The sequence below is a fragment of the Temnothorax nylanderi genome, unplaced genomic scaffold (genome assembly GCF_030848795.1).
Source record: "Temnothorax nylanderi isolate EJ_2023f unplaced genomic scaffold, tnyl_v1.0 TNYL_tig0183_pilon, whole genome shotgun sequence".
NCBI lineage: Eukaryota > Metazoa > Arthropoda > Insecta > Hymenoptera > Formicidae > Temnothorax > Temnothorax nylanderi.
Window position 1 is genome coordinate 48,189 of NW_027249245.1, and position 60,948 is coordinate 109,136.

The following is a 60,948-nucleotide window of genomic DNA, read 5'->3' on the forward strand; positions in this document are numbered from 1 at the left end:
TCTTCAAAATAGAAAATATAATTATACTCTCTTCTTAACAAAAGCGTATCTTTTCTAACAATATATTATTTATCAATTCAAGTATTACATACCAATATACTTATTTTCGCTCGTCGTCTGCTTCAATGTATGTAATGCAACAATGCCAAATATATGTCTTTTCAAGAAATTTCTGTTTTGCCATGGAGATATTGAAATCTTGATACCATCAATATTTTTTCTCTGTATTAAAAGGTTAAAATGTAGAAAATATTGTAGATCATAAAATAGATAGCGATTAATTTGAACAGAACAATAACAGATAATACCAGGAAATATACATACTTCGACATATTTTCCACCACAAAAACATGATGGATTAAACAATTCTCCATAGTTTTGAAATTTCGATGGCCCAATTATGTCAGAGGCAGTAAAGAAAACGCTAAGATTCCGGTGGTGCGTAACATATCTTTTCTTCACAAATTGATAGATGAAATTAACACTATCTTCTTCTCCTACGGATACTCTGCCGACATAGGGATATCGACTACAACTCTCGCAATATATAGATTGATGGTTGTGGGTTGTCATATTTTCTCTCTGAAAGAAGACAAAAAATATGGAGGATAATAATCCTTTCTTTTTTAGAATATGCTAAAATGCATTATAATAACATATATTTATAATTATAGCGTAAACATTACATAATCTAAGTTTGTCGTGCTTCTATTTACATTGCTATATAGTATTGACATTATTACATAATCTGCATGTATATCGTTACTAAATAATTAATTATTTTAAGAAAAATAATTAAGGAAAATTTAAGGAAAATAACAGTTTTATTTATTTTGTTATTACAGAAAAATGTTCTTTTTATAAATCTAAAATATTACGAGCTCTGTGTTCTTCTACCACCACGTGCACGGGCACAAAGGAAAAAACAAAAAAATAAAAAAGGTAGATTGTTCACATTCACCACACATACGCTCAATTCTAAATAACTAAGGTTCATTCTACGGTAGCCGTAGATGTAAGAGTAGATGTAACAAGACGTAAGCAGTAAGTTATTGACTAATAAAATTCTTACAATTTAATAATAATCGAATGCAGTTAGTCAATTTTTGAGCTCTTACGGCTATTATAGAATAGGTTTAAGATTTTTTGAAATGTATTTTTTATCTTACTTAACCTTCCGTGTGGCTGGTAAATTTTTTAGCGCGGTGCGCCGGTGGGTCTGACAGACCCGAAAGTTTGAAGTTAAGTATATCCTGGTATAATTATAATATCAAATTTTTATTGAAAGTATTATTTAGTTTATGTTTTTATAAACTTATAAAATGGTGCGAGCACGATATGTAAACAGTAGCTACTAAAATATTCAGGCCGCCAGCGTTCCCGATTACGAAGTTATTTCTTCAAAAGCACGCTAGTGGGTCTATCAGACCTAACCCGGCGCACGGAGGGTTAAAAAAAGGTATCTTTTATCACATTTTCCGATGGGGTAACTCGGGGGAATATGCCATACTTAAACAAAAATTTGATTTTTTTCTTTCTTTTTGAAGTATCTTTGCATACTGGTCTTCTTTTTCCTTCTTTTATCTGCCATTTGTACATGATTTTAACAAATTATTTTGATTGCTTACTATTAAAAAAAAGAAATACAAAAGTGTTGCAAAATACCATATTACCCAACCATATGGGTAATTATAGAAAAATGTTTTTTTATAAATCTAAAATATTGCGAGCTCTGTGTTCTTCTACCACCACGTGCACGTGCACAAAGGAAAAAACAAAAAAATTACAAAATTTAGATTGTAGATGTAAGAGTAGATGTAACAAGACGTAAGCAGTAAGTTATTGACTAATAAGATTGTTACAATTTAATAATAATCGGATGCAGTTAGTCAATTTTTGAGCTCTTATGGCTATTCCCATACAGCACAAAATGTTTTCAAAAAATATTTCTAAATATTTCTATAAAAATATTGCGAGAAACATTTTAAAATGGTTTTAGGAATATTTTAAAATAGTTTAAAAACCTTTTGTGGTAACATTTTTAAGAATATTTTGAGAATCTTTTAAAAATATTTTTAAAAACGTTCTTTTTTATCACCCAGATAAAATTTTCTTAAATATTTGAAATGTATTTTTAAAATATTAATTAGAATTTACATATTTATTGTATCATAATCTTGTTTCAAAATATTTAAAAAATATTTTTATTTCTTATTGGTTTTATAATCTTTTTTCAAATATTTTCAAAAATATTTTTGAAATATGAAATATTCTTAATTAAATATGTATGTCGCTTATGTCAAAATAAAGAGATAAAGCTGAAATTTACAGAGATTGTGCACTTATATATCCCAAAAACCTGTGTTAAATTTGCGATCGATTGTCCGACCCGTTTCTGAAATATTTACTTTAAAAGTTACAGAAATTGTGTATATATATATATATATATTAAATATATATATATATATATATATATATATATATATATACTTCCCATGTAAATATCCCAGGTAGCACACATGGTCTTATTGACGTCAATTTAAGGTCATATTTCGTCCACGACGTCATATGTCCTTTATATGACGTGTATTTGGCGTCCTATTGTGGATATGAAAGTATGACGTCATGAAAAGGACATGAATTAGACGTCATTTTAAGACCAAATTTGGTACACGACAATTTTATTTTCATTTTTTGAGTTTTTCTTAATTAAAACAGACCCATACAGCATAGAAGCTTGCAAGACATTGCAGGAACGTTACAAGTTGCAATGTAATGTTGTAAAGACAATTGCAACATTTCGTTGAAATATTAGAACAACATTGCAGAAATATTATAAGAATAATTGAAAATATAGTACTATAACTTACTCCGTGAACATATATGCACACACATACATAAATAATATATTTTTTTTAGATTTATGTTTCTTTTTTAATTCCTAATTATTTTTCAACTTTGATTCAATTCATTAAATAAATTCTTTATTTTGTCAGGTAGCGTCTTTAGGCGTTATCATGCATGTTGTTAACGTTATTATATTAATATTATATTATGTTAAATATACGAATGTCATATTAATAATTATTGTACATTAATTGTAATTGCGTTATTATTTTTAATATTTACCGGTTATTATCATTACACGATTTTTGAACACTATAAAGAAATGTTATATAGAAGTATAAGCAACAAGGAAGCGTCAGAATCAAAGGATCACCACTAGTCCGTTCGATCATCGATGTCAAGCGACGTTAGGTGCGGTACTGACTCGGATGGGTGACCGCGCGGCTGTATGCACACACGACATATATATAATAAATGTATTTTTTTTTCTAAAATTCTTAATTCACAACAGCATAACGGCATATACATACCTTTAAATGACTCATATTTATGTCATTTTTAAAGCATTTTTAAAATTATTATGAACATATTTTATTTTTTAAAACAATATTTCTAAAAGACTTTACAAATATTATTGAATATATTTATTTGCAATCTTTTAAAAATATTTTTGAAAATATTTTTCTGACTTGATCTGACGGACATAGAAACATTCTAAAAATATTTTTGTAAATTATTTTAAATTATTTTAATCTTCCTAAAAAATATTTTAAAAATATTTAAAAAACATTTTGTGCTGTATGGGTTATAGAATGGATTTAAGATTTTTCGAAATGTATTTTTTATCTTACTTAACCTTCCGTGTGCCTGGTGAATTTTTTAACGCGGTGCGCTGGTGGGTCTGACAGACCCGAAAGTTTGAAAATAAGTATATCCTGGTATAATCATAATATCAAATTTTTATCGAAAGTATTATTTAGTTTATGTTTTCATAAACTTATAAAAATGGTCCGAGCGACATGTAAACAGCAGCATTCAGGCCGCCAGCGTTTCCGATTACGAAGTTATTCCTTTAAAAGCACATTTAGTGGGTCTCTCAGACCAAACCAGGCGCACGAAGGGTTAAAAAAAGATATCTTTTATCTCATTTTCCAATACACGTTACAGTGTATTCCACCACGTGGTAGTGTTCCATCATGTGATAGTAGAACATATGTATGTACAGCATACACGCGTGCACCGCGTGCACGAGCACCAATAAATTGCAAAATTTTAATTGTTTACGTTCGCTACATTCACGCTTGCGCTTCTAATAAGTGACTAAAATTTTTTAAAATGTATTTTTTCATTTATTTAATGTATCTTATATCTCATTGTTTGATACAGCTAGGTTATATTGCGATCTAACAATAAGTCGCACTAAGGATCACACAGTGAATAAAGAGAATTACCGGAAATTTAACTCGAGACTAAACCGAAAAATTAATCAGAAAAACTTATTTCTGTCGATTTTTATACTACTTACTGTTTATATCAGCAAGGCAGATTTGATTTTTTCTGTAAAAAATGAAAAAATCATGAAAGAGAAGAAATGTTGGAACACGTGGTTGGTGAGCGCACACTACTTTTGTATGGGTCCACATCTATATTATATACTAGACTGCCAACTTCCACGAAATACATGGACCTGAAAAGTGTTACATCCAAACCCCAGGATTCAGGTAAATTACTGGAAAGCGAAAAAAAGACTAGCTAGAGGGTGGGGATATTGAAGGACGCAAAAGCAGGTATGTACATATAGAGTTTTCTACTGGAAAAATTACCCGGACAACACATAAGGCGATTTTTGGCGATCGTTTGGTATTCATATACTAAAGTTTCTATCGGTGGTTGCTATTGGGGGTGGTGCAGTTTGGTACACTTTGGTTGCTTATACCAGGAGTCACGCCAAAAATCGCCTATAAACACTAAAAGATGTATTTCTTAAATTTTTTTTTTGACAAAGCGAAAAGATGTGTGAAAGTCTTATTGAGAAAGTCATCATAAAAAAGATACCGTTTCGTCGTCTCTTTTATGATGTCTTTCAATAAAGACAAAAAAAAACGTTAAAAATATCTTTTCGGCCAATCAAAAATAGTTATTACTAGAGTTCCTCTAGTAAGAGTTAGGACACCCCGGTCTGACTCCTGATTGGTTCCGCCATTAATGGGGGAGACGTTAGTGGGAGTGAGACAAAGCTATAAGTGGGAGTGAGACAAAGACCCATGAAAAGTACGAGTGGGGAGGCTGTCTCTCTCGATCGTTCGCATAATTCCCCATTAATGGCGGACGGTGTCCTAACTCTTACTAGAGGAACTCTAGTTATTACTAGCTGGTTACCCGGGCTTCGCCCGGGAGTCGTTTTTCTTAAAACAACTTCATTTATGTTTCAATATCCTTATTGTGGACAAACATAAGGAGTGTTCATGGATTAAACATGTTGTAACCAATCTTTTTCTACTCGGTCAATTATTTCCAGAAAAATTGGAAAATTTCTGATACCGGTTTTCAAAAAGATTGATAACGAAAAATTATACACTTTATGGCACTCCCCGGGAAATTCTATATATACTTCTGTTTTATATACAATTCTTTAAGATTCGGTCAATTATTTCCCGAAAAATTGAAAAAATTTCGGATACCGGTTCCAAAAAAGATCGGTAACGAAAAACTATACAATGTATAGCACTTCCCGGGAAATTCTATATATACACCTGTTTTATATACAATTCTTTAAGATTCGGTAAATTATTTCCCGAAAAATTAGAAAATTTTCGGATACCGGTTTTCAAAAAGATCGGTAACGAAAAATTATACACTTTATAGCACTCCCCGGAAAATTCTACCCCTGTTTTATATACAATTCTTTAAGATTCGGTCAATTATTTCCCGAAAAATTGGAAAAATTTCGGATACCGGTTCCCAAAAAGATCGATAACGAAAAACTATACACTCTATAACACTCCCCGGAAAATTCTACCCCTATTTCATATACTTTTGGCAAAAATTCGGTCGAATAGTTTAAGAGTGTATAAAGAACATACATACATATTGTACATACATACATACATACATACATACATACATACATACATACATACAGACATTCTATTTTATATATATAGATTTTACATTATCATTTTAGGGGAGACGGCTGGTCTAGTGGGTAGAGCGCCAGATTCGTAATCCGGAGAACCGGGTTCGAATCCCGCTAGGCCGATGAGAATTTTTCTCAGCAAAACGCTGCCCCCCCCCCCCCCCCCATCTAGCGGATAGATCTCAAAAGGATACAGTATCCCCAGATGTAGAGTTCCTATATTATACAGGGACTCTACCCAGATATAAAACTGGGCTCCGTCTTCCGGAAGAGACGTTAAACCGTTGGTCCAAAAAAAAAATGGTAATGGAAGTGGATGAAATGATAGGGTTGGGTACGTCCCTTCAAAACGCCCTTTAAGGCGCCCTCGGGGTAAATAAAGTATATATCTTTATCCTTTATCCTTTACATTATCATTTTATATTTGTATAAAACATCAAAATTCAATATATCCAAAAAAGTAAAAACTGTTTTATTTAGTTTTATTGTGCTTGCAAGATAATCCGCTTGTAGCCCGTTAGTAGTCAGTTTTGGAACGCATTCTATTTGAAGTGGATTTGCACCAATGCACATGGCTTACGCAGTGATACATTATAAAAGCAGACAAACGAGATGTCAAATATATTAAAGTGTTAGAAGAATTGGTAATTGCTGACATAGTAGCTAGATATATTAAATATAAATGGGATCTCTGAAACTCAGCCGGAAACTACAACCTTTTAGTTTTCGACTGTACATGGGCAATTCTACGTCAAATCGTAAAAAAGACCTCGTATTTTTTAAATCGGTTAAAACTTCTTTTACATGTATACATAATAAATAAGGAGATACGTATTTTTTTGTTTGTTCAAAATATAGATATATTTTCTTTTGCAGAATATTAAATTACGTTGTGATGTCATATATATTGATACATTAATTAATCTTTGAAGAACACAAAGCTCGCACTAATTCATGACATTATATAATTTCTTGTTGCAAGATATTTTATATTTTCAGCAAGGGGAGCTGAATTTTTCGATTGTGTTGATTGATTTTCATTCCATCGTCTCTTCATATCTTCGTTGAGATATCTAAATTTTTTTCTTTTCTGCTTTATATTCATGCAGTGTGTTATTTTGCTGTTGCAGCGTGCTATTTTGCTGTACTGAATTATTCGTCGAGATCTCGGTGGCGTTTCCGTTGTCCCTGTTATCTTTCTGAAACAATCGCACGATCTCTCGGTGTTGCTTTTTCATTTCTGACGACAATCTAGTCCGGCGAAATATATCGTTGTAGATATTTGTAGCTATTTGAAACTCTCTGCAATCCTGCGGGCGACGGGCGATCGACCAAACACCCACTATCGTGTCGATACCCTGGCACACTCTGCACGCACCTATATCATCGTAGATCTTTTTTTTTAATTTTTGACTGGTTCCTCGCGTGTAACATCCCTCAGAAAGACTTAATTTACTCGGTCGAGTATCGTACCTGCAAACACCGCCAGGGACTTCGTGCGATTGTCAATGGCGAGCAAGGAAAACGGTCCACCCACTGCGAACGGCGCGTATCCGGTCAGGTTCCAAGTGGGATCCAGCAAACTTTGATGAACGGGCGGAGGCGATAATTTCGCGAGGGTCACGTTTATGGTGCGATTAGTAACTTTCATGTCGATCCGCACTCCACCCTGGGTAGTTACCCATGAACCCGATATCTTGCAAGGTAAACCTGATCAGGGATGAAGATTTGTTCAATTTAACTTTCTCAATAGAGTCAGTTAAGAAGCGATTTAATTTTTTCTCAGAGAAAGTTACAAACTATCCGTTATAATATCTGTCAATAGGAGGTATATTGACTATAGTTAAAATTTTCAAAGGAATTTTTTTGATATTTGATGCCAAGTATAGCTTACTAATTAAATGTCAAATTATAACTTAATATATTAGAGCAAATTAAGATTATGCAATGACCTTCTATTTCTTCATTTTCAGTGGCTCGATTTGATTTAATTTCCTCCAATTCGTCGACAATCTTCTCTAATATCTGGTTGGCGACTTCCTTAGTTTCATTTAATGTCGCAGAGACATTCGCACTTTGAATCTCTTCTGTTGCCTTCGCCGCAATCACGGGCGCGGGATTATCGCTCGTCGATTTTTCATTTGCGCTATCATTGTCTTGGAATTGTTTGTGGATAATTCGGGCCACTTTCTGTTTCGCTTTACGATCTTCCTGAACCAATGCTTGCCTCTGGCCGTCATTGTACCAACTCTGCTTGATATATGGAATATTTTCTCGATCGGGAATTAAGACATGTTCTATCGGTCGATTGACAGGTGATTGAGAAAAAACCGGAGCGTGATCGATAACTTTGTGCATGGTTTGTCTCGTGGGGATGGCAGGATAAACATAATCATTAGATAAAGGCGCTACTGCAGCTCCAACAGCCTTCTCGGCGACGTATACATTCGAAGTGCCTGGAATTTTGCGAAGAATGTGCGGCACATCTATCGAAGCACCAGAATAAAGCACTTGCACTTCCTCAGGTTTGCTTATCTCTGGTGCAATACTTAAATTCGAATACAGACGAGGAACGCTCAGCTTATTCTGATATTGCAACACGTTGCTAGGAATCTGTTCGACCTCGATTTGCGGACTGAAAATGGTATTCGCACTGGTTGTAAGAATCTCCGCCAGATCAATATCCGGGTTGATAAAATTCTCAGTAGAGGATTCTATCTCACTGATATGTATGCTTTCTTTAGGCCGATTGATGTTCGATATTTGAAACTGATTAAACGCCGAATCCTTCTGAGTTACCCCGGGAATATAGTACAGGCCTTCTGGATTGATTTTCTGATCGGACAGTATCGGCAAGTACGTAGATGTATAATCGACAGCGTTATCTTCATTTGCCTGAGCGATCACGGAACGACCGGTTTCCCAAGGTTTCAACGATTCATAGTCGTAAGTTAAATCCTTGTCGTAAGAATCTCCATCTGTGAATTGCTGTTTAAATCGCAAACGATTTTTGAATAAATTGCTGACAGAACCGTTTGAGGTTTGTCTGACGATTCTGTCACTTTCAATCTCTGTTTCATTTCCTTTTGATTGCGTTTTAATTGGTTTGTCACTGTCGTTGTTATAATACTCGGAATATTCGTCTCCTTGATCATCGGAATTCTTTTTAGAATACTTCGTTAAGCGTTTGATCATCTTGTCTAACTGCATTCCATTAATTTTTCGATATCTTCGTCCCGATTGCGTGATTAAGTGACCGTCATTTTCACTTCTAAAGTTTTGTTTAGCAACATTACTTTTAGTCATTGAACTTAATGTATTTTTATTTACAGCACTTTGCTTTACTCCATAATTAATAGGTAGATTTATTTTCCGTCGTTTCTTCTAAACAATAAATGTTAAAAATTAAATTGAGATTTACGTGGAAGAATATCTTGGCATTTTAGAATTCTTGAGTAATAAAATCTTTTCTCTACTCACCTTAATATGACTTTGCTTGCGTGACCAAGGATGTTCTTCGTGCTGTCCGTGTTTGCGTTTATCTCTTTTTCGCTTCCCTTTTCCTTTACGATTCAACAATTTCTTCAGCTTTCTCTTGCTTGTTGGTTTAAGCACGCTTTTCATTCGATCTACCGGTAAACCTTTTATCCCCTTCGAATGATTACGTACAGTTTTGTTTAGATTTCCCAACTTTTTTATATTACGTTGTAATTGCGGCGATCCGAGAGCCTCGTTCGCCAATTTCTGCGCTAAAAACTTAATTTCTTCTCGTTCAGGATCGTAAGGCGTAGCTTTCAAATCTATACTTTCGTCGAATCTTTTATCAGGAGCTTGCTCGTCCAAATTCGATCTTTTCACTATCGCTGCCTTCCTGCATGCATCATTGTCCTGCGCGCGGAAAGAATCCTTTGCAGGCGGGACAATCGATTGCACGACAGACACGTCATCACAAATTATTCTGAGTAATAATGGTATTATCATGACGAATCTGCGTAATCATAAAGAAAAGCCTTCGTGTATATGTATTGTATTGTAATAAAATTGGCAAACACCTGCCAAAGACGTGTACCAAAAATACCTGTAGCGTTTGCTTGTGTTCCTTGGTATCATTTACGGAGCATTTACTATTCTAACGAGAAAATCTCTTTTCCTTCTCCTGTTTTTTTTAATTCGAGATTTATGTGTTAATTGTAGTTTGAGCCTTACGCCTTTGCGCTTCATCGGCGTAACCGAGAAATTGCACAATTCTTTTCGTTTCTCATCATAACCGCATCGATATATGTGTAGATAAAAATTTGTGATCGATAATCGCGACACGTGAATGATGCTTTCTTCTCGCCGATCTCGTTTTGTTGGGACCTCTTCATTGCGTTGAAGGCGTTCTCACATTGAATTTAGCTTCTTGTTTTGTTCACAGTTTCGGAACAATTCAAATCTTCAAAAATTGCGACTAAAGAAATATAAACCATTAGAAAGCGAGAGAGAGAGAGAGAAAGAGAGAGCGAAAGTTTAATTATTTTAATTATTTTCAATATTTCCAAACTGCAATGTTTTTCCATCAAAATATTATACATATTACGTTTGATTCTTGTTAGTTACAACACTTTGTCCACAATAATTAATATTTAAACGACATTAAAATAAATAAGTAACATTAATTTAACCATTAAATAATTGACCTAATTAGCAGTTAAGACTTTTTAATCGGCCTAACTGGCTACCATAATCATCATGACAATATAATACGATTATTGGTTTTGGTCAAATTAATCGTCAAGACGTTTTGATTATGGGTAGGGGTTTCTTTCTAAATTGAAATGTAATTTTGATGGTTATATATATATAAGCATACTCTCTATTTAAATAATTTAATTTATTGTGAAAAATATTAATATATATTTCGTATGTTTGACCTTCTCTTCTTATTTTCTCCTATCTTTTTTTTAAATGAAAATATCTGTTTTCTTTTAATGTCGTGTTTCGTTGTAACATTTAACCTCATAATTTTCGCATTTCTTATACTTGAAAAATAAAGTATAAGAATAAACTGTGTAAAGACATTTTCAGAAAAGAGCATCGGAAGAAATTTGCGGATTATTAAACATCTTTAATGTTAATTTGTACATAGATATATTGATGTGCATACTGCTTAACTCACACTCTACAATTAGCGCAGAAGAGGCCTTAATCGGGCAATGACTTTATCTCAAATGTAGCTCCATTCAAAAATAGGAGGAATTTCATCATGTCATAGGACTCGATGTGCGAAGGATATCATCGAGGAATCGCATTTAAAGGAGAAAGAGAAGATGGGAGCGATTCGGAGCAGCACATCGAGGACGCTATCGATGGCGACGGGGAGGTAGAGAAGAGAAGAAGAAGAAGAAATTGCGCTCGGGCATCGAAACGCGTTGTCGCTGGCATTGGTAGCAGTCTCGAGATAGCCGTCGGCTGGCTTCCTCACTGGCTCGGGCGATTTATTCGGGGATTCCTAGGTAGCCGAAGTGGTGAGCGAACGAGCGACTCGGCGACGTCGATCGGGGATCGACGGAGGAAGACCACCGTATCTCGCATACGTAATCCGATTGCTTTCCCTTTTACGTGTTAAAGCCGATAATCCGAGGGTTGGTGAGTGAGAGCCGAGGCAGTCTCGAAGGTCCTGGAGGTCAGTGCACAGCTCTCTCCCCTCTTTCTCTTCCCCCTGGGACAGCTCACTTCTTCTTTCTCCCCTGATTGCGTTTCCCTTTCTGACCGTTGCCTCTTCTTCTTTCTCCCGTCCGTCCCGTGTCAGCTCAGCTCGTTGGTGCTATTTTCGCGCGAGTGTGTTGTGCAAGTGTCGAACGTTAGCGGTAAGGTGCCGATTCCGATGTAGAGCTCGTTCGATAGGTCAAGCCATCATCTTTCGTTCCGTTTCTTCGGGGGGTATCGTCACCCTGCCCCTGTCCAACTCACCCTGTGCTCCAGGTTGGACATATATATTCTGCTGTGAGCGGTTTATGTATATGTTTGTGTGCAAGTACGAGAGAAATAGATCATTAGATTATTGTGAGTATGGCCGTCGTAATCTTTAATGATCAGTGTCACTATCGAGAAATCGATGTAACTTTATTCAAGGTTTGATCCTTGCTGTAGATATTATAAACATTACGGAAACAATCTACATATGTCTTCACGTCGAGCAAGTGCAACAATAACAATTGGAATGAAGTATGTGATTGATAATTGACGTCATGAAGAAAAACTTCTTCGTTGATACTGAATATCATATTAATATTATACTCTTCTGTAATATCGAGATTTGAATTTGCCAGAATTATAATTCTGGATTGATATGCTTATCTTTGTGAGAAGAACAGTAACGGTCGCGTAACAATCATGAAAATTGCAGCAAATGACGTACGGAATTGACGTTTTGATGGTGACAATAGCAATGTTATGATCATGCATGCATCTATTCATCGGACTGCTCGATTTGTTTTAAATGACAGGTATAAAATACTGACCACAATTCTGTCACGCGGAAGCATGTAACGAATTTCGCGACGATCGGTAGTCTTTCTGGTCGAGCTCTGTCGTGAAGACGTACAAGCAGATATTTCGCTTCAACGAGACAGATACGGATTAATAAACGTGGCTAATTAATTCAGGTCTGGAACCCGGTGTCGCCGTCAAGCAAACGCCTGTTCGTGTCGGTTCGAGTTTTCAAAATATCACACTTAAATAACCAAACAGCTCGTTTTATTAGAACGACTTATGTTCCATATTTTCTTAAAAGCAAAAAGATACGTAATATAGATTCTGTTAATTAAAAAATAAAGTATACAAGATTTTTTGGAATTTTAATTTTAATTTTAATATTATCTCGTATATATATAGTGGCGTTTATATAATCAGTTCACCCTCTCGTTATCAGCTGGATAAAGTTATATGATTATGAGTTGATTATTTATTATGCAAATATATTTTGCGATTCTTTTATAATTATATGACACGTTACGTGTAAATATTTGCAAAATATCTCCGGCTAAACCCCGAAAAGATTTATCGAGAGTACGAATTCTTGTCGCGAGCGAAACAATAAGACGGCCAACCGCCGCGATAGTGAATAATACAGCATGAAATTTCTGGCCGAATAAATTTCTGCATAGCTGTAGTCGTTCTCAAGGTACTTCATAAAATAGCTGCACTATTTTCCTGGCACGGTTTCCCAGAGTCAAGCATCCAGTGAATGTAACCGTAGGAAGGCCAAGTTTTTAGTTTCGTGTAAACAGAGCTATACATACGCGCCGACACTCTCGGAATTTGCGCATAGATTTCACTTAGCAAAATCGGGGCGAACCAAACTCGGTTTACTTTGCAGAGGACAATGGAAGCTGATGATGTAATTAATTACTTTTACTGTAAGTACAGCTCCAAGCAAGCCAATGCATTAATATTCGAATGCATTAGATAATAAGTGAAATTTAGAACCTTCTTGGCTTGTTAAATTTTTTTGTAGCAATTAACACTAAGGGAATTATAATTTGATTTTATCTAGTCTTTAAATATTGTTTCCATTAATCGACAAATCGTTGGAGAAACAAACTTATTTATTGTTACTCGGAGATGTAACATTTATCTTTCGGTTTTAATCAAAACACTGTACAGGAGTAACCGCGTAAACTGCTAATTTTTGATCGCAACCTGCATTCGAGAATTGAAGGAAATCTCTTTTCCTACGATAGCTCGGGCCATGTGTTGAGGCCACGTGAAGTAGCGGGTGTATCGTCCACTAACACAAGGCCAGTATATTTTCATTACAGTGAAAACGTCCGGGAAGATCGGGAATTAGAGCACGCCTTCGTTGCGTCAACGATCGCAATTGAGATAATGGAAATTGACGTATAATTACGACACTATAAATAATTTTTGTAGATATTAATTTAAAATGTTGTAAATTGATATAAAAATTGACGACAATGAGGAATACGTATTTCGAAAATCAAAAATTGAGATTAAATCAAAGTAACGATCCGACGCGCGTCTTTCCCCAAGAGGATGAATCATCCTCGCGCATCGATCCCGCGATTCAGTGGCTCACTCCCGTAATGCGAAAATCGAATAGCGGAAGTGACCCGATTAACGGCTGAAACAGATGAAAATGCGGCCAACACCGCGACGAGCCGATGGAGTCAGCCAATCGCGACGAACGGCTACGACTGTTCGCGTGTCGGAAATAGATCTCGGATCTCTCAAACCAAAGGTTGATCCACTGAGACGCTTACTTTAATCATTCGCGCTTACGCACGACTTATCGTGACTGGCTCCGGCTATTAATGCTAATGAATTACCGCACTCAATGACTGAATCAAGGACTGTTGCAAACGCCGAGATTCTCCACGCCGCGAGAAAGAGAGAAATCATCATCCCCTTGTCTGTGTGTGTGATCTTTCCTTCTTTTAAATATTTATATCTATCTTTAATCCCCACCTATCATTTTAAGGAGAAATTCTTTGAGACCGTCTATATATTTAAATTTTAAAACATCGTATAGCACTATTAGTCCCTGAGAAACGAGCAATTAAAAGTAGAAAAAATTCGTTATGTGTGCTTTGTTTAAAACTATTATGTTGTTTATTTCTTCACGTATGTATTGTGCAATTTATAGTTGAAATAAATTGAGATACTAACAGAGCTATGCTTTCTCAATGTGTTAGACAGATTTTATCTTGCCTGTAAATTATAGTCAATCTATAGCTTGACTTTTAGTTGGCAACTATCGCAGGTTTTACTATACTCTTCATTTTGAATGTGGAACTGTTGAATGTGTGGAAATGTTTAAACAGATACTAGACAGTGCGATTGATGATAATTTAGAAAATTTCCGTGGATAAATTTGCTATGTTTCCTCGGCTCTTTAATGTGGATAAGTTACCTACTGCTCGAAAGAGAGAACTTCAAGAACTTGCGAGCTTTTTTGAAATTTATCTGGAGTACATTTCGCAAAACAATGCGTTTATGGTTCTAAGATGTCTCAGTATCACTATGATATACATCAGCATTTATAGATATATAAATAAAATAATATTTTTTTAATATGTAAAGGACTTATTGTTATATATGTATATAAATTATTATTTTTAAAATAATTATTGCAATGTACACATATTTGTTATGTTCTATCTATTAATACATTACAATTAATATGCAACAGAATTAATTTAAGTAAAGCTAAAATTGTATCAGCCTTTATTTATATCTGTTTCAGAATAATAATGTAACATTGAACACACAACAATGGCATTTAATTCGCGAATGAGTACTACATCCAAAAGAAAAAAAGGTGTGTATTATTTATTGTGCTTCTGTATGTTACGAAAAGATGCTTTCTTTTTTTCTTTAATTATTATTACGTGCTGAATAAGCAAACTTAAACAAATCAATTTTGTCTGCACTCAGTAATAATTAATTAAATGTAAATATATATTACGCTTTAAAAATATAAGTAAAACTTACTATACTTGAATATTCGACATTGTGAAATATTTCAAATTTGATTTTTCATATCGAAAACTTCGAATTACAACGTTAAAATTTTATGATTTGTTATAAAGATATTTAAATACTGGTACTTTTTTATATATATTGTATTATATATATCGTTTGTTGTATCGTTTCTGGAGAATTTTCGGAGCTATCCCGTACCACTGCCAGCAGAACGACAATTCAACGAGAAGTAACCGAAGGAGTCGTACGTTTAACGGGCAGAGTGAGTATTTTATAATCACGAAGAGAAACGGTTTCCATTTTTCTCAGTTGTACTTTTATACTTTATTATATTTTCTGCATTTAAGATAAAACAGCCATATTCTATTTACAAAAAGGAAAAGAGAAAAATGATCATGGATAAGTGAAGATGAGTGAAGTACAACTGAAAGAAATGAAGAATGCTTAGATTAATTAACGTTAATTAATATAAAACAGCGTAGTTAAAAGAACATCGACTTTTAGTTAGATGACAGAAAATGCTTTACGCGATATGTACCATGCGTTCGACGTTAAATATTTGAAACCGAAACGAATAACATTTATCACAGTGAGTAATGCTACATTTGATGGACTATCTCGTAAAACACGCAAATACTAGAGATCTTTGAATAACTGCCCAAAAGGCAATTAATAATACATGCAACTCAATGTTAGCGCGCTGATACTATCGCTAGTGAAGCTATATCTTCATGCTATAGCTACATACACGGGAATGAAGATATATGTAAAAATTCATGTAATTTTTATTATAATTATTAAACATATTTTATATAGACAGATTTTGGAACGTACTTCGTTAAGTAACAAAGAAATAATATATGAAGGTGTACACTGCTTGGAGCTTTTCGACTACGTGAGTTTCATTCAGCTCGCGTGGTTGACATGTCCTTGACAACGGCAGCATCTTTTTTGACACGTCGCGTCGTCGCGTCGATCCGTCGGAAAAATCTGGAAACCACCGTGAGCGAGAGGAGACCGAAGACGGGGTGCATGACAGAGGTAGATGGAATACCTGATTCGCTGCCAAGAGCCGTAGCCTACACACCGCCATTTCGAGCACTCGCGCGATATGCGCGCGTGTCTTTCGTCTTTTCGCGCGTTGTCCTCTCCTTTTTGCCTATCGCCTTTCTCTCGGCGATCTTTTTAAGAACGTTCTCCTTCGCGCGATGCATACACAAGGGATGCGTTATGTCGGCGCGTTTCACGTTTCTCGGAGTAATGTTTCGTTCTCGCAACGCCGCACCGAAATACCTGCTCAACCCTAATAGGCTTTGGCTTCTATAGTTAATCGTGCAATTTCTTGCTGTTATAATATGCACAATTATTATCATTACGTCATATATGTTTTTACTGCTTGCACGAGGCATTTGTAGAAATCAGGAGCAAAAAATATAGCTTGTTTTAACTTGTTATCCCTTTTTTACATCCTTTTTTCTATATTAACTCTTACAGAAATTTAATACTGTAAGTGATTATTTGGCTGGTGATTAATTACTTATTTTGAGTATTAAAAACATTAAAAACAGTGCTTTTAATACTCAAAATAAGTAATTAATTATTAGCCAAAAAAATAATTACTTACAATATTAAATTTCAGCTGTAAGAGAAACTTTTTATAATACGTACTGTTATTTTTACTACATATTTCACCCTATCGTTTAGATGAGATATTTCTGGAAATGGAGAGTGAGGGATGAACTATTTTTAATGCAAACTGAGGACAAAGTCCGGAAGGGTTTATACAATTTACATTTACACGCGAGGCAATTGCCCGACACTGGGAGGTGGTCGGTTTTTATTTCCCGATCTATTTTTGGCCGCCTTTCGCGTCGTGCAGCTTCAACAACAGCCAGATGCGTTTATCGGTCGTCAGTGAGTTATACGAGCAATCGCGAATTCCGCCCACGAGATGCACGCGTCTGGCGCCTCGTCGTCATTATACAAGGGGATCTTCCGAAATCTTTTGATTTCGAGAGAAAGAACAGATAAGAATACAAAATAACTCACCATCAGTTACGTGGTTAATATGATTTTTAAAATCAATTGTCTGCTTCATCAATTTCTGCAATCAACGTTTAGTTCCCGTAGACAATTTTTAGATATCTTTGAACTCTTATTTTAATATTGTCAACAGAAGTTAATCACAATTGTTATATTTATTTAAAGTTCACGCTGATAAATGACTTTGTTTCTTTTCTCCGGGATTAAATTCAACGTTTCACTGAAGATTGATCCGCTCGTGCATCATGATAGAATAGCGCTCTTTCATAAATCAGTAGATTTTGACCTTGCACCTTGTTAAACGCGGTTCGCTCGGCTTCCTGCCTGAGAAAGCTAACAGTTGTCGTAAATCACCGCGAACGACCGCGGAACAAAACGTTGAAGTAGCTTCGGTCCATTAAGGTCGCGCACGGAAAATTGCTCGCTCGGCCCATAAAAATATGCAAGCGCATTCTGCATGGATCCTCGCGCGATTTTTCCTTCGTCTGCCAGCAAACTGGCACCGAATGAACGTTTAAGTTTAAGCGCCGTCGCTCATTCTCATCGTTTTTCATTGTAAAGCTTTATCGCACCCATCCCGCTCGGCATTGCCAACAAAGCGTCCGCGCACTTGTTTACGAGGGGCTTAACCATCCAGAGCAAACCGTCTCTTGCTTTTTTAAAATGAAAACGTTAAAGATGTGTATAAAATAAAATTCCACTTCGGTGCGCCATTATTATTCAGAAAAAATCATACAATTAAATTCAATTACTAAATTTACAACGAAGACAGAGGAAGTTCTAAATTATATTATAAAAGTATAAAAAAGAAATATTCTTCGAGCAATCAGTGGCACAGTATAATTATAATTATAACCATGCAGATTATTAATTTTAATCGTAATTCTGATGACATCTGTTCCGTTAAAAATGCCAATGCAGATTCGGAACGATTATTACCGAATCTGCGGGAAAGCTCGTGGCTCTCGCGACGCGAAAAACTTTCACGTGTGAACTGTCCCGAGCGTCGAAAACCCGGGTATGGGCCATGCGCGACTTTACGGAGATCCGGGTCCGTGTACTCCGTTCTAAAGATGTATTGGAGAAGTGTAAGAAGGGTAGGCTATTTCTGGTCGTGGGAGCCGAGAGTGAGACTCGCCGTGCAAACGGCTCTTAGCCACTTCGTACTCAGAGAGTAGTCTCGCTTTCGCCGCGTATCGCCGATATACCTTTCGGGAGGACGGCATCTCGCGAAAAGCCGAACGATGTGACCGGTGTAGTGTGTGTGATAATATTTTGCTCGGTGATTAGCGCGAACGGGATTAGCTACGGAACCGATAAAGATTATATGGGAATAATGGAGAACGCGATACACTGGATTGCACTGGAACGAGAATCGAATGACATCGAATAGCGTATAATAGACGGGAATAAATGAATAAAACTGATTTTCGCGTAGGAAGAAACGATATATGAGAAGAAAAATAATTTTTTATTTTTAACGACGAAACAAGATAGATCAAAGTTACTTGGAAAATCAGTGTTTATAGAAAGAAATTTATGTGTATGTGTGGAAAGAACTTTTGCTTCGCGAGAGGGGTTGAAAAAATTTCTGTGCAAATACTGAAAACAAGTGATTATTAATTTTTTTTACAAAAATTTACACATTTTCTATTACTTTTAAAGAACTATTATTAAATCGCGCCTGCATAAATATGCATATGCGGAACTAATGAGTGGACTAATTGAGAAATCAAGACTGCAGTTCGTAATATGTAAAGACAAAACATATTTCTTTCAAAGCTATAAATATGAAAAGCAAACCGTGAGAAATCCTCTATAATATAATGTCAGTTCACAGGTGACGCGTGTGCTAGGTATTAAGCAATCGAAAGTTAAAATGTCAAATGGTTAAAAGCCCGTTCTGAGAAGAGAGAGCATAAATAATATAGAGCAGATGTAAGCTCAGGTAGCGAGACAAATTTCTTTTCAAATATGTAAATGATTAATTAATTAAAGACTCTCGATACTAAAATTAACGAGTAATAAAAAAAAACCCCTCTCTAGGCTTTGAGAGTCAAACGCGATTAATTGTGAATGAGTTAACTGCGTAACATTTAATTAATAATTTAATACAAATTATAAGTCGTACGTTTCAACTCTACTTTGAGCCGATTTATCTGTCTTCAGCGACATGGTGATAGATAATAAATAATCTCAAGTTAATTTTTTTTTATAAAACGATAAAACTGTAATCAACTTTCCATATTAATTACAAAAATTTATAACGAGAAGTATCGACGATACGCCGTGGTCAAAATTAAATATCTTATTCAACAAAAGAGGAGATAATCGTGTGCAAGAAGTTATACAATCACGAAATCGAGACACATATTGATGAATCGACAAAAGAGGTCGAAACGGAATTCAACGGACGATATCGCGGCGGGGGCGAGACGGCGCGGCGATGCGTACGAATGATTGAAGGCATGATTTTTATCATGTGAATAGCTGATGTCCATTTGTCCGTGTCGCCGGCAAACGGTTTCGTTGACGGCATAAATAACGCGATTGGACATTAATTTCTGAAAAAGGAAACGGTATAAATGGACCTTTGTTCTGAGCTTTGTTAAGACACGAGCTTTCATAGCGCGCTCCTAAGACCAATGATTTGCACGATTTGTGAGCTTGTCGCGAGTCTAAATAAATCTGAACCACCCGAAATCTTAGAAGCTTGACATATTGATTACATACGATCAACCGTCGCTCTAATCGCTGTTAAAATCGCAGAGAACATCACTAACAATCTCAAGTCATCGTGGAAGAGCACGATTGAAAAGAATAATCTCACAGAATCATGATGCATTCAATACAATCAAGACTAAACCATCGTCTATCTCCAGAATTTATTTAGAAATCCATGTGATAACATTTGCAATCGTAAGAAATCACCAAAGTGTCACTAATGACCTCACCAAGCGTCGAATAAATTATCTCGGTAGAAGACAATGTCCTTCTGCAGGATCACGGGTAAAAGTCGGGGTCTTCCCAGGCCGAACTACTTTCCGCTTCTACCGCCCATAAGTCCAGCGGATGCGAAGCGATTCTGCCGTATCACCGGCAAGTCCTACGGCCTACCGACCCATCATTACATTCCGGTGCTGCTGGGCGCGCACGCCCAGGACAAATCGAAATGCAAGATCACGACGAACGCGTCGGGCCTCGGCCCGCACCACTACACCGCCGGTCTGATCGTCGGCGAGAAGAAGCGGCACGTGGTGCTCAAGGATTATCGTTACGTCTTCCCGATCCTGGAGGGCGAGGGCGAACAGCAACGTGCTCTGCGAGAGCTTCTGAACGCGAAGCAAACGCCGATCGAGGAAGCGGAGAAGTTCGTGTACACGGTGGAGGAGCGAAGATGCAGCCTCGTGTTCCCGGCGAAATTGGAAGCCGCTGTCAGGGACGGAGACGTCAAGGACGTGATGCTGTCGAGGGATTGCGACACCGTTTTGCTAAGGCTGAAGCAGGGCAAGAACGTATCCGTGGATTTTAAGAATCTGGTGGATTTCGAGAATCTTTACGACGGCATGGGACCGCGAGAGGAGGTGCTGAAGGAACGGGAAAAGCTGGAGGCCGAGGCTAGGAAACGAAAGAGGAAGAAGCAGACCGCGCTGAATTACGCGAAGAAGTTCTTTGAGGAGAAGGAGAGGGCAGCCGACGAGGAAGAGCTGCAACGTACCAAACAGCTTAAGCTAAGAAGCATCAAAGAAGAGGTCAAGGAGGAAACGGCGGAAGACTGGAGGCACGTGAATGCGGAACAAGCAAGACTCAAATCATTCGACATCGCGAACATGTCGAACATTCTCAAGGACGCAGCGAAGCCAATTTCCAACGTATTAGACTGGAATTCGTTGCAGGACAACGCGAAGAAGCCAGCCGGCGTACCGGTGATCGAAAAAATACCGATACCCGTAATGGCCGAGCCACAAATCATAGGCCAAGAACCGATTTTATACGCCAGTCCCATATCCGAATCCGTGGGTGGTTTCGAAGCGATCGCGATCTCCAAGCCGCTGACACCTTTAATCACGAAGCCGGACATTACGCTGCAGAGCGCCATTCGAAGTATCCCGCGGAACGAGCTCGAAGGGAGCGCGAACGTGACGGAGAAACTCCTACAGGCTGGAGAACAGGCGTTAGAATGTCTGCCTAAGATGGAGGAAATACCCGAGTTAGTGCGAAACTTGCCCGCCGGGAAAAAAACCACGATGCACAACGTTAAGGGTCTCAAGCTGGATATCAAATCAGCGGAGAGATTTGTCGCTGGCCAAATGGTGGACACACCTTCCGGCGCTGTTTTCGTGCCCGGCCAAACCTTGCAGACGCCTCAAGGTCCCACCTTCGTTCCCGGATTAACTTTTAATACGCCTGACGGTCCTCTCTTGGTTCCCGGACAGATCGTCACTGTGAACGAGCCAGACGGGGCGAGGAGGCCGGTGTTTGTCGCCGGGCAGACCCTAACGACGGAGCGAGGCGAGCGTTTCGTGCAAGGCCAGACGCTCCATACGAGCGAGGGGAGCAAGTTTGTCGAGGGTCAGACCGTTTTGACGGAAGAGGGCCCAAAATTCGTAGCTGGTCAAGTTGTAGCGAACGGTACTTTCGTCCCAGGTCAGACTGTAATCACCCCGGACGGGGTACGTTTCATGGCAGGCCAGACAGTCACGGATTATCGCGGTGAGCCGATTTTCGTGCCGGGTCAGAATACGCAGATCAACGGCAAGCACGAATTTGTGCCAGGCCAGTGCGTCGAATCGCCGAGCGGCGAGTCCAAATTCGTTCCTGGACAGACACTGCTAACGGCCGAAGGCCCGCAGTTCGTTCCGGGCCAATACGTGACCACGAAGTCGGGCGAGATGCATTTTGTCCCTGGCGTTGCCAAGGAAACGGAAGATACCTCGACATTCGTGCCGGGAATGACCCTGGACACTCCGAAGGGTCAAAAGTTCGTGGAGGGCCAGGTGCTGAAGACTCCGGAAGGTATAGTATTCCGTCCGGGACGAACCGTCATCACCGAAAAGGGCTTTGATTTCATCGCAGCGAGCAAGTTCAACGAGGTGATCTTCCAAGATGCCGGTCCCGTCGGTATACCTGTGGATCCAAAGACCGCGAGTGCGATATCAACTCTTCAGCAACGTGAGGTCTTCGGTCACATGGTGCAGACGGAGAAGGGTATCGAGTTCTTCCCGGAGAACGCGAAAAAACTGCCGGAGGGTCGAAAAATCGTGCCCGGTCAGCTGGTCACCGGCGACAAGGACGGGCCGCGTTTCGTACCGGGTGTCATGACCGAGGACGGCTTCCTGCCGGGGCAAATAGTCACGACGGAGAAAGGGGAGGAATTCGTGCCGGGCCAGGTGATCGACACCAGCAGCGGGCCGAAATTCGTGCCTGGCCAAATAGTGGAGACCCGGACCGGGCCCAAGTTCGTGCCCGGTCAAACGGTAGACACGCCGGACGGACCGCGTTTCGTGCCGGGTCAGATCGTCGACACCAAGGTAGGACCGACGTTCATCCCCGGTCAGGTGATCTACACCGAGGAAGAAGGATCCAGATTCGTGCCGGGACAAGTGGTGGACACGCCGGACGGACCTAGATTTGTACCGGGTCGCGTGGTGGAAGCTGGCGAAATGGGCGTGACCTTCGTACCGGGCCAAATCGTGCAGACGGAAGAGGGGCCTTGTTTCGTCGCCTCCGATCTCATTGATACACCCGAGGGCGAGCTGGAATTCTCCGTACAGGGCTTCGAGGTTACCCCCGAGGAGCTGCGACTGCTACGGCCGCAGCATATGCACTACAATCCGCGCTTTCGCCATCGTGGCGAGACGAGCATAGATGCTAAGATGCTGCGCGAGCTGTCCGAGGCGGGATTGTCCGTGGGGCGAAAGGTCGCGACGAATCTGCCGACGGTGGACGTGGACGTGGATCCGAAGGCAGTGGCCTTAGAGCAGGCCCTCGCCATGGCGACGACAAAGTTGGGCCTGCAAGGTGGTACAGCGATAAAGTTGGCGCAAGTTATGTCGACAATTGCGCAATTAGCGAGAAACATTGTTCTGCAGCAGCAGCAACAACAGCAACAGAATTCAAATACTGCAAATGCGATAACGTTGACGAACGGCAATCGATCACCCGTTAATGAAACTGAAGACAGAATAAACAATGACAATAACGTCGTGTCACTTCGAGGTATAATAAGGACGGCAATCGCAGCAGCTGCCCTGACGATATCGGACGATCAACGAGTAATATTGGACAACAACAATTCTCAAGACTTCATCTATTCCTCCATCAGTGAATCATTCAACATGCTGTTACGTCAGACTGATCGAGATGTCGATCAGTCGGTGGACGAAATCCTAAAAATTCTCTTAATCCCGCAGAATCGTAGTTCCTTTTGCCAAAGCGTATTGTCGGAATTGTTAGATACCAAAAACAGCAAAGTGAACATACTCAAGTCGACTGTGAGTCCGGACCAGCCGTTGCGGAGGGACGCCGTGCTCGACAAGCTATCGATGGTTCTCGAGGAAGAGCACGGCGCGGACTTGATCGGACCGGCCTTTCGAGCCGTCTCGAAGAACGATCCCGAGCTAGTGTCACTCGTCCTGGAGAACGTGTCGCGGCACGTGGCGGACGTCGCGACCGAGAAGGAGGCTGCGGAGACGGTCTACAAGGCGATCGTCCAAGCGGTCCGAGAATCGAGCGAGATTCGCGTGAAGGAGCTGCTGAACGCCAAGGGGCCGGACGTTCGCGAGATGCTGCTTCAGGCAGTGGGTCTAGCACGAGCCTTGGGGATGTCCGACACGGCGAACAGCTTGTTGTCGGTGATAAGCGACGAGAAGTCCACACGGGCGCTGGCGAACGATCGGGTGACCATGGACGTGCTGAGGAGGCTCGCGATCATGAGAAAACTCGCGGAAGAGCGGCCACCCTTCATGAATGCCCTCGGACAGCTGTGCAGCGATCCCGAACTGGCTAGGGTCGATCCGCGATTACGAACCCTCGTGAGAGAGAGCGCCGCGCTGATGATAGTACCCGAAGAGACCCCGTTGCTGTCCTCAGCCGACGTTCCAACCGCGTTGCTGTGCGCCGACAACAGCCTGGCGATGGAAGAGTTCCTCCTGAGAAGGAGCCACAAGCGGTCGGCCATCTTCATGATTTTGAAGCAGGGTTTGCAGGCGGTCGTGCCTAGAGAGGCCTCCAGATCGGTGTTGACCGGTGAAGTTGCCTATACCGTCCTCGACGAGGACGGTATACATCACTTCGAACCGTTGCACGTGTTCTCGGCGCTCAGGCTGAATCGTCCGGCCGCCCATCGATTCTCCATGTACTGTTGCCCGGTAGCAAAGGAGGTGGACATCGACGGCGAGGTAATGTCCACCACCTTCACCGGCACGACGTCGGTCGCGAGCAGTCTGGATGGCTCTGCCAACGGCAGTTCCAACAAGCAAGAAAGCAATGGTACAGCAACTCTATCGAGATCCGAACAATCAGCCGCGTTTTATTCAGTTAGCAGGGAGAACACGCCTAGTCTGAAGAGGTTGAACGGCGCTCGGCAATGGGGCAGCTTTGAGCGGGTAAAGTATTAGGAGGATAAAGACTGAGAATGAACATTTGTTAATATTTATGGGTTTTCCATTGAAGCTGATAGTATTTCATTTTACATAAACTTGATTAATTATACTTAGCCACACGAAAAAAAGAATGTTAAATCAAAACTTATATACCCGTATATACGCAACAAACTTCTTACTATATATATAATGTTCTTATAAGAATTTCAATTTTTTATTTCAACTTTTTTTTCGGTTGAACTATACATAAAACTTCGTTTAACTAAATAATTTCATTCTAGCAAGTTTTCTTCATTTAACACAATATATAATCTTATTTCAAGATTATAGATTGCGTACATACGAGTATATAAGTCTTGATTTAATCATTTTTTTTTTCTGTACAAGGAAGCGATTCGGTTAGATCCAATTTCGAGATTCCCATCTCTTGCTAACTAATTCTCTCTGCGCTGGTTCCAAAATCTGGTCTCTATATTCCTCTATTAAAACAATAATTTTAACACAATTCAACTACGTTTTACAATTCACGAAATAAACGCATCATCTCTATCTTTATTTCAAGGTGCACTTGAAAAAGAAAGTCAGATACAGTTTTTCGCTTCTATTTGTGCCGTCGTATTTTCGTTTCCAGGGATCCTCGGAGAATTATGTCGTCGTGAAGGACTACGTAGCGGACAACGACGGATTCACCGTGAACGTCGGCGACATCGTCGAGGCTGTCGAGCACGACGGTGCGGCAAAGTAAGCAATTTTTAGTTCAAGGATATACAATTCAAAAAAGAGGGGAAAAAGGAAGGTATAGCTCCTCTTGATTGTCATCGCGCCGCTTTATACGTATCCGCGAGAGCGTACACGTGGGTGGCAACCGTTTCGTGGTGGATAAAATCCACCGCGCGATCTAAAGATAGCCCGCGCGACTCATCGCGTTCACACGCGTCGTCTTCACGCGCAGCGAGCGTCGACATGTCCCCGCGATAACGATTGTCCAAGGCTGTTTATCATCGATTTATACCCCGAGATCTCGGCGCGTACACGCGGAAGCGATAGGATGAGAGATCGGATCGGAGTCGAGGCGCATTTATGGCCAGCAGGTGCATCTCGCACTATTAACGCTGACGCTGGTCTCTCCTCGCGAGAGAGCGGGCGCGGATAAATGTCGGATCTTAAAGGCGGCTGCTGTTTGTACGCGCAACTGTGCGGCCGCAATTATATACTTTCGCGTCCACTGTCGAATGTCCCGCGGCTTTTCTGCACGGTCGTCGTGAAGGAAACCCGTGGGGCACCTCGGTCAAGCTAATCCGGATGTCGAACCGGGTATGGGTGGACGAGGATCATTGCCCCGCGAGTGTGAGATACGCTTTTGAGCTTCTGTTTGCACACCCGCCTGCGGCGTTCTATTTTTACGCCGCACGGTGGTTTTATTGGCGTTCGGCATGTCCCGTTCGAGCCGACTTATTGCGCGAAATTTGTGAATACTTTTGACAGATGGAAAATTCGCGCGGAATTTACGGTCGCATAAAGATGCTTGCGGCGGCGATCTCGGGTTATGCAAGAAAACTGGCTCGCTTGTACAACGCATGAGTAATCCTCGAATGGCCGAGGATTACTAAAAGTCTCATGGAACTGCTCCTAAATATAGGACTTTTGGAATAAAGTAATATAACGGCGGAAGAACACCGTGCCGCGTGAACGCCTTGCTGTTACACGCTGTAAAATTAGCACAGCACATGGCTTTCAGCTACATCCGCAAAATTAACAAGGTGGAACGGCATGTTGCCGAAATATAATCCGCAAATGGCACCCCTCATTCCACCGCAATGCTTGCGAAACATCCGCTTTAATCGCTTTGCACGCTTAAAGACTCACGCGGTTGACTTCGATAACAAATAGACAGTTGGTTCTATAACAAAGACATAAAGATATGTACAACAAACATATAACATCGAGAGAGACAAGTCTCTTTTTTTATGAAGTCTTCGTCGCATAAACGAACGAGAACCATGCAGCAGGTGTTTCGCGTTGTTTTAGGAAAGCGAGGATGGACCCCGACTTGGAGGTCGAAGTCGGCGATATCCTGGACAACTCAGCTGCCAAGCACAAGCTTTCAATTCGGCCGCGTCGAAATCACGCAGATCCACGTGCTCGAAGCAGCCCGAGCGTCGACTCGGACCCGAGCCTTCAAAGGTAAGAGGCCAAGGTACCGAAACAACCGAGACCGAGACGTTTCATTTGTGTTTCTGCCTTGGGAATCGCGTCTGATAACGAGACGGCTAGAATTTCAACGTTCCGCATCCGCTAATTTTGTCGCCGAAAGCGTGTAGCTTCTACGATGCACGATATTTCATCCTGTTCTCGTAACAAAGCCCGACCGACTGAAAATAGAATAATGAAGGCTGCGACATTAAATTTGGACTCATCAAGAACACGTCACCGTCGACTTCCTGTCGTAAGATAACGATTGTCGTCATCCGTTAAAACGCCCCGTCAACCTAATCTCTTCGATCTTGCATGACGCTATGATTTTTAAACAATGATCTTAATTCGAGAAATATCCCAGACAGCACCATGTCCAAAATCGTGACATAAGACGTCTTTTAGCTATCTTTTCGTAAGACGTCTGAAAAAATGTCTAAAAGATGTCTTATGTGCCGCTTTTGGACATGTGTGCTGTCTGGGATGTATTCATTTTCAAAAAATAAACACAGATTAGTTTCAACAAGTTAATGATGACGAACAATTTGATAAAGTATCGTAAAAAAATTAAGCCCAGAATCTCAATCATAAATAAATATATTGAATTATGCTATACCGATTGTAGCAAATATTATTTTGCAATCCACAAGAAAAGATGATGGGAAGATCTATTTGTACAAGCAAATGTCGCAATAAAAACTGTTTTAGCCAAAAATATATAATAATACATTACTATAAAATTTAATATCCAAACACTATAAAACCGAATGTTTATGGCAAGTGATTCGATGAATCTCTTTGCCGTCGCGCCGTTAACGCGTTTAACGGAACAGTCAGTCAAATACCTGTGCGACACGTGTGCGTTTAAATACGACAGGCGAGACAGAAGCGGCCCGTTGTCATGCGGGCCGCATTGAGAGCAAACTTGGACTTGCACAGTTCCGAAATAAATTCAACACCGCTGAATTATGGACGACGCTAGACGCTAATGAAGATTAAGCATTTATAAACGTCTTGGGCAATAATATCTCGCGCGATCGTATCTCTGCGTGATTGGCGGCAGGCCAGTGTCAGTAAAACCGATAGCGCACGACTTATCGCCAAAGGGAAACCTTCGAATGTCAAAGGAAGGCACCGACATTAAAGAAATATTGCGGATGTTATGCAGAAACTCAATATATTTATAACTTCAGAAAACTATATTTTTAGACTAATTCAATATGCAATATTTCAATATGCAATATGTTTTATTACTTAAAAAGTTAAAGCGATATTGGAATTTGTGAGGCTGACACATATATAATGCCACACCTCTCTGTAGTCATGAGAATGAAAACGTATGATAAAGCACCTATGTAGCAATTCGAGCATGTTCGCCAGCAGATTTTGCGTTCTGTGAATGGACGATGACTTCGATGACAAGATGGACCGATGCCTTAGTCATTCTGTGTAAATATAACTGCGCGACTCCTACGCTTTCGAATGTCTATCTATATCATCTCTTTCGATAACATCCGATTCGATCTAGTCTAGTTATTAGATAAATTTTAAAATTATCGACGAAAAGTATCGACAACAAAGTTTATATAAAAAATATTTCCAAAATGACCATTTAATTAGCTTTTTAAATGCTAAAAATGTACAATTGGATTATCAGAAATGATTAAAATGACTTTCATGACTTCAATAAAGTGTTATTATCAAAGACATAATATTATAAAATTGTCGAATGTCTGCAATCTTAGACAAATGCAAGTATTAGGCGAAAGATATTTTTCTTTACAATATGCAAATGTCTAATAGGATTTGTTGCTTTATAGGGTATACGTTCGTACATCTGACGGAAGGCAAGGATGGCTACCTTCAACCATTTTAATGCAAACGGCACTTAGCGAAGAGACTTCATCAATGAGTCGGCCAGAAGATTCTCATTATCGACGAGAGTATGTATCTGCATTTAATTTTCAACTTTGTAAACGCGTTCTTATAATTTTCAATTATATTTGAAGTCAATCTTTCCTTCTATCTATACTTTATTTTATATCACAAACTTAATTACGATACTCTCAATCTTTGCAAACATTTTATGCTATAATTAGTACAATTAACAGTACGACAAAAATGTTTCAACATTCGCTTTGCTTACAGAGCTGTCGTGAAAGAGCTAATCGAGACGGAGGAAGAGTTCGGCAGGGATGTTCAGCTCGTCGTCGAACGTTATTTGAAGCCCCTCGACAATCCTGGCGTCCCGCGGGCCGTACGAGATAACAAAGAAATTATCTTCACTAATCTGAAGCAAATAGCTGATTTTCATAACACGTATGTATTTACAGCAACATACGCTCATAGGAAGATGCAAAGGTGCGTTGCAACACTCTCAGACGAGCATTCATGGATACATTATACAATACCTGACACACTTCTGTTTTTTTTTTAATTGGCTTTTATTCAATTTAATGAAAATAAAGAATATTAGACGTACTTCGAATATTAGACACACTTATTTCTAGGCGCAAATAATCTGTGAAGTTTATGAAATAATATTATAAATATTATAAATTTTATCTTCCCATAGATTCAGTATATTTACGGAGATTATACAGATTATGTATTATTATTTATCTAAATATTCTATTATGTTAATTACATAAAACATAAATAATTATTTTATCATTCACAATTGCGAACACATCGAAGAAACACATGCACACTCGAGTAATTTTTTAATGTACATTGTTATTGGCTTATCAATTATATCACCAAAAGATTGGTACACAATACTGTATTGTACACGATCACGTTATATACGCATACAATTCTCCACACATTATTCTTTCACTTATAGCGGAATACGATGTACAAAGCGTAAGTTTATCGTCGAAGCGTATTTTGTGTGATAGTGTGCTTCTTCGTATATGTGAACGTTCCCCCAAAAATTAATCTGTATCTATATTATCGCTTTTTGAGAACTTAATTACAATGCCCTACTTTAACGTTAGACATGATTTTAGATGTAACAAATCAAATATTACTGTAAAACTGCATAAGCTTGAAGTAAATATATATAGATATTTCTCTAATCTCGTTACAAAAGAAAATTATCATGTTACTTATGACATTGATGTACGACATTGGTAGAAGTTGATTTTGCATTGACTACGTTATTACTAACTCGACCGATGTTAATTCATCAGCACTTATCGATGTTGATCTTGCTGTTTTAATCTGAGATTAAATTAGATTCTAATTTCTTTCGTGAAACCCGTAGGACTCGTTTCCACCCTCTGTATATCAGTAAATAATACTGACCATTTCTCAAAATATGCCACATTTCTTGGGTGACTACCCTTGCATTATGTATCGCTCCTAAATAAAGCGTGTCGCAATCTGAAGATGACACAGACTTCCATTCCGTAGCATGTTAGGCGTGGTGTGACTTTGGCATGATAATTAATTCCGGCCTTACTTAGATCGTTCGGCAGGGTGTTGATCGAGGGCGTCAAGTACTATGCGGATCAACCACGTATGCTTGGCAGAACTTTCTTGAGACTGGTAAGTGCATATACATTGTCAGTAATCGTTATTATTAAAATAATTATGTTGACGTTCGCATTAAAATAATTATACTTTTTTTCTTATTATATTCGTAATTATTTTTAATTGTATTTGTATAATTCTCTGCGCAATAGCGCAAAATGAAATAGTGTTTCTTTGATATGTGAGAATTGCACTTGTGAAGATATAAAATGGAAATTTTTATGAGCGAACATTTTATGGAGAAATACATTTAACATTACGTTACGCAGCTGATGCCTTGATCGAATTGTTTAAAGTTTAAAATATAACAAACGATATTCTATTCCAGGAGAGAGACTTTGATAAGCACGTGGCGTATTGCAGAGACGAGCCCGCTGCTCAGGAATTTCTTCAGACAAACGACGAAGTACGCGAATACTTTGAGGCAAGTTGTGTTCTATCATTACAATCGCGGATTTCTTACTAATTTGTGGATGAGAGTGTCGCTCTTAGATAAGTATTAATTACTAAGCTTGAATTAGCGAGACTGAAATGCGAGATGCAATTTCCAAACCAAATTGGATTACCTATACAGCGAAATGAAAACTTAACCACGCGAATCGTAACAAATTGGCATTAATGATGTAAATATCAAGACTATATGATGGCAAACTAATATTTCACTTTTCTAAAAATACTGAAAGATATATTTACGTCCAGGTGCAAAATCAAATATAAACTATTAACAAAACAATAATAATAATAATAATAAAATATAAATATAAAAATAGATATAAATTAAATACTAGATACTGTGTGTGTATTAAAACGCGCGTATATCGTGGCATATTATACATGATATTTTTATGTCTTAAGAAATATTTTCTGCAGACTGTTTATTACTTATTAATAATATCTTTTAAAAGCTTTTGATACAGCCTACATAACTGCTCTAAAACTTCAAAATAGATGTCTTTTTATTTGTAACTTCAACACGTCACGCGTGTTGCGAGCTTTTATCGGAATTCCATATTCGATCGCCGCGGCGCGGCGGCGGTATGGATTGGAGAAAATGATGTAATTATATAACATGCGGGGGATATATGCGGGCGTGTGTCCAGCCCTCGAAATAGCTGAGTTTATTCTTAACAGACGGAACATCTTTCGCTTCTCTTACCTACGACTGATAGTATCGAGATGCGTGCTACTCGGAAAAATGCGTTTTTATTAAGTTCAGAATACGCATCATAGACAATATTGTATATTACGATATATTACATCGACACTGCGATATTGTAGAAAAGAACATTTTCCATTGTTGAACGTATTTTGTCACAACATAAAACTGTTTCAAGATTTATATTTATAATTTGCAACTCTTCTGATGTAAAATTATGAGATTATGTTATCAGTTAGATAGTTAGAACAATCAAGAGATTAATCTGGTTTTCAATAAGACTCAAATTCTCTGCGAAATTATTTTAATCGAGCAAGGTACTCCAGATTCTTATCGTCTTCCTGCGGATTCTTACGCATCCTTTACACGTGCTGGAGGACGAATAAGAGGAAAGAGATTGCTGCGCGATAGACACGAGAAGAACGCATCTCGGGACCCAGTGTATCGATGATCTCTCGCGCGATCTTCGTGTTGTTTTCGCGCGTGGTCAGTCGCACACAAAATCGTCCGGCGTCTAAGTATAGCCGTTGCCGTATTGGTCTTCCGAGTTTGCCGCGGCGGCGGTTGCGAGCGCCCGAAGATTCCTCCTCAGTACCGCGGACCACTGACCACCACGCCGTCCGTATGTGAGAATCTCCGCGCGATCCAAGAAATCTGATCAGGAGCCGGACTCCTGTGCGCAGTCCATCAGCGAACACCCTTCGCGACGAAATACCTCGACCAGTACGAAGTACCTCGATCTCAGGGTGTTCCCTCCTCGTTCAAGGTGCGCGTCCGATGGCAAATACACTCTGCGTTCTCCGTTCTCCAAATGTTCTTCCGTTTCTGCTATGCGAAAGTTGCGAGACGCCGCGACACGTCAATCACGCGTCGTCGTCATCCCGTTGTGCGAACGTGGTGACCACGCGCTCTGCGGGGGTGACACACACCCGCAGTTTGCACGCAAAATTCAGTCGCACATCCAAAAATACATATGTTCATGCCAAATCTTCCCCGCGGGTGTCGAATTACGGTGTCGGCAAATTCGTTCGTTGCGCTGCGAGAACCACCGTTGAGGGCACCTCGATCCCGGTTGTTAGCCCGAAAAACGCGCTGTGATTTATCGGTTCCTCAATCTGCTCTAATTACGAGTCACGCTTCGTGAAGTAGATAGATACGGAAATAGCAATGAGATTTGTGTATGCGCGAGAGAATTTCCAGTTTGATATTAAATTTATCATGAAAAGATTGTAAGTAGGAGAACGTAGCTTCAGTCCGAGATCACATAGATGGGTAGACGCATAAGAATAATGAAGGAACTCTTAGGGATCTCGGTGAAAAAGTTTCTAAGATTGGAACTCACTAATATAACTTTAATTTCATGTAAATCGTTTTGTGTATAGAATTTACACAGAAATTTGTTCTGAATATCTATATACCACGACGTTGACAAAACTGGACGTTCCTATCGCTTCGTACCATCGCTTCGTTTCTTGCAGGAGTTGAGCCAGACTCTGGGCGACGACAAGAGCATATCAGAACACCTGAAGCTCCCGATACAACGCATAAACGACTACCAGCTCCTGTTAAAGGTATGTAAAATAACATTTTGCTATCATTTCGACGAGATTCGTTGCAAGATCGTAATATTTTCTGTCTCATAATCTTATTATGCTAACACTCACGACAACACAAACGCATCATTAACTTGCGAGTTTTGAAAAGCATCTTCAAAGAGAGTATTTTCAAAAGTGACTAATACAAGAATGTTTCGTACGCTCGATACTTTTTTAGCTGATGAAATCAGCATGTAACGAGACAATATATGAGACAAAACTTGAGTACACAAGATATACAGCACGACCTATATTTCCACTCGAATTTTATTGCGCCGGACGAAAATAGCGCGGCGCTAAAGCGCTTTCCACTTTGCCTTGAATTCGTGTCTCCTCGACATAATTATCACAGCCATTCATTCGACGTATACATTACAGATTAACGAGACGCGTGTCCTCCTAATTTTAAATCACGCAACAAAATCGCCATTAATATGTGTCTCTTAAGAATTTGGAATTAATTTAACAGATATTTTTATTTGTATTTAATTTTTTGCATAATAGAAAAGTATGGAAGAATTCTAGATCTAACAAAAAATTTGCATGATCTAACAATTGCATCAAGATTGTTCAAGTATTTATATAGTGTTCGTCGTGACATTCGTCTAAGCCTCTAAGCCAAGTGGATTAATTTTATTAGCAAGTGGGCCAGTTGCCCGGGAAAATGAACATCAAGGCGGCAACTTTTACATTGAAGTATAAGCAAGAATGATTTGCGGTTAAATAGTTTTTGGCCTATACATTGTTGATAGCAGACCGCCGCCGCTCTAACGACTACGTGTTTTAAAATAAGCGTAGTAAACATTCAGAAATCTGAAAATATAACGTAGTTAATTATTCCTTCGTCGACATCAACAAGTTTGTTAAATTTAGAACAAGTGAGTGTAATCGTACGACTTCTCCTCTATTAAGAAATCCTTTCCGTTCTCACGCGATTAAAAGTTCTTTCGATAAATCTAGCCTCTCTAAAAACGATGCGGTAGAACATTTCGCGTTTGTGTTCGCACGAATGTGTGGGCGTTGTACGGATTTAGCGAGCTAAAAGCGCGCGTTCGTCTATATACAGTAGATTATCCATCGAGTCACGACTTAGCTCTATGGAAAAAGTCTATGCAAACACGAGACAGGTGCAAGCGTGGAAAATTGCGACGGTAATAATCGTATATCGAAGTATATAAGTTAATTCGGTCCAAGGATGAGAGTCGCGACCTTGCGTAAAATTCGTGCGATCGTAGACGGACTGAAACAAATCTCACGTCGGTTTATTCCGTCGCCAAGTTATCGAATTCATTAACTAATTGAATTTATAGTACGGAAAGAAATTAACGTAAGTGTACCTATTTGCGCATATTCTTTGCAGGAGCTGGTGAAGTATTCGACCCGATTAGGCGAAAATTGCGACGACCTACAAAAGGCGCTAGAGTTGATGCTAGGAATCCCCCATAGGGCGACCGACAATAAATTTATAAGCAATATCGAAGGGTACAAAGGGAACATTCACAAACTTGGTAGATTACTCACGCACGTAAGTATATGTGTGTTAGAAGATAATAAGGAGAAAATTAGGAAATGTGGAAGAGTTCAAAGTAATCGAGAAAAATTCCTACGAATTTAATATCTGGTCATTTTGCTTGCGATAATAAGATACAAGCAAGTAGAATTTTACCAATCGTATATAAAATCTTAAATTCTTGATTAGATAAAAATTGCGTTACGTGTTTTTCAGGAATGGTACACGGTTATTGATAAAGAAGGAAAAAGCAAAGAAAGATACTTATTCCTGTTCAAAGCACGAATTCTCATTTGCAAAGTCAGACGGATATCGGAGGACAGATCAGTTTTCATCTTAAAGGACATTATTCGAGTAAGAAAGGATCGAGAAGACGACATTGTAATATTTGCAATTAAACCGCATAGAATAATGCAACACATTCGGTGCTTTGTTTCAGTTACCGGAAGTAGAAGTGAAGGACCATCTCGACAACATACGATCGTTTGAACTCCATAATCCGGCTGTATCCAACTACCCCATCACTTTAGTAGCTCACAAAGATCCCGTGAAAGCCTGCTGGCTCAAGGAAATCCGTCAGTACGCGAGTGATTTGGTCGCTCTCGCCGAGCATGCAGCGGATGATCTTCAAGTGACCGAAGAAGTACCGGAAGGCAAGGAAGAGCTCAGGAGTGAGGAGAAGCCGGTGCCGGTGAAAATCGAGCCGCCGCAACCGCAAGCCACGAATCCAGGATTGCCTAAAACTCAGAGTAACCCGAAGGAAGAAGCAAAGGCGAAGACAGACACCAAGGACTCCACGAAAGTCGCGGAGAAGAGGAAGGACTCCGTGGGCACAACCGATACGTCGGAAATAAAGAAGACTAAGATCGAAGAAGCGCAAGCAGACATGTCCCGAAGATATTCCGCGAGTCGATACAGCGCCTCTTCGAAAGTCGTGGAAGGTGAGAGCTTGTTGGTGAAATCGTCGGGTACTAGAAATCTTTCATCTAATTTGATGTCGCATGTGGAAGCTCGTTAAAACTGGTAAATCGATGTTGCGCTAAACATATGTTGTTTTGTTGCAACGCTTATTATATATATATATTCGTTTATTTGTCAAATTCAAGAATGTCGAGAATAATTTATGGAGGAGTCATTTCTCAAATATCGTTTCTCTCGGCAAAGTGCCAATAAATCTCGCACCATTTCATATGGTGCTCACAGAAAAAAAAAGATAATTTTAAGCTTTCTAATTCCGAATCTTATAAACGTACTATATGTCAAGTAGTAAGGTAGTTCCCGACTGATATCTCTGTAGAGTATTCGTCGGTATCGAGCAGTCGTAATGGCGTGTCCTCCTTCATGGAATCGGCGGCGTCCGCTGTCGAGACGAGAATGTCTTCCTCGTCGCAAGGGATGGGTCGGATATCGGAAAGCACGACTTCCTACGAGACTGCGATCGCCGGCGGCACGGCAGCGGACACGAACGTCGAAAGCAGAACTGCCAAAATCACTCTTGACACCGACGCCGGCAAACCGGTGTTTATCAAGACGATAGAGGGATGCAGTGTAGAACGTAAGTATGCGACATGAAAGTTTTCAACAGTTACATTATTGTTAATTACAGTGATATTTTTGTTAATTGATAATCGGGGGCGTACGAAAGTGTATAGCATTAAACGATCGCTAGGCATAATACGTACACTTCTCTCTTCGATTATCACAAGACATAAGATACATTTTTATTGTTTTAGCGATGCAACCAAAAAAGGCATTGATACACGCCATAGGTAAAGTGACACGTACTTTGCTTTAGTTTATCAGCGTTCACTGTTCTCTATATTTCTTTTATATATCTTTTCGTGTTTTTTTTTTATAGATCAATAGAGCACACTGCTTTTAGGCGTAATATCACGTGGCTGGTTGAACACGCTTTACATGCTAAACCATAGATGTTCGCTCTATACACAATATCTACACTAAACATTTACATTTCACTACACTGACACGTTGTTCCGACATCGACATCATCTCTACACTCACAGACATTTGCAGTGACATATATTCACACTATATTGCTTCTTCAATCGTAAAGCGACATCAAGGCATTTGTTTAGAAATATATATTTATGTATATGTATATGTTATATTCTCGACGAAATTTTTTATAGCAAATGAGTTCTTTGTCAGATATCAAATAGTAATATCTTTTGATACGCACTTTAGAGTTTGTTCCCCGATGCACATTCATATTTTCACGAATCACGATATCAAAAGCAGTGTTATGTGTCATTCACACTTGATGTATAATATGTATGTATGTATATGTAACAGTCAGGTCGTTATTGTACATTTAATAACTACTGTAAATTCATTCTGGAATCATTTTTGTACTCCTCCCTATTTTGATGTTGAAAGGAATCACATTAAGGTATGGCACATTCGACGCTGTTTATTTGGAATATTTTTAGATATAGGACAGTCGTATTGGAATTGACGGACTCGCTTCTCATCGCTCTCATTCCCTTCGGAATCACGACGCATCGTTGCTTCGTGCTAACACGAACTGTTTTTTTTATAGCCGGGGAAGTTGCCACTTTCGAGTGCACGATGTTAACCAGTGACTCGACCACCAGGATGCAATGGCTGAAGGATAATAAACCGATGGAAGACAAGCTGGCCGATCGCGTCACCACCACGATGGCCGACAATACGTGCAAGCTTGAGATTCAGAATGTTCACGAGTCAGATTCCGGCATATACATCGCGCGTGCTCTGAATGCGAACGGCGAAGCGACGTGCACCGCTCAATTAGTGGTTCAACAATGTAAGTAACAATGTTATGATGTTACAATCCTGAACACGAGAAATAATTCTGTTTCTTTATTGATGTAAAATATTGTAGTGAGTCCGGAAGAGAAGAAGGCAAGGGCAGAAGCAAATGCTCCTATATTTTTGGTGCGTCTGAAGGACACCGAGCTCCTCGAGAATACCTACCTACGTTTCATGATTAAAGTCAAAGGAGATCCTAATCCGGAAATGAAGTTGTAGGTTTCAAATTTTCTCTAATGCTCTATTTATATTTTAGAATTAAAAACAAAAGCAATTAAACAAGAAACTCTTTTAAATATTAAGTAACAAAAATTTAAAAGATGTGCGATAGACGTTAGAAGGATTTCGGAAAAATTGAGAGATCTATTTCAAACGTCCGTGGCCCGAGAAAAATCGATACATTAATACGCATATTTTTCTTAGCTTCAAGAACAGCACCTTGATCGACGCGAAGCACGAACGCGTGAAAATTATTCGGGACAACGCCGAGAAGGGATTTTACGAGTTGGTGATCGCTGACGTTCAGAAGCAGGACGCTGGAAAGTATTCCTGCACGGCTATGAATCGCTACGGCGAGGCTACGTGCGAGGCGGTCGTGACGGTGACAGATGAAAAGCCACTTTTCCAGGGTCTTCCCGAAGGTCTTCTCGAGCTTGGAACCGAGCCGCGATTCATTTGGAAGCGCGACGGACAGACGTTCGATCCTGAGGAGAGATTTAAGGTTCTCTTCAAGGATAACGAGGACACTCTGGCACTGGTGTTCCAGCACGTGAAGCCCGAGGACGCCGGTCTTTACACGTGCGTGGCGCAGACCAGCACAGGTAAAAATTACATTGTGTGATAATTAATAATATTAATTCAATATTACTCTGTCACGTTTTAAATATTATATTAATATTAACTTATGAAAATACTCTCAGGTAACATTAGCTGCAGCGCGGAGTTGACAGTGCAGGGCGCGGTGAATCAATTGTTGAAGGACCCAGAAAAACCGAAACTCCAAACAGAATCGAAGCAGTCCGAGGTGAGCGCCGGTGGTTCCGCGATGTTGGATTTGCAGGTGAAGGGTTATCCCAAGCCGGACATCAAGTGGACCAAGGATGGTCAGGAGATCATAGCCGGTGGTAGAATCAAGTATCTCTGGGAAGATGAGGAATCCTTGTCACTGGTGATTAAACAGGTCACCGCTAAAGATGCTGGCGTTTACACCATCACGGCGAAGAATGATCTCGGCGAGGATAGCACGCAGATCGAGCTGATCGTGAAGTCCGCGCCGAAGATCACGAAGAAGCAGTCAGATATGATAATCCTCATCGAAGAGACGGGCACGATGACCGTGCAAGTGGAGGCCACCCCGGCGCCGGAAGTGACCTGGTACAAGGACGGTCAGTTGATCGAAGAGAGCGATCGTATCAAGATTACCAAGGAAGGCAGCGACACGTACAAGCTTGTGATCAAGAACGCCAAACTGACCGACGCCGGTTCATACTCGATTGTCGCGCGAAATGAGATCAATCAGACGACCGAGATCTGGAAAGTCGGCATCAGATGCCCGCCAAAGATTAAGAAGGGATTGGGCGAGCCACGAGTAATCAATGAAGGCGATACATTGAATCTCTTGATCGAGGTCGAGTCCGATGGGGAACCAACAATCAACTGGTACAAGGACGAGCAGCTTTTGACGGCGAACGATCGCACGAAGATGACGAAAAACGGAAATAATTATATACTCACAGTTAGCGGTGCAAAGGTGGAAGACGCGGCGATTTACAAGGCCGAGGTGGTGAACAAACATGGAACGATTTCAGACGAGACGAGAGTCAGGGTACATAATTTAATCCTTCCATCTAAAGTTGACATTTTGAAATAATCTTGTATATCCTGCTCAAAATATAACTAAAATTTATTTGGAATTTAGCAAATTAATAGCAAATTCTGCAATCATGTAATTCTAATGTCTTTCGCGATATTGTCGCAGGTACGCGGTATACCGAGGTTCAAGACGAAACTATGTGACATCAGTGCGAACGAGGGCGAATTGAACATTGAATTCGTGGTTGAAGTCGAGGGCTTCCCAAAACCAAGCGTGCATTGGTTTCTAGGCGACGTTGAAATCACGGAGAAGCGCACTGAGTACACTCGCGTGGAAGAGGGCGACAATTATAAGCTCGTCATCAAGGAGGTGAAGACCGAGTTGAAGGGCCGTTATACCTGCAAGGTGCAGAACGAGTACGGCGAGAACTCGAGCAGTTCCAACTTGACAGTGAATACTCGGCCGAAACTTTTGAAGAAATTGGCGGACCAGAGGTTGAAGGAGGGCGAAACGCTGAAGTTGACACTCGAGGTGTCCGGCACGCCGGAACCGGAAGTCAAGTGGTACAAGGACGGCGAGGAGGTGACAGCGGACGCCAGAATCAAGATTACCAGGGACAGCCAGCGCAACGAGAGCTACGATTTAACGGTGACGTTGCTGAAGGGCAGTGACGGTGGCTTGTACGAGGTGCGGGCGGAGAACGAGCTGGGTTACGTCACCAGCAAGAGCAAAGTCATCGTGTTGAGTAAGTTTCCGCGCCTCTTCATCTTCTTTCCTAACTCTGGAACTCGACTCCATTCAACGCGAGCCTAAGTCTGGCTACAAGTTTATCGTATCACGAATTGTCAAGTTTGGTATAACAATAACGAAATGATATTAGCGCGATATATATGATGGCAAAATGATCAATTTGCAAAATAGCAATATTTCTTCTGAAGTGAGAGATCATATTTGATATTACAATCGAGTTCCAGAGTTAAACACGGGGATAATTTTGGTAGAGTTAAGAAAATTTTACGACAAAGATTATACGACGTGATATTTGCTGGAACGGTGGTCAGTAATAATAAAACAGCATACATTTCTAATTTTTGAAAAATCGCAGCGGTAAAAGTCGTCGTGTTTCGACAGCGTTCAGTAAGTACTAAATGTATAAATAAAGCCGTACGATTCTCATTTCATTCTCCCAATGTGATATCTTGGGAGTATTTTAAATGGCCTTTAACGACGAGGTCTTCAATCGACACATTTTTTTCATAGTTTTTGTAGCTGTGTAAAAGATCCTGTGTGTAGAAAGAATTCTCCTGATTTCCTTAAACGAAAGGGAGGAACATCATTTTCGACGCGTCACATTATTGACGTTGACGCAAAATGTGTTCTCTGTTTTTTCTTTCTGTATTCTGTATTCTTTATTAGTCCACTTGTAGACTATTATAAAATCGGTTTTATGTTGGCTCCAAAATTCTTCCGATCTTTTGTTGCTAATTCTTTTGAATCTCCAAGTGTCATAACATATTTGTTGATATATCGCGTCTTGAAACACGTCATCACATCAAAGACTCGAAAAAATGTACTTCCGTAGCTGAGACGGAAGATGAGAAGGTCGAAAAGGTAGTGCCTCCGAAAGAGAAAGCCGAGGAGGTGAAGATGGAGGAAACGCGGACGAAGAAATTGGTGAAGGAACAATTGCCGCAGGATGAGACTCTGCGCGCCGAAGAATCGGAATCGGAAGGTAATCATGTGCGCTAAATTGGCTAACTTGTCTAGCTAAATTAGACTGCGTAGGAGTGAGAAACGCAGAGTTTTGACTTTGCTGCATTTGGAACGCAACGATGCTTTGATAATTACAGCATCCGTGACGTCACACGCTTCGATAAGAGTTTCATTACACGCTATAGGAAAAACCTTTTTATTCTAGAACCAAAGTATCTTCTAGTAATATTAAAGAATATTGCATGCGGTAGAGAGCCAAATTATGTTTTTGCGACATTTTTTGCAATATTTAGAATTTTGAAATTTTGTTTGATTTTTCTTTTTTACGTGTATTTTCATGTGTTGATGATTAGAAACAGCTAGTGTCACCGACCGTTTCTTAAAAGTTTTTGAAGCGTTTTTTTTTAGTGTTATTTAAGCGCACAATAACGATTTTAGCAAGTTAGGTAGAAAATTAGGTCGTGATGATACGCATCGTAATTTATCATGCACAAATACGCACGCACGCACGCTACGTAACTTAGCAATATCGAGAAGGTATCTGGTTAAGAGTCATTTAGCGGTAGAAACAATATCTGATAAATTTAGGTCGCGTCAAACTGGAGAAACAAAACATCCAAGTAATTCAAGGGGACAATGAAACAATCACGATCTCTGTGGCCTCTACAACATCACACGAAGCTATACTTACAGGTAACTTTACGTACTATTCCACACATTATCATATACCTACGGATTATCTAATCGACAAAAAGTTCAAAAGATGTGTTTCAGAACCCTGCAAAGTCTTTTAGACATTTGTGTCATTTGGATACTCCGTATAACTAACAATCGCACAAACAAACAGGAAACACGAAACCGTGATACGTCTCCTGAAAACTGAGTATGCTCAGACTTAAAGATCGTTTTGCTTCAAAATTTTTCATCATCGTCTACTTTTAACGTAGGCAAACGTATTTCTATCTGACTCATAACATCGTGATTTAAGCAATAAGCGTGCGATTTATGAAAACAGTTCTATGATCGCAACTCTCTAGTAACAGTATGAAGAGATCATTTCTAAAGATACGGAAGATACGCGCAATTGTACGTGGGATGCTGGTAGTCGAAGGTATTAGATCAGGTCGTTCGCAGGTCGTCCCGGTGAAAGTCACACGATCAGCAAGATGACGGCGACCAAGGTCGAGTGTCGGGAATTCGGTGTCGAATCGGGACCTCGTGTTGAAGAAGTCGCCTCTTACGCTTACACTGTGCAAGAAGAGAATTCCAAGCCGCAAAAAGGCGTGTTGATCGAGGAATTTTCAGAAACTGAGGAAAAGAAGTCAAATTTGGGTGCCAATCGCGGATTCGTCACGATTGTCTCCGTTTCCGACGACGAGTCGACCTTGAAGGCATTATCGCGAGACGTCAGCACGGAGGACGTGCAATCGGCCGATCAACTCCCGGAGGATCAGAAAACGACGAACGGCATTCTCGATGAGCTCTCCTTCAACGGCACGCCAGAAGAGAAAACCTTAGAAGACATTAAGTTACATAGAATCTCCAGGATCGCAGAGACCATCGCCGAGGAGCAATCCTTGGAAGAGCCGTTGTCGGCGGCGCTGTCGGATCGAACTCTGAAGCGAGAAAGTTTGGACGTGAAGACGATAAACTTGCCCAGTCAAAGTTCTACGATTAGCGACGCGAGTTCAGTGAAAAAGGTCGCGGAGCAAACTTTAGATTCACCAAGCTTAGCCGTCGAGTTATCGAAAGAAACGGCGAAACTTGAGAAGACAAAAACCTCGACGTTGTCGAACGAAACGTTGTCAAGACAGAGTTCTCAGAAGGCGCAGCTCGATGACGACGACGACGAGGAAGTCGACGAGGAAATGAAGGACCTTTTAGCTCGTGTTAAACGGCAACGTAGCGTATTAGACGAAATCCTCGATAAAGAATCGGGCAGAGAGTCAGGTACTAATCTCTAAGCACTACGACACGTCGAGATATATATTGTTGCATCACCTCTACTTATGGCTGACAGATCTATCTCGCTAATTCTCTCACCCTTTCCTCTTTCTCGCATGTGTGAAGCTCTCATAATTTCATTCGCGTGGAAACATAAAATATCTATTGACAGTTTATTGATGGGAAATTATATTAAAATGATAGATACTTGTAATTTTTTTTAAATCCCATCTCCTCTTTCTTTTTTGATATTTTTAATATATTAATATATTTTATTTATAATAATATTTATAATATATATTTTATTTTAAATGTAAGATTAATTATGTTATGTTAATTAATACATTATTTATGCTTCCATGCGCAATATTAACTATCTGCATCCTTGGAATTTCGATTTTTATAGCGATTACTCTTCGCCAACTTAAAAGAAATATCAAGGTAAGATTGCAGCTTTTATTCTAAAATACGATAATCAATTTTATAATCTTCACTATGCGATTTTCTGAGCACCTACTTAATCAAGAGCTTCTAGGTAAGTATACTAAGAACGTAATACCTAAAGCACAAATGATAAACGGACAAACGTATCAGTAGTTTGCATTTAAACTTATATTTTTATGTATTAATTAGAAAAAAAGGCTATACTGTTATCTTCGTAAATATATATTATATACCACATAAATTTAAGTAAATTAATTTAGATAATATTCTCACTATCACAAGTTTTAAGTAGTTTATTTTAATCGTTTAAAGTTAATGAAATGTTTGAAAATCGAAATTAATTGATACAAAAAAGATTCAATGTAACGAAATAAATTGAATTAGAATATCACATACATATCTTGATAAATTAAAATATATATCTTAATAGCGTTTTCTGCAGAAAAAAGATTTGATTGCATAACAACATTCTTTGGCTGACTATACTCTGATGCATTCTATTACCACCAATTTACCATTGATAGGAGGAAGGGTTTGTTTAAACCAGGCATGCTTCCATGCCAAATCAACGTTTCGATATGTAACGACTCACTATTCGCATCTCATTCCTCACAGCCCCGCCTCACGTCGTGAGCACAGATCTCACCGATCGAACGATCTTCGAGACACAGAGTACGAAGTTCGTGGTGAAAGCCACTGGTTTACCAAGACCAGACGTGAAGTGGCTCAAAGACGGTAAAGCTCTTCGATCCGGGGACCGAGTGAGGATCGCAACTTCCGGGGAATCGTACGAGATGGATCTTAGCAAGGCCACCCTCGAGGACGAGGGTCTTTACATGTGCGTTCTGACTAACAAATTGGGCGAGGAAGTCGTGGAAGGCTACCTAACTATCGGAACCGTCGACGAGCTGCGGAAACCGAGATTTACCGAGCCTCTCAACGATGTTGACGTAGCTCTCGAAGCTAATGGCGAATTTAAAGCCGTCTTTACGGCCGATCCGGTTCCGGACATCACATGGTATATATTTACAGTATAGATTCTAAGAAATTTTCAGTAAGAATAGGATTTTATTTAAGCAAAAAGATATTTAAAATGCGTAGAAATGTGTTAAAATATAGTGTGAAATAATAGAAGAAGATATAATCATCTTTTTTCTTATTGTTTCAATCTATAAGTCTATTCTCTCTTGAAAAATATATTTACATGTATAATTAGATTTCATTAATTAAACTGAAAAATGTTATTTTGTACGCATATGTATTTTTTCAGGTATAGCAATGGTCACGAAATTCCGCCTGATGATTCTAGAATTAAGTGGACCATTACTAACGGACCGGCAGCGGATAAATTGACAGAAAGTAAAGTCACATTGAAAATACCGAAGTGTACTAAAGAAGATACCGGAGAATATACTTTAAAGTTAAAGAATAAATGGGGTGAAGCTGAGAGTAGTGTAAGTAGCTAGAATATAGAGTAGAATATAAAGTGTAATAAAACCGAAAAATATAGAAGACTATATTCAATAATTAATTAGATTTTTGCTTCTTTAGGCATTCTTGAGTCTTCTGTTGCAACCAGAAATCGATAGCTTTAGAGATCACACTGAATCGGTTGACGAGCGAGTTGAATGGCAAGCTATTATCAAAGGAAATCCGAAACCCGATATTAAATGGATAAAGAACGGCACGGAGCTGCAAAAGGACGAACATTATGATATGGAAGAAGATAAGAGAAATTGTAAATACAAACTCATTATTGAAAAGCTCAGTCTAGAAGATGAAGGCGTCTATACCGTTGTGGCAAAGAATTATCTGGGTGAAGCAAGCGCTCAAGCTACTCTCACGCCTCACAGTAAGTAAATCTTACTCTCAGCCAAATATAACACACACATGCAATGAAAAGTGGCGAGATACTTTATAGACATTTCTGTTTGAATGGATTAAAGAAGTTTAGAATAAAAACACACTTGTATTTTCCGCAGCCGAAGCTCCAGTCTTTCTGAAGGATCTGTCAAAGATGCAATGCAGCGATCGCGAGGACGTCGAGCTGAAGATTCGCGCGACCGGCATTCCGAGGCCGAGCGTGAAATGGTTGAAGAACGGTGAGACCATCGAGGAGGACGAAAGGTATCAGGTGACGACTCACGTGGACGGCATAGTGGACAGCACTCTCTCCATCAAAACCTTCTCTGCGAAAGATGCCGGAACAATAACGTGTAAAGCGAGTAACGTTGCCGGAAGCGTACAAACCAGCTGCGATCTGTCTATGACGTTGACCGCGCCTTCGTTCGGTAAGGCGTTACCGAGATCGGCGGAGGTCGACGAGGGCGAGCCTCTGGAATTGAAGGCCAAGGTGGATGGCAGTCCGATACCCAACGTCGCCTGGTTCAAGGACGGTGAGAAAATCACGCCGGACGATCATGTGAAGATCAGTACCTTGCCGGACGGCACCACGAAGCTCACGATTGACACGGTGAAGCCCACCGATTGCGGCGCCTACAAGCTCGTCGTTTCGAACCCCAGCGGCGACAATTCTTCGCTCTGTGCTGTCGCTGTTACGCGTGAGTATATCTTATTTTCTTTTTAATAAATTGTCAATTGTATGTTTATCGTACAATTACCATCTTAATACAAGGCAATCTGCGAGAGTTAGACAAGGCGAATGGGGGTCCGGAATATTTAAAGAAGGGTAATTTAAAGAAAGTAAGAATAGGAGATGATGTGAGAGCTTTAATAAAACTGAGATGCGGAAATGTAGAAGAAGTAAATAAATATTGGTTAGAAGAAAATTGTAAAAAATGTATTTTGTGCGGTGAGGGCAGTGACTGTATGGAACATTATGTAAAGGAATGTAAGAGGGCAAGTGTGTGGTTTAAGGATTTAGGTAGGAATGAGGCGGAGAAGTGGAAAAGGCTGTGGAGCGATGAACTAGATTTAGATAAGGGTAAGATGCTGAGGAAATTATGGAAAGAGAGGGAGAAGGAACTAAAGAAGCGCAAGGAATTAAATAAGACTAAAGATATGACTGTGATATGACTGTGAGAAATAGTTTAGTTTAAGGTAGTTGTAGGTTATTTTAGGCTATAACGGATAGTATACGCAAGGTATGGATGGATGAGTGTGGTTAAGTTTTATTTTGTAAACCAAGTCCCTTCCTGGCTATTATGTAAAGCTGAAGTAAATAAATATCTACAAGGCAATCTGCGATTGTTACAGCCGAACGAAGGAGACCGTCGTTCACGAAGCCATTGGAAGATACAAAGGCCGTGGTTGGGCAACCGTTGAAATTGGAAGCTCAAGTCTTAGCATTCCCGAATCCGCAAGTGCAATGGTTCAAAGATGGAATACCATTGAGACATACGAAAGAAATAAACTTTGTCAACGAACCGAATGGTCTTATCGGATTGAAGATCGATTATGTGCGTCCGGAGGATGCAGGGACCTATTCGCTGACTGTATCGAACGCGCTCGGTGAGATCACGGGTACGGCTAAGGTAGAAGTGGAAGAAAGAGAAAAGAGACCAGAATTCGTCGCGAGTCTTCAACCGCAAACCGTCGTCGAAGGTTTCCCGGTGAAGATGGAGGTGAAGACCATAGGAAAACCGACTCCCGAACTCAAGTGGCTACGAAATGATGAAGAAGTCAGTATAATAATGTTGCTAATTTTATTATAATATTCTCTGGACATATTTTAAATCAATATTTACTTTTCAACAAAATGATTAAATGTACTTTCAGATCGTTCCAGACAACAAGCATGTAAAGATCATTAGTCAACCGGACGGCAGTCAAGCTTTGATTCTCGACAAGGCAACGCCGGAAGACGTCGGCGAGTACCAGGTGGTAGCCGGCAATACAGAAGGCACTGCATCCTGCAAAGCTAAACTGGACGTTGCTGGCAAGGTGAGACCGGACACGCCGGAGGAGAAACCAACATTTACCAGCCCTATGCGCGATGTATCTATCGAAGAAGGCCAGCCATTAAAGCTAGACGTGTCGTTCGTCGGCAATCCGATCCCCGACGTGAGCTGGACGAAAGATGGGGAGCCGGTCGTACCGTCCGAACGCGTGACGATGAGCTGCGACGGGAGGAAGGTCGGTCTGCAAATCGATCCGTGCAAGCCCAAAGACGCGGGCGTCTACGGCTGCCGGATAAGTAATCCACTGGGCGAAGACACCACCAGCGCGAACGCCATCGTCCGCAAGGTCTACCAATCGCCGACCTTCACACAGAGGTTCACGGATCTACAGCAGCTGCCCACGTTCGACGCCAAGTTTCCGGCCCGCGTCACCGGTATACCGCACCCGGAGGTCACCTGGTACTTCAACGACAAGCCGATCCTGAAGGACAACGACAAGTACAAGATAAAGCGCGACGGTGATGCCTGCTGCCTGTACGTGAAAGACTGCGCGTATGACGACTCGGGACGGTACAGGTGCAAAGCCGTTAATAAGGGCGGCGAGGCGGAATGCGCGGCGAATCTGGCTGTAGTCGATAAAATGTAAGATTTGACGAAAGAGAAAAAAGAAATATTCAAATTACCCTATGTATGTTAACGTATGTAATTTCAGCCAAAAAATGCAGAAGGTTGAACCGCCGACATTCCTGAAGAGGATCGGCGACTGCGAGGTCTACAGAGGCATGCCGGCCAAGTTCACCGCATGCGTCACGGGATACCCGGAACCCGACTTCGAGTGGTATCGCAATGGCGACCGAATTTGGCCCACTGATCGCATTAGGATGGACCAGGAGGGTAGCCTGTTGCGGCTCACGATAGTCAACGTGGACGAGCTGGATGCCGGAAAATACGTGCTGAAGATATCCAATCCTCACGGTGAGGATTCGTGCAGCGCCGAAATGGTTTACGAATGTAAGTAAATGAGAGTTTTATCTTCGTATATAGATATGCGTTGCGAGGTTTTGCGAAATATTTAAATCGCTTTTACATTGCACTTCAATATTTTTCAACTCCAGCTTTGGAGCCACGCGCGAAAAGACCACTTGCCGACCAATACGCGGACTACGACAACCGGAAGTCTGGCCTTCCACTGCCGCTGGCGGACCGTCCGATCATCAGCCGCATGATGGATCGGCATCTCACCCTCTCGTGGAAGCCGTCCATCCCCATCGGCCCGCGAGTGCCCGTGACCTATTTAGTGGAGATGTGCGAACTCCCGGATGGCGACTGGTTCACCGCTCGCAGCGGTATTCGCAGCTGCGTCTGCGACATTCGCAATCTCGAGCCGTTCCGCGACTACAAGTTTCGCATCCGCGTGGAGAACAAATACGGCATAAGCGATCCGTCGCCGTTCGCGCAAACGTATCGCGCCAAACTGGAGCCGGAGCCGCCCAAGTTCTTCCCGTACCTACCGCCTGGCATCGACTTTCGTCCCGAGACCAGTCCCTACTTCCCGAAAGACTTCGACATTGAGCGACCGCCGCACGACGGCTACGCCCAGGCGCCTAGATTCTTGCGTCAGGAGTACGACACTCAGTACGGCGTGAAGAACCACAATTGCAATCTCTTCTGGTTCGTCTACGGCTATCCCAAGCCAAAAATGACGTATTACTTCAACGATCAATTGATCGAGTCGGGCGGTCGATACGATCAGAGCTACACTAGAAACGGCCAGGCAACTCTGTTCATCAACAGAATGCTCGAGAGGGACGAAGGTGTCTACGAGGCTGTCGCTACGAACGAACACGGCGAGGCCAGGCAGAAAGTTATCTTAAAGATCGCCGAGTATCCCACGTTTATCGAGAGACCCGACGAGACCATTGTAATGCTGAGAAGAACCGGTCAATTGACCGCTCGCGTAACTGGCGTACCTTATCCGGAACTCAAGTGGTACAAAGACTGGAAACCTATAGCTTCATCTTCCAGAATTAGGGTATGTTTCTGTTTCATGTTCCTATACGACATCCTGCAGAGTAGTGAAATGTCTCATTTTAATTAAAAGAAATTTGCTTCTAATCAAAAACTTTAATTAAAGATATTGTAATTAAGAAGATACCTTTTTCCAATCAGATTCAGTTCACCGAACCTGATATCACGACCCTCATCGTCAACGACGCCATCGTGAAGGACGAAGGTCTTTACTCGATCAGCGCGGGTAACGTGGCCGGCTCGATATCCTGCTCGGTGATGCTACACGTGGAGGAGAACGAGCACGAATACGGATACAGGACGTACAGGAAGAAAATGGACGTGAAACCGCGCGACAAGCCGTTCGACGACTTGTATGATCTGGGTGACGAGCTGGGCCGCGGCACTCAGGGTGTAACTTATCACGCGGTTGAGCGAAGTACCGGAAGGAATTACGCTTCTAAGATTATGCATGGACGCGGTGATCTCAAGCCGTTCATGTATAACGAGATGGAAGCGATGAACAACTTGCATCATCGCAAATTACTGCGATTGCACGATGCCTTCGAGACGAACGATTCGGTCACGCTGGTCATGGAGTTGTATCCTTGATTATTTCCGCATTTTATTTTGCCTTATATATAGTGTTAGTCATGGTAATTGAGATGTTGGACTAATTACATAAGATACTTTTTTTCAACATTATTATTAATTATTCTGATTATAAATCTCTAAAAGTATTCGTTTAATATATTATTCGAAAATAACACGAATTCAATCAGCAAACGATCCTTAACGATGATAATTTAGAGCGGCCGGTGGCGAATTAGTAGACAACCTCACGAGACAAGAACACTATACCGAGATAGATATCGCTCGTTACATACGCCAATTGCTATGGGGATTGGAATATGTGCATGGAAATTATTACGCGCATCTCGGTCTGACAGTGAGTTATTTAAAAATCACTTTTTTAAAGATAAAAATTTTGAATAATTAGTAATTTATGCAATTTCTTTTTATACCACTTAAAAACAAATATAAAATTCGAGATTTAAATATAACAGATAGGGCTCTTTTCTTTAATATTTCTCTTTCATGATGAAACTCTTCTTTCCTTTAATTCAATATGTTTAATTCAATACGTTTTCTCGCAGCTCGGCGATCTACTAATCTCTCACGCCGGAGGAGATGACCTGAAGATCGGAGATTTCGGACTCGCCCGTAGAATTTCGCACGCAAGGCTGATGACCTTGGCGTACGGCATGCCGGAATATGTCGCACCGGAAGTAACTAATAACGAGGGTGTCAGCTACGCCGCGGACATGTGGTCCGTTGGCATAATTACCTACATTTTGCTATCGGGTATTTCGCCATTCAGAGGTGCGAACGATAGAGAGACGCTGAGGAAGATCAGAGAAGGCAAGTGGGACTTCGACGACCGATGGAAAAATATCTCGAATGAAGCGCAGGACTTTATTCGCAGCCTATTGGTGTACAACATCGACAAAAGGATGGACGTTAGGGCCGCTTTGGCTCATCCGTGGTTCAATTACATTGATAGCTCACCTCCAGAACCTTATAGAATACCTTCCGAAAACTTGAAGAACTATTATAAACTTTATCGGTAAGTAGATTATGACCTTTTAACGCACTTAAAACACAAAAATTAATTTTTCATAAATAATCTAAGACGGATTGGATGTATAAAACAGTGTTTTCTTCAAGCAGAATAGCATTTTTTAGATAAAAAAAGAATTATATGTGTTGTAAAATACAAATTTGTAAAAACTTTTTTACGAGTAAATTTCGTAAAACCGATGTTTTTATTGCAGAATTAATGTAATTTATCATTTTAAGAACGTCTGATTACGAATAAAGTATATTTTTATAGGGATTGGTACAGCAACGCTTCGTGCCGCACGTGGTATCGCAGAAGCAAACTGGAGACAGCGTTTGACGATCCATCGCGAATGGTATATCCACCCGGACATAAATTCACGCCCGAACCCGACAGGACTCACAGCCCGTTGAAGAAACGTTCGCCTAGGACATGGGAAAATCAGATACCATCCAGAGAACCGATCGACACGGAAATCGGAATAATCACGAGCGAAAGCCAGTAAGTAAACGCCGTAAAAGAAATATGTCTGATTTGATTTTAAAACTGTCATGGAAATTCTATGATTTATGATTTTATTTTAATATTAAATTGCGAATAACATATCTACATTCATACAAGTCTTATAGAATCATATAATTAAACTTTACGTAATTCTTAATGCAATGTATTTTATTTTATGTAACAAAATTCATGCAATTCTTTCATCTTTTATTTTTATTTTACAGTTATCAGAATGGTCCAGACACATATCTTCTTCAACTGCGGGACACCGATTTCCCTGTACGACTACGTGAATATATGAAAGTCGCATGCAATCGTAGTCCCGGATTCTCGCGTTCTATTACGGAAGATAATGGCTTTGATTGGAGGGTAAGCGTACAGCTATAAAGAACTATGTTTTAAATTAAAAAAAAAAAATGTTAGCTTAAACCCTAATGGAAAAATGTCTCATCAGAATTTTTTATATTATTTATCAGAATTTCTATGAAAATTTTGGAATTTTTTCAGAATTTTTCAGATTTTTTAATACAAATTGGTACGTTTTTCAGAAAAATTCAGACAAAATAATAATGAAATATTTCAGATTTTTCCCGTCAACACACTTTTGTAGAAATCTGAACAAATATGAGAAAGTCCACGCAATTTATCAGAAATTAATAATTACTAAAATATAAGAAGTTCTTATAAAATTTCTGAGAAAATATGAGAATTTTTCACGAAGGAAGACTATTTACATGCTATTACTATTTCGTTATCAGGCACCCATCATACGGGAACGTCGTCGATTCACGGATGTTATGGACGAGGAGATCGACGACGAGAGGAGGGCACGCATCAATCGGTACGGATCGGCGGACACGTTTACGCTTAGACGTTTGAAGAACGAACTGGGCACTCGGTTAGATAGTTATGCCGAAGCTGAGGCGATGATCGAATCAAAGAAGGAAGGCCAGCCTCCATTCTTCCGCGAGAAGCCGCAGATCTGCCCGATCGAGGAGGGAAAACCGGCGCATCTCACCTGTCTGGCAGTAGGAAACCCTAAACCACTGATACAGTGGTTCAAGAACGATATGGTCATCCAAGAGAACAACAGGATCAAGGTGACGGAGGACTCTGACGGGAGATCCATACTCAGTTTTAATCCTACAAAGGAGCATGATATTGGAATATATAAAGTCGTGGCAAGGAACCCGATAGGACAGACGATTATCAGAACCAGGGTGTTGCAGGCAACGGTTTCTTGCGGCCCGGACTCTCCAGAGGTACGATAATAAGCGATTAATCAATTTTGAAGTGCCGATCAATTTATATACAAATGGTATTTCTATTTTCGTGTTGTAATTACCTTCAACTTCCCAGGCTTCCGATGTTTCGGATACCGAAGTACTCCTACGATGGAAACAGCCGAAGTACGACGGCAACTCGCCAGTGCTATGCTACAATCTACAGTACAAGGAGGGTGATTCGATCGCCTGGATAGACGTTGCCTCCAATATTGATCACGAATTCTTTCTGGTGCGCGACCTAAAACAAGACACGAGTTACAACTTCCGTCTGGCAGCGCGCAACCGTATCGGTTGGAGCGAGAAGGGTATCCCGTCGAAGTTGATCAAAACGCGAATGCCGGGTTGCCCGAAGGTACAAATCACGCGGGCAATGAGGCATCTCCAGGAGCTGACCGAGGCCGGCCAGGAGATTGTCCTGGAAGAGGACAAGCCGCACATCGATTATTCCATAGAAGAGAATCCGATCGAATGGTCGGTGGAGCCGCAGCTGTCCACCAAGTATAGCTTCATCTCCGAGTTATCGCGCGGACAATTCTCCGCGGTGGTGAAGGGCGTGGACAAGAGCACGGATCGCGTCATCATCGCCAAGATCCTGGAATTGAACGCCAAGACGGAGAAGCAAGTGAACCAGGAATACGAAGTATTACGTTCGCTGCGACACGAGCGGATAGCGATGTTGGAGGCCGCCTACAAGGCATCCAGCTCCCCCGTGGCGGTATTCATCTTGGAGAAGCTTCAGGGCGCCGACATACTCACGTACTTCTCCAGTCGGCACGAGTACACGGAGAACTGCGTGGCGAATGCCGTTACGCAGATTCTCGACGGTTTGCAGTATCTTCACTGGCGCGGATATTGTCACCTGGACATTCAGCCGGACAACGTCGTGATGTCGTCCGTGCGATCGGTGCAGGTGAAATTGGTCGACATGGGGTCAGCTCATAGGGTCAGCAAATTGGGCACGGCGGTGCCCAAGCACTTGGGCCATCCCGAATACAGATCGCCCGAACTCTACAACGATGAACCCGTCTACCCGCAAACGGACATCTGGATGGTCGGTGTGTTGACCTACGTATTGCTGTCCGGAGTTTCCCCGTTCCGCGGTAAGGATGTGGACGAGACCAGGCAGAACATATCCTTCGTCAGATACAGATTCGAGTATCTCTACAAAGAGCTGAGTCAAGAAGCCACCAGATTTCTCATGTTGGTCTTTAAACGCGCGCCAAGGTTGGTAATAATTAACAAAAAAAAGTTTTCAAGATTATAATATAAAGACTTATTGTAATCGAATAATTGTGATTATCGTAAATATCAAATGCGCAATATGAATAAGTCTTTTTTATATATGTTAAAAAAAATACATTAATTTTTTTCTTTAGCAAAAGACCAATACCAGAGGAGTGTCACGAACATCGGTGGCTATTACCGACTGATTTCATGATTAAAAAACGCGAGAGAGCTGTATTCTTAGGCAACAGACTGAAGGAATATAGTGAGGAGTATCACCAAGAAAAGACGAAGATAGCTTCAGACAGTGACAGCCTGGCGAGCGAGAGTTTGTTGGGCTCCAAACAAAAACTCATCAGGTCAACCAGTATACAAGAAGAGCTGCTGACCACGTTCTAACGATGGAGAGCTGCAATTTTTTATTTATATTTATGTACACATACACACACGCACATGCACACGTGCAAACGTGCAAACGTGTATGGTCGTACCACTTCGCGTACATGCCTAGTTTATATCCGAACAGTGCAGAGGAACGACGCGAAACGAGAAATACAAGGAGAAAAATCATCTCTCTTCAGACTCTTTGTTTTCTTTTTTGTTATTATTTATTTGTTACAACTTGTAATTATAACGAAAAATCGTTGTCGACCGATCATCGATGTTTCGTCGACAAATTTTCAGCCGTCCGTTAATTCGACGATAACAAATAAATGGTGATCTATACATCTTAATGAATCAAGATAAAAAAATACATGAAATAATACATTAAAAATTTTTTTGAAGTTTAATAAAAAATGTCGATCAAACATTGTACGAAAATTATAAATAAATACTTGACAAAATAGTGCGCATCCTTATAATTTCCAATTCTTATTAGCATGAAATACTTTTTACATATTCAGTATTTAAATGTTTTACACAAGAGGTACCTATATAAATTATAATTATTTAAATATATTATTAAACATCCACTTTATTTACAATTGTTTGTTGGCATTACAATGTCTCGTCAAGAGAAAAAAAAACATTGTACACGTGATGTAATTTTTATCTTCGAAACATATTTTAATTTATATTTCGTTTATACACATAATATAGGTCAATTAATATATATTAATGTAATTTTGTTACAACAGTCCAAGACTTTGATTGTATAAAACTGAAAGAACAGTCTATTTCAGGCAAAAAGACTAGCAAAATTAAATCGTGTTAAACCAAAGTCAACCTAAAGCACATTTGAGCAAGTTCTGTACTCATACACTAAAAAGAGGCACAAAACCAATTTAAAAAATGTAAAGAATTATTTGTTACTTAAAATATTACAATGTAAATCATCTTTTTGCATATTGCATTACATAATCTTTAACTTTATTTCGAAAAGACTCTTTATCCTTAATAAACAAATCTGCTGCATCTCTGTTCAAAGGATCGTCAAAGTTTAGGAGATCCTACAAGAGAAATACAAGTATATGTAAAATACGTTCAGTATAACTGCACCAATCCAATAAATTATGCAACCGAAAATGCTTATATACATACAGTGAAAAGAGAATTTAAACCCCATACGACGTCTTTCAGTTTGCGTGTTGGGGCCCATCCCATTCCGTCAATGCTGCTTTGTCTTAAAATGGATAGACATACATCACCATCCTCACTTATGTTAGGATGCCATAATTTCGTTAAGCATTTTACTACTGGCGGCTAAAAAATACGATTTAGAACAATGGTCGGTGAATTCAGTTGGAATTTTCAGCCTGATTTTTATGTCGACGTATATTACCCTATCTCTATTCCCTTGTCATCCCTTCCCATCCCTTTCCTTATGATATTTTAACAACATATTTGTTCTTTTTAGCTGAACTTCTTGCTCGGTACAGCTTTCTTCTTTTTCTTTTCACGTTGGAGAGAAAGAGAAAAGATGAACCGTGCAAAAAGTTCAGCTAAAAAGAACAGGCCTAATAATGATCTACTGGAAGCAATAGGACTGTTCGTTTTAGCTGAACTTCTTGCAAAGTTTATCTTTTCTCTTTTTCTGTCCAACGTGAAAAGAAAAACAGAAAAGATGAACTGTGCAAGAAGTTCAGCTAAAATAAACAGGCCTTAAGATCAATCTAGACAAACTTGCATAACGCATAAACATAAGCATAAGAGAATTGATTGGTCCATATGCATGTGCACAAGGCAATAGACCAATCCGTTTCTTTATGCATATGGTTATGCACCTATGCAAGTTTGTCTGGATTGATCTTTATGGCTGCGTTCAGCAGAGAAAGCTGCTTCGTAAAATTCGTGAATTTGATTGGTGTATACTCTCTTAGCTTCGGCCAAAATTAAAAGCATACACCAATCAGATTCACAAATTTTACAACAGTTGCAAAGCAGTTTTCCCTGCTGAGCGCAACCATTGTAATTAAAACATGCAACGCTCCACTGATTTAACATATAACTTTAAAATAATTATTTGTACAATTGTCATAATACGTAAAAATTATAGAATATAAGATTACCGCCATGTTGTACTCTTCACTTATATAAATTTGAAAATAGAAATGGCCACCAATCCAGTATCCCTCATCTGGTATAATTAGCAAGATAAATTCATAAAGACGATGTGGATCTTTGAATGTGACCTGACAAGTTACTGGCAACGTCTGCTCCATTTCCTGCACCTATAAGAAAAAATGATCCAGCACAAACATAATTAGAACTCGTCTGACGCTACCGATGATATCCAAGAAATATTATATTAAATTGACCTCTTTGATCAGTAATTTATCTCTTATCGAGACTCGCCTGTTGTAGCTCTTTGAATTTGCTATGTCATTATCCTTTTTTAGCTTTCCTCGTAAGGTAATCATATTAAGCTGCACTAAAAACTTTTATTCACAAAAAGATTAAGTTATTATCACTGACCGTCCTTAAATCTGTATGTAATAGCTAATATAACATTACATAAAGTAACGTTATGTTAAAGTCTTAAATTACTTTAAGCAGAATATAAAGTAGAATTTGCATTAAAAAAAAACGTAACCAACAACATTAGCAAATTTGTAACAGAAAAGAACGCCAAAAGATAAACGCAAATTACAAAAATTTCAACGTTCATGAAATGAAAAGTCTTGATATACGTCACAATCGAATTAAAGAGATATTATGATATAACGAAAATGCGATTATTATCATTCGTAAAAGAGTCGTTAGGTTAGAAAAATAACACATGCATTTATCCGATAACGCGATGTACCTTTCGTTGCCGAATTTAATTAGCCTCGTTTCCGTATCACCTAAATCCTGTACATTAGAGTGTCTGTAAAGGAGGCTTTTTCATCTCTGTTTATTTTCAATTTATTCGATTGCGCAATGTAAATCTCTGAGAAAAATCACAAGTCTCGATATACCCTCTCGGCGAGTCGGCGCTCGGCCTCGGCGCGTCATGAATCATAAATGTCTTATCACATGAGGCACAAAGTTTCAAGTCGTATTCGCCATGTGCGTATCCATCGTTAGTTTCCAAGAAAATATCGATAGAATTCTATTTTTCAAGTGTTTTAATCTAAATGTTATTAAAATTTCGTAAGTAGAATTTTTAAAATCTAAACTGTAAAGATAAAATCGGAAGTAATTAAATTCGAAAAGTCACATTTATGGCTTCTGCACACGGACCGTAGAAACGCTTTTGTCGCGCGGCAACAAGCGACGCGTTAGCCAATCAACTTCTGGTTCTTACGGAAAAGTGGCACGTTGATTGGCTACCTGAGTCACTGCGGGAAGAAGATCAGTGTACTAGGTTATCAATGAGATAACACAGGTCTGTTCTTTTCAGCTGAACTTTGCACCGTTCATCTTCTCTCTTTTTTCCCCTCACGTTGGAAAGAAAAAGAAGAAAGATGAACGGTGCAAGAGGTTCAGCTAAAAAGAACAGATCCAATATCAAAGTTTACAAACAAGATTATCTCTGGGTCTGGAAAATGTCAATATAGTTTGAGAGATTCCGTGTGCGTACTTGATTTAAGTAACAATAATCACGAAGTATCATTCATCAAAGCTCAATTAAGATAGGAAAAGTGATTAAACTTAACGTTTATATCTTATAAGACAGTTAAAAATGAGTCGCTACTTACAACCGTTGGAAGATATTCTGAGAGATGTTCTACCGAAACTCGAGGAACCTGTATTGTTTCAAAATATGTTACAAAATTCGGATGGTTCCTATGAATGGAAATTACTTCAGTGGAACCTGGAGGAATTGGTCGAAAAGTTTGGCGATAAGAAGTTGCCATTTCGAGTTGGGAATCATAACAAGCGTACGGTAAGCTGTAACGATAATAACGTCTGCATACACATTCTTTTAATAACTTTATTGACTGATAATTTTATTAATAGTTTTATTCGATTTGTTTCCATTAGTGTAATCTTCAGCATCATCATTGGTGCTTGAGTCCTCCTGCGAAGCCTGTTCAATTAACGCTGCAAGAATTTATCGATTTACAAGAAACAAAGCAGAACAATACATGGCATTACTGTGATTACAAGCATATAAAGGAGTGGCTCAGCGACAACGTGGAAATTGTAGAGTCCTTCAATTGGCTCAAGTTTGGAATTGACAAGGAACTTGGGAAAAATGGAATGCATTCCACTATTTGGGTCGGAAGCAAAGGTTCTCACACTGATTGCCATTGGGATACCTATGGTTACAATTTAGTGGCACAAGTACACGGCAGGTTTGTATAAAAAATATATTGTATTCTTCAATTATTTGTCTTGGTAACTGTTTATATATTGCGCCTATTCTCTATTTGCAGAAAACAATGGTTGCTTTATCCACCTAGCGCTCCTCTGATACCAGTTAGACTTCCTTACGAGGAGTCAACTGTATACAGCAGATTTAATATTTATTGTCTGAGCGAAGAGGAAAAGGATTGGTTGTTAGAAATACCAGACAAACCGAAATTAATAACTCTAGAACCTGGAGATGTTTTATTTGTGCCTAATGGGTGGTGGCATTACGTGGAATCTTTAGATCAAGTCAATGTCAGCGTTAATATATGGGGAAAACTGAAAACAGATAGTAGAGCACGAGTCGAGGAAGCTCTGGTTAAATTGATAATAGCCAAGATGGGAGACTATAATCAGTTTCCAAATAAGATAACTACATATTATACAACAGAAGTAATTTCTTCTAAGAAATATCAATATTGTTAATTAAATATACACAGGATTTGCTTAATTTATAATCTTACTATCTCAATAGGTCGAATGCGCTGTTCTTGAACTCACGCAAGAAATGGAGGAGGAGAAGAAAGCGGAACCGGTCCCAAAAATACCTGCAAAAAGACCTAAACCTAAACTACAGACCGCAACAGAATTAGCTGAGGAATATCCGTATTACGTTAAGTTGTTACCTGATATTGAGAAACATAAATTTAAAGAATTTATTGAAGAAAGACGGAAAAGAGACAAGGAGAAGTATCCGTCGGAAGAAACAAGCGCATCTGGAGATTATATACCTAATCCTCAGTATGATTCATTCTTCGAATCTCTTGTCAATGCCTTATGTCATCCAGAGGTTATTGGTAAAGCAGCAAAAGTATTGTTAGAAAGACATTATTAATATAATCTGCAAGAATTGAATTTCTATCTCTACTATATAAATGTGAATTGTATGTGAAATAATATCAATCTTTTCTATTGTTATTGGTATCAAATATATTTAGATATGTCAATGGTCAGTGTCATGTCGGCATTTTATTATTACATGACATTTATAGAAAATTAGCTGTAAATTTTTAACTATTTTGACGAGAATACACATATATATTTAATTTTAACTAAATTGCTGAAATTGCTTATTGATAAAGCAGCGAAAGTATTGTTAGAAAGACATTAATATAATCTGTAATTAAATTTCTATAAATTTAATTATATAAATAAATTTATATAAGTTTATATAAATTTATGTATATAATTTATATATGTGACATTGTATGTGAAACAATACCAATCTTTTTTATTACTGGTATTATATGTGTACCTATAAGAATTATAGATATGTCAACGGTCAGTCGTGTTGGTATTTTATAGGAAATTTACAGAAAATTTAGTCGTGAATCTGACCACTTTAACTAGAATACGCATGCATATATTGTAATGAAATTTAGTGTGAATAAAATATGCATTCTCTTCCTCCCGAATTATATTTGTGTCAACTCATATTATTCTCATATTTCTTTACTCATAATAATTATGAATATATTATATTGGCTACATTTGGCGCAATATGAATGAATAATTTTATATCTATTCGCAAAACAGCATAGAAAATCTATTTGAATGCGTAAACACGTTGATTGTTGATTCATTGATTCGACGCATTATACTTAACACTGACTGCTTTGTGCTTACGGTACCTCGTATGATACATTTTTTTCTTTATGTACATACATAATTTGAGAAAATTGTGACGCACTATTTTATAGAAATTCATAAGTTACTAATTAGCGTGAGTAATATTTGCAATATCTAGCAAGTACTAAATTTATAAATTTACGCTTATATACTTAATTATTACTAATTTCTGTTTTCAAAACTGTGGCTAAAGAAAGTATCACAGG

The 60,948-nt window shown here is 39.7% G+C and overlaps 4 protein-coding genes and 1 long non-coding RNA gene across 12 annotated transcripts in view; 3 read left to right on the plus strand and 2 right to left on the minus strand.

The window, feature by feature from the left end:
* LOC139778436 (F-box/LRR-repeat protein 4-like) overlaps positions 1-4,488 on the minus strand; it is a 6,718-nt gene extending 2,230 nt beyond the window's left edge. For all 4 annotated transcript variants that reach the window (XM_071716364.1, XM_071716366.1, XM_071716363.1 and 1 more), the window contains exons 1-4: positions 4,373-4,488; positions 325-582; positions 93-222; position 1 (exon numbers count right to left, since the gene is read on the minus strand). The exon at position 1 is cut by the window's left edge. In XM_071716364.1, coding sequence (XP_071572465.1) covers position 1; positions 93-222; positions 325-573 — 380 coding nt within the window. In that variant the 5' untranslated portion in view covers positions 574-582; positions 4,373-4,488. The remainder of the gene's footprint in view (positions 2-92; positions 223-324; positions 583-4,372) is intronic.
* Positions 4,489-15,271: 10,783 nt separating this feature from the next.
* On the plus strand, positions 15,272-16,617 carry LOC139778435 (uncharacterized). Its single transcript, XR_011719563.1, has 3 exons — positions 15,272-15,305; positions 15,646-15,731; positions 16,336-16,617. It is a non-coding gene; the product is annotated as an uncharacterized lncRNA (long non-coding RNA).
* Positions 16,618-18,694: 2,077 nt separating this feature from the next.
* On the plus strand, positions 18,695-55,181 carry Obsc (Obscurin). 5 transcript variants are annotated; one of them, XM_071716357.1, is made up of 37 exons: positions 18,695-25,119; positions 25,748-25,857; positions 27,145-27,300; positions 29,130-29,252; positions 29,458-29,628; positions 30,780-30,861; positions 31,175-31,270; positions 33,481-33,573; positions 34,958-35,122; positions 35,324-35,461; positions 35,547-36,048; positions 36,405-36,662; positions 36,841-36,876; positions 37,668-37,913; positions 37,992-38,133; positions 38,342-38,739; positions 38,839-39,743; positions 39,897-40,476; positions 41,314-41,463; positions 42,033-42,137; positions 42,579-43,394; positions 44,448-44,850; positions 45,103-45,286; positions 45,384-45,684; positions 45,815-46,393; positions 47,049-47,473; positions 47,571-48,334; positions 48,405-48,703; positions 48,808-49,724; positions 49,862-50,301; positions 50,510-50,648; positions 50,857-51,326; positions 51,594-51,821; positions 52,049-52,193; positions 52,583-53,086; positions 53,184-54,334; positions 54,487-55,181. In XM_071716357.1, exons 1-37 carry the CDS (start codon positions 20,500-20,502, stop codon positions 54,731-54,733), a joined length of 17,088 nt encoding a protein of 5,695 aa, XP_071572458.1. In that variant the 5' UTR covers positions 18,695-20,499; the 3' UTR covers positions 54,734-55,181. The 5 variants fall into 5 exon arrangements, with proteins under 5 accessions (XP_071572458.1, XP_071572460.1, XP_071572461.1 ...); XM_071716358.1 differs by having other exon boundaries at positions 19,641-25,119; positions 30,792-30,861; XM_071716359.1 differs by lacking the exon at positions 36,841-36,876.
* Positions 55,182-55,292: 111 nt separating this feature from the next.
* LOC139778434 (NEDD8-conjugating enzyme UBE2F) lies at positions 55,293-57,767 on the minus strand. Its single transcript, XM_071716362.1, has 5 exons — positions 57,582-57,767; positions 57,094-57,213; positions 56,845-57,006; positions 55,877-56,038; positions 55,293-55,785 (listed from the first exon to the last, which is right to left on the minus strand). The coding sequence occupies exons 2-5, from the start codon at positions 57,193-57,195 to the stop codon at positions 55,669-55,671; spliced, it is 543 nt and encodes a 180-aa protein (XP_071572463.1). The 5' UTR covers positions 57,196-57,213; positions 57,582-57,767; the 3' UTR covers positions 55,293-55,668.
* A 507-nt stretch (positions 57,768-58,274) lies between these two features.
* On the plus strand, positions 58,275-60,528 carry Hspbap1 (HSPB1 associated protein 1). The gene is made up of 4 exons (XM_071716342.1): positions 58,275-58,646; positions 58,745-59,058; positions 59,140-59,506; positions 59,589-60,528. Exons 1-4 carry the CDS (start codon positions 58,443-58,445, stop codon positions 59,946-59,948), a joined length of 1,245 nt encoding a protein of 414 aa, XP_071572443.1. The 5' UTR covers positions 58,275-58,442; the 3' UTR covers positions 59,949-60,528.
* The last annotated feature ends 420 nt before the right edge of the window (positions 60,529-60,948 follow it).

Excerpts from the sequence above, each read along its gene's own strand:
- Obsc (XM_071716357.1), top strand. The coding sequence starts at position 20,500 with ATGTCCTTCTGCAGGATCACGGGTAAAAGTCGGGGTCTTCCCAGGCCG. Across the intron at positions 25,120-25,747 it reads AATGGGGCAGCTTTGAGCGG|GGATCCTCGGAGAATTATGT; the intron begins GTAAAGTATTAG and ends TTTCGTTTCCAG. Across the intron at positions 35,462-35,546 it reads TCTTAAAGGACATTATTCGA|TTACCGGAAGTAGAAGTGAA; the intron begins GTAAGAAAGGAT and ends GCTTTGTTTCAG.
- LOC139778434 (XM_071716362.1), bottom strand. The coding sequence starts at position 57,195 with ATGATTACCTTACGAGGAAAGCTAAAAAAGGATAATGACATAGCAAAT. Across the intron at positions 56,039-56,844 it reads GTGAAGAGTACAACATGGCG|CCGCCAGTAGTAAAATGCTT; the intron begins GTAATCTTATAT and ends CGTATTTTTTAG. Across the intron at positions 55,786-55,876 it reads GTTTAAATTCTCTTTTCACT|GATCTCCTAAACTTTGACGA; the intron begins GTATGTATATAA and ends TTTCTCTTGTAG.
- Hspbap1 (XM_071716342.1), top strand. The coding sequence starts at position 58,443 with ATGAGTCGCTACTTACAACCGTTGGAAGATATTCTGAGAGATGTTCTA. Across the intron at positions 58,647-58,744 it reads GGAATCATAACAAGCGTACG|TGTAATCTTCAGCATCATCA; the intron begins GTAAGCTGTAAC and ends TGTTTCCATTAG. Across the intron at positions 59,059-59,139 it reads GTGGCACAAGTACACGGCAG|AAAACAATGGTTGCTTTATC; the intron begins GTTTGTATAAAA and ends CTCTATTTGCAG.